Raw genomic sequence first — 72089 nt, forward strand, 5'->3', positions numbered from 1 at the left:
TAAGAACTCTGTGCATTGAGGTTTCTAAGCATTGAGGATGCTAAGCATTGAGGTTTCTAAGATATGCATTGAGGATACTAAGCATTGAGGATTCTAAGCATTGAGGATTCCAAGCATTGAGGATGCTAAGCATTGAGGATTCTAAGCATTGAGGATTCTAAGCTATGTAATGAGGATGCTAAGCATTGAGAATGCTAAGCATTGAGGATTCTATGCATTGAGGATTCTAAACATTGAGGATTCTAAGCCAAGCATTGAGTTTTCTAATCTTTGCTGTTTCTAAACTTTAAGGCTTCTATGCACTGAGGTTTGTAAGCATTAGGGATGCTAAGCATTGAGGTTTCAGAGCAATAAAATTTCTAAGCAATGAGGATTCTACGCATTGAGGTTTCTAAGCAATGCATGGAGGATGCTAAGCATTGAGGTTCCTAAGCAGTGAGGATTCTGAGCTTTGAGTATTCGAAGCTAAGCAATGAGGATGCTAAGCATTGAGGATGCTAAGCATTGAGGATTCTAAGCTATGTAATGGGGATACAAAGCATTGAGGATGCTAAGCATTGAGGATTCTAAGCATTGAGGATTCTAAGCTAAGCATAGAGCATACTAAGGATTGAGGATGCTAAGCATTGAGGTTTCTAAGCATTGGGGATTCTACTCATTGAGGATGCTAAGCACTGAGGATTATAAGCATTGAGGTTTCTAAGCAGTGAGGATTCTATGCTAAGCACTGAGAATGCTAAGTATTGAGGTTTCTAAGCATTAAGGACTCTGTGCATTGAGGTTTTTAAGCATTGAGGATCCTGAGCTTTGGAGATTCTAAGCTATGCATTGAGGATGCTAAGCATTGAGGATTCTAAGCATTGAGGATTCTAAGCAGTGAGGATTCTAAGCATTGAGGATGTTAAGCATTGAGGATTCTAAGCATTGAGGTTTCTAAGCTAAGCATTGAGGATTCTAAGCATCGAGGAATCTAAGCATTGAGGATTCAAAGCATTCAGGTTTCTAAGCAGTGAGGATTCTACGCTAAGCACTGAGGTTGCTAAGTATTGAGGTTTCTAAGCATTAAGGACTCGGTGCATTGAGGTTTCTAAGCATTGAGGATTCTAAGCATTGAGGATTCTAAGCATCGAGGATTCTCAGCATTGAGGATTCTAAGCTAGGCATTGTGGATTCTAAGCATTGAGGTTTCTAAGCATTGAGGATGCTAAGCATTGAGGATTCTAAGCATTGAGGATTCTAAGCATTGAGGATTCTAAGCATAGAGGATTCTAAGCATTGAGGTTTCTAAGCATTGAGGATTCTAAGCATTGAGGATGCTAAGCATTGAGGATTCTAAGCTATGTAATGAGGATGCTAAGCATTGAGGATTCTAACTATTGAGGATTCTAAGCAATTCATGGAGGATGCTAAGCATTGAGGATTCTAAGCATTGGGGATTCTAAGCATTGAGGATTCTAAGCCAAGCTTTGATTTTTCTAATCTTTGAGGTTTCTAAGCATTAAGACATCTATGCATTTAGGTTTGTAAGCATTTGGGATGCTAAGCAATGAGGTTTCAAATAATAAAATTTCTCAGCATTGAGGTTTGTATGCATTGAGGATTCTAAGCATTGAGGATTCTAAGCTAAGCATAGAGCATACTAAGGATTGAGGATGCTAAACATTGAGGTTTCTAAGCATTGAGCATTCTACGCGTTGAGGATGCTAAGCACTGAGGATTCTAAGTATTGAGGTTTCTAAGCATTAAGGACTCTGTGCATTGAGGTTTCTAAGCATTGAGGATCCTGAGCTTTGTGGATTCTAAGATATGCATTGAGGGTGCTAAGGATTGAAGATTCTAAGCATTGAGGATGCTAAGCATTGAGGTTTCTAAGCTTAGCATTGAGGATTCTAAGCATTGAGGATTCTAAGCATTCAGGTTTCTAAGCATTGAGGATTCTAAGCATTGAGGATGCTAAGCATTGAGGATGCTAAGCATTGAGGATGCTAAGCATTGAGGATTCTAAGATTTGAGGATGCTAAGCATTGAGGATTCTAAGCATTGAGAATGCTAAGCATTGAGGATGCTAAGCATTGAGGATGCTAAGCATTGAGGATTCTTAGCATTGAGGATTCTAAGCATTGAGGATTCTAAGCATTGAGGATTCTAAGCATTGAGGTTTCTAAGCTTAGAATTGAGGATTCTAATCATTGAGGATTCTAAGCATTCAGGTTTCTAAGCAGTGAGGATTCTAAGCTAAGCACTGAGGATGCTAAGTATTGAGGTTTCTAAGCATTAAGGACTCTGTGCATTGAGTATTCTAAGCATTGAGGATTCTAAGCATTGAGGATTCTAAGCATTGAGGATTCTAAGCATTGAGGTTTCTAAGCTAAGCATTGAGCATTCTAAGCATTGAGGATTCTAAGAATTCAGGTTTCTAAGCAGTGAGGATTCTAAGCTAAGCAGTTAGGATGCTAAGTATCGAGGTTTCTAAGCATTAAGGATTCTATGCATTGAGGTTTCTAAGCATTGAGGATTCTAAGCATTGAGTTTTCTAAGCTAAGCATTGAGGATGCTAAGCATTGAGGATTCTAAGCATTGAGGATTCTAAGCATTGAGGATTCTAAACATTGAGGATTGAAAGCATTGAGGTTTCTAAGCTAAGCATTGAGGATGCTAAGCATTGAGGATGCTAAGCATTGAGGATGCTAAGCATTGAGGATTCTAAGCATTGAGGATTCTAAGCATTGAGGATTCTAAGCATTGAGGTTTCTAAAGCAAAGCATTGAAGTTTCTAAGCATTGAGGATGCTAAGCTTTGAGGATGCTAAGCATTGAGGATGCTAAGCATTGAGGATTCTAAGCATTGAGGATGCTAAGCATTGAGGATGCTAAGCATTGAGGATGCTAAGCATTGAGGATTCTAAGCATTGAGGATTCTAAGCTATGTAATGGGGATGCTACGCATTGAGGATTCTAAGTATTGAGGTTTCTAAGCTAAGCACTGAGGATGCGAAGCATTGAGGATTCTAACTATTGAGGATTCTAAGCAATGCATGGAGGATTCTAAGCATTGAGGATTCTAAGCATTGAGGATTCTAAGCATTGAGGTTTCTAAGCTTAGCATTGAGGATTCTAATCATTGAGGATTCTAAGCATTGAGGACTCTATGCATTGAGGATTCTAAGCATTGAGGATTCTAAGCATTGAGGATGCTAAGCATTGAAGATGCTAAGCATTGAGGATTCTAAGCATTGAGGATGCTAAGCATTGAGGATGCTAAGCTTTGAGGATTCTAAGCATTGAGGATGCTAAGCATTGAGGATGCTAAGCATTGAGGATGCTAAGCATTGAGGATTTTAAGCATTGAGGATTCTAAGCTATGTAATGGGGATGCTACGTATTGAGGATTCTAAGTATTGAGGTTTCTAAGCTAAGCATTGAGGATGCGAAGCATTGAGGATTCTAACTATTGAGGATTCTAAGCAATGCATGGAGGATTCTAAGCATTGAGGATTCTAAGCATTGAGGATTCTAAGCATTGAGGTTTCTAAGCTTAGCATTGATGATTCTAATCATTGAGGATTCTAAGCATTCAGGTTTCTAAGCAGTGAGGATTCTAAGCTAAGCACTGAGGATGCTAAGTATTGAGGTTTCTAAGCATTGAGGACTCTGTGCATTGAGGATTCTAAGCATTGAGGATTCTAAGCATTGAGGATTCTAAGCATTGAGGATTCTAAGCAGTGAGAATTCTAAGCATTGAGGTTTCTAAGGTAAGCATTGAGGATTCTAAGCATTGAGGATTCTAAGCATTGAGGTTTCTAAGCTAAGCATTGAGGATGCGAAGCATTGAGGATTCTAACTATTGAGGATTCTAAGCAATGCATGGAGAATGCTAAGCATTGAAGATTCTAAGCATTGAGGATTCTAAGCATTGAGGATTCTAAGCCGAGCATTGAGTTTTCAAATCTTTGAGGTTTCTAAGCATTAAGGCCTCTATGCATTGAGGTTTGTAAGCATTTGGGATGCTAAGCAATGAGGTTTCAAACAATAAAATTTCTCAGCATTGAGGTTTGTAAGCATTGAGGATTCTAAGCATTGAGGATTCTAAGCTAAGCATAGAGCATACTAAGGATTGAGGATGCTAAGCATTGAGGATTCTAAGCATTGAGGATTCTAAGCTATGCATTGAGGATTCTAAACATTGAGGATGTTAAGCATTGAGGATTCTAAGCATTGAGTTTTCCAAGCTAAGCATTGAGGATTCTAAGCATTGAGGATTCTAAGCATTGAGGATTCTAAGCATTGAGGATTCTAAGCATTGAGGATTCTAATCTAGACATTGAGGATTCTAAGCATTGAGGATTCTAAGCATTGAGGATTCTAAGCATTGAGGTTTCTAAGCAAAGCATGGAGGATTCTAAGCATTGAGGATGCTAAGTATTGAGGATGCTAAGCATTGAGGATGCTAAGCATTGAGGATTCTAAGCATTGAGGATTCTCAGCATTGAGGATTCTAAGCTATGCATTGAGGATTCCAAGCATTGAGGATTCTAAGCATTGAGGATTCTAAGCATTGAGGATTCTAATTTAGGCATTGAGGATTCTAAGCATTGAGGATTCTAAGCATTGAGGATTCTAAGCATTGAGGTTTCTAAGCTAAGCATGGAGGATTCTAAGCATTGAGGATACTAAGCATTGAGGATGCTAAGCATTGAGGATGCTAAGCATTGAGGATTCTAAGCATTGAGGATTCTAATTTAGGCATTGAGGATTCTAAGCATTGAGGATTCTAAGCATTGAGGTTTCTAAGCAAAGCATTGAGGTTTCTAAGCATTGAGGATCCTAAGCATTGAGGATGCTAAGCATTGAGGATTCTAAGCATTGAGGATGCTAAGCATTGAGGATGCTAAGCATTGAGGATGGTAAGCATTGAGGATTCTAAGCTTTGAGGATGCTAAGCATTGAGGATGCTAAGCATTGAGGATGCTAAGCATTGAGGAATCTAAGTATTGAGGTTTCTATGCTAAGCATTGAGGATGGTAAGCATTGAGGATTCTAACTATTGAGGATTCTAAGCAATGCATGGAGGATTCTAAGCATTGAGGATTCTAAGCATTGACGATTCTAAGCATTGAGGATTCTAAGCATTGAGGATGCTAAGCATTGAGGATGCTAAGCATTGAGGATGCTAAGCATTGAGGTTTCTAAGCATTGAGGATACTAAGCATTGAGGATTCTAAGCATTGAGGATTCCAAGCATTGAGGATGCTAAGCATTGAGGATTCTAAGCATTGAGGATTCTAAGCTATGTTATGAGGATGCTAAGCATTGAGGATGCTAAGCATTGAGGATTCTATGCATTGTGGATTCTAAACATTGAGGATTCTAAGCCAAGCATTGAGTTTTCTAATCTTTGCTGTTTCTAAACATTAAGGCCTCTATGCACTGAGGTTTGTAAGCATTAGGGATGCTAAGCACTGAGGTTTCAGAGCAATAAAATTTCTAAGCAATGAGGATTCTACGCATTGAGGTTTCTAAGCAATGCATGGAGGATGCTAAGCATTGAGGTTCCTAAGCAGTGAGGATTCTGAGCTTTGAGGATTCGAAGCTAAGCAATGAGGATGCTAAGCATTGAGGATGCTAAGCATTGAGGATTCTAAGCTATGTAATGGGGATACAAAGCATTGAGGATGCTAAGCATTGAGGTTTCTAAGCATTGGGGATTCTACGCATTGAGGATGCTAAGCACTGAGGATTATAAGCATTGAGGTTTCTAAGCAGTGAGGATTCTATGCTAAGCACTGAGAATGCTAAGTATTGAGGTTTCTAAGCATTAAGGACTCTGGGCATTGAGGATGCTAAGCATTGAGGATTCTGAGCATTGAGGATTCTAAGCAGTGAGGATTCTAAGCATTGAGGATGTTAAGCATTGAGGATTCTAAGCATTGAGGTTTCTAAGCTAAGCATTGAGGATTCTAAGCATCGAGGAATCTAAGCATTGAGGATTCTAAGCATTCAGGTTTCTAAGCAGTGAGGATTCTACGCTAAGCACTGAGGTTGCTAATTATTGAGGTTTCTAAGCATTAAGGACTCTGTGCATTGAGGTTTCTAAGCATTGAGGATTCTAAGTATTGAGGATTCTCAGCATTGAGGATTCTCAGCATTGAGGATTCTAAGCTAGGCATTGTGGATTCTAAGCATTGAGGTTTCTAAGCATTGAGGATGCTAAGCATTGAGGATTCTAAGCATTGAGGATTCTAAGCATTGAGGATTCTAAGCATAGAGGATTCTAAGCATTGAGGTTTCTAAGCATTGAGGATTCTAAGCATTGAGGATTCTAAGCTATGTAATGAGGATGCTAAGCATTGAGGATTCTAAGCATTGAGGATTCTAAGCACTGGGGATTCTAAGCATTGAGGATTCTAACCCAAGCATTGATTTTTCTAATCTTTGAGGTTTCTAAGCATAAAGACATCTATGCATTTAGGTTTGTAAGCATTTGGGATGCTAAGCAATGAGGTTTCAAATAATAAAATTTCTCAGCATTGAGGTTTGTATGCATTGAGGATTCTAAGCATTGAGGATTCTAAGCTAAGCATAGAGCATACTAAGGATTGAGGATGCTAAACATTGAGGTTTCTAAGCATTGGGCATTCTACGCGTTGAGGATGCTAAGCACTGAGGATTCTAAGCATTGAGGTTTCTAAGCAAAGGATTCTAAGCTAAGCACTGAGGATGCTAAGTATTGAGGTTTCTAAGCTTTAAGGACTCTGTGCATTGAGGTTTCTAAGCATTAAGGACTCTATGCATTGAGGTTTCTAAGCTAAGCATTGAGGATGCTAAGCATTGAGGATTCTAAGCATTGAGGATTCTAAGCATTGAGGATTCTAAGCATTGAGGATGCCAAGCATTGAGGATGCTAATCATTGAGGATCCTAAGAATTGAGGATTCTAAGCATTGAGGATTCTCAGCATTGAGGATTCTCAGCATTGAGGATTCTAAGCTAGGCATTGTGGATTCTAAGCATTGAGGTTTCTAAGCATTGAGGATGCTAAGCATTGAGGATTCTAAGCATTGAGGATTCTAAGCATTGAGGATTCTAAGCATAGAGGATTCTAAGCATTGAGGTTTCTAAGCATTGAGGATTCTAAGCTAAGCACTGAGGATGCTAAGTATTGAGGTTTCTAAGCATTAAGGACTCTGTGCATTGAGGTTTCTAAGCATTAAGGACTCTGTGCATTGAGGTTTCTAAGCTAAGCATTGAGGATTCTAAGCATTGAGGATTCTAAGCATTGAGGATTCTAAGCATTGAGGATTCTAAGCATTGAGGATGCCAAGCATTGAGGATGCTAATCATTGAGGATCCTAAGAATTGAGGATTCTATACATTGAGGATTCTAAGCATTGAGGATTCTAAGCATTGAGGATTCTAAGCATTGAGGTTTTTAAGCTAAGCATTGAGGATTCTAAGCATTGAGGATTCTAAGCATTCAGGTTTCTAAGCAACGAGGATTCTAAGCAAAGCACTGAGGATGCTAAGTATTGAGGTTTCTAAGCATTAAGGACTCTGTGCATTGAGGTTTCTAAGCATTGAGGATCCTGAGCTTTGAGGATTATAAGATATGCATTGAGGATTCTAAGGATTGTGGTTTCTGAGCTTAGCATTGAGGATTCTATTCATTGAGGATTCTAAGCATTGAGGATTCTAAGCATTGATGATGCTAAGTATTGAGGTTTCTAAGCATTAAGGACTCTGTGCATTGAGGATTCTAAGCATTGAGGATTCTAAGCAGTGAGGATTCTAAGCATTGAGGTTTCTAAGGTAAGAATTGAGGATTCTAAGCATTGAGGATTCTAAGCATTGAGGTTTCTAAGCTAAGCATTGATAATACGAAGCATTGAGGATTCTAACTATTGCGGATTCTAAGCAATGCATGGAGGATGCTAAGCATTGAAGATTCTAAGCATTGAGGATTCTAAGCATTGAGGATTCTAAGCCAAGCATTGAGTTTTCTAATCTTTGAGGTTTCTAAGCATTAAGGCCTCTATGCATTGAGGTTTGTAAGGATTAGGGATGCTAAGCAATGAGGTTTCAAACAATAAAATTTCTCAGCATTGAGGTTTGTAAGCATTGAGGATTCTAAGCATTGAGGATTCTAAGCTAAGTATAGAGCATACTAAGGATTGAGGACGCTAAGCATTGAGGTTTCTAAGCATTGGTCATTCTACGCGTTGAGGATGCTAAGCACTGAGGATTCTAAGTATTGTGGTTTCTAAGCATTAAGGACTCTGTGCATTGAGGTTTCTAAGCATTGAAGATCCTGATCTTTGAGGATTCAAAGATATGCATTGAGGATGCTAAGGATTGAGGATTCTAAGCATTGAGGATGCTCAGTATTGAGGTTTCTAAGCTTAGCATTGAGGATTCTAAGCATTGAGGATTCTAAGCATTCAGGTTTCTAAGCATTGAGGATTCTAAGCATTGAGGATGCTAAGCATTGAGGATGCTAAGCAATGAGGATGCTAAGCATTTAGGATTCTAAGCATTGAGGATTCTATGCCAAGCATTGAGTATTCTTATCTTTGTTTTTTCTAAAATTGAAGGCCTCTATGCAATGAGGTTTGTAAGCATTAGGGTTGCTAAGCATTGACGTTTCAGAGCAATAAAATTTCTAAGCAATGAGGATTCTGCGCATTGAGGTTTCTAAGCAATGCATGGAGGATGATAAGCATTGAGATTCCTAAGCAGTGAGGATTCTGAGCTTTGAGGATTCTAAGCTAAGCAATGAGGATGCTAAGCAATGAGGATGCTAAGCAATGAGGATGCTAAGCATTGAGGATGCTAAGCATTGAGGATGCTAAGCACTGAGGATGCTAAGCATTGAGGTTTCTAAGCTAAGCATTGAGGATGCGAAGCATTGAGGATTCTAACTATTGAGGATTCTAAGCAATGCATGGAGGATGCAAAGCATTGAGGATTATAAGCATTGAGGATTCTAAGCATGGAGGATTCTAAGCATTGAGGATTCTAAGCATGGAGGATTCTAAGCATTGAGGATTCTAAGCATTGAGGATTCTAAGCCAAGCATTGAGTTTTATAATCTTTGAGTTTTCTAAGCATTAAGGCCACTATGCATTGAGGTTTGTAAGCATTTGGGATGCTAAGCAATGAGGTTTCAAACAATAAAATTTCTCAGCATTGAGGTTTGTAAGCATTGAGGATTCTAAACATTGAGGATTCTAAGCTAAGCATAGAGCATACTAAGGATTGAGGATGCTAAGCATTGAGGTTTCGAAGCATTGGGGATTCTACGCGTTGAGGATGCTAAGCACTGAGGATTCCAAGCATTGAGGTTTCTAAGCAGTGAGGATTCTAAGATAAGCACTGAGGATGCTAAGTATTGAGGTTTCTAAGCATTAAGGACTCTGTGCATTGAGGTTTCTAAGCAATGAGGATGCTAAGCATTGAGGATGCTAAGCATTGAGGATGCTAAGCATTGAGGATTCTAAGCATTGAGGATTATAAGCATTGAGGTTTCTAAGCAGTGAGGATTCTATGCTAAGCACTGAGAATGCTAAGTATTGAGGTTTCTAAGCATTAAGGACTCTGTGCATTGAGGTTTCTAAGCATTGAGGATCCTGAGCTTTGGAGATTCTAAGCTAATCATTGAGGATGCTAAGCATTGAGGATTCTAAGCATTGAGGATTCTAAGCAGTGAGGATTCTAAGCATTGAGGATGTTAAGCATTGAGGATTCTAAGCATTGAGGTTTCTAAGCTAAGCATTGAGGATTCTAAGCATCGAGGAATCTAAGCATTGAGGATTCAAAGCATTCAGGTTTCTAAGCAGTGAGGATTCTACGCTAAGCACTGAGGTTGCTAAGTATTGAGGTTTCTAAGCATTAAGGACTCGGTGCATTGAGGTTTCTAAGCATTGAGGATTCTAAGCATTGAGGATTCTAAGCATTGAGGATTCTCAGCATTGAGGATTCTAAGCTAGGCATTGTGGATTCTAAGCATTGAGGTTTCTAAGCATTGAGGATGCTAAGCATTGAGGATTCTAAGCATTGAGGATTCTAAGCATTGAGGATTCTAAGCATTGAGGATTCTAAGCATTGAGGTTTCTAAGCATTGAGGATTCTAAGCATTGAGGATGCTAAGCATTGAGGATTCTAAGCTATGTAATGAGGATGCTAAGCATTGAGGATTCTAACTATTGAGGATTCTAAGCAATTCATGGAGGATTCTAAGCATTGAGGATTCTAAGCCAAGCTTTGATTTTTCTAATCTTTGAGGTTTCTAAGCATTAAGACATCTATGCATTTAGGTTTGTAAGCATTTGGGATGCTAAGCAATGAGGTTTCAAATAATAAAATTTCTCAGCATTGAGGTTTGTAAGCATTGAGGATTCTAAGCATTGAGGATTCTAAGCTAAGCATAGAGCATACTAAGGATTGAGGATGCTAAACATTGAGGTTTCTAAGCATTGGGCATTCTACGCGTTGAGGATGCTAAGCACTGAGGATTCTAAGTATTGAGGTTTCTAAGCATTAAGGACTCTGTGCATTGAGGTTTCTAAGCATTGAGGATCCTGAGCTTTGTGGATTCTAAGATATGCATTGAGGGTGCTAAGGATTGAGGATTCTAAGCATTGAGGATGCTAAGCATTGAGGTTTCTAAGCTTAGCATTGAGGATTCTAAGCATTGAGGATTCTAAGCATTCAGGTTTCTAAGCATTGAGGATTCTAAGCATTGAGGATGCTAAGCATTGAGGATGCTAAGCATTGAGGATGCTAAGCATTGAGGATTCTAAGATTTGAGGATGCTAAGCATTGAGGATTCTAAGCATTGAGAATGCTAAGCATTGAGGATGCTAAGCATTGAGGATGCTAAGCATTGAGGATTCTTAGCATTGAGGATTCTAAGCATTGAGGATTCTAAGCATTGAGGATTCTAAGCATTGAGGTTTCTAAGCTTAGCATTGAGGATTCTAATCATTGAGGATTCTAAGCATTCAGGTTTCTAAGCAGTGAGGATTCTAAGCTAAGCACTGAGGATGCTAAGTATTGAGGTTTCTAAGCATTAAGGACTCTGTGCATTGAGTATTCTAAGCATTGAGGATTCTAAGCATTGAGGATTCTAAGCATTGAGGATTCTAAGCATTGAGGTTTCTAAGAATTCAGGTTTCTAAGCAGTGAGGATTCTAAGCTAAGCAGTTAGGATGCTAAGTATCGAGGTTTCTAAGCATTAAGGATTCTATGCATTGAGGTTTCTAAGCATTGAGGATTCTAAGCATTGAGTTTTCTAAGCTAAGCATTGAGGATTCTAAGCATTGAGGATTCTAAGCATTGAGGATTCTAAGCATTGAGGATTCTAAACATTGAGGATTGAAAGCATTGAGGTTTCTAAGCTAAGCATTGAGGATGCTAAGCATTGAGGATGCTAAGCATTGAGGATGCTAAGCATTGAGGATTCTAAGCATTGAGGATTCTAAGCATTGAGGATTCTAAGCATTGAGGTTTCTAAAGCAAAGCATTGAAGTTTCTAAGCATTGAGGATGCTAAGCTTTGAGGATGCTAAGCATTGAGGATGCTAAGCATTGAGGATTCTAAGCATTGAGGATGCTAAGCATTGAGGATGCTAAGCATTGAGGATTCTAAGCATTGAGGATTCTAAGCATTGAGGATTCTAAGCTATGTAATGGGGATGCTACGCATTGAGGATTCTAAGTATTGAGGTTTCTAAGCTAAGCATTGAGGATGCGAAGCATTGAGGATTCTAACTATTGAGGATTCTAAGCAATGCATGGAGGATTCTAAGCATTGAGGATTCTAAGCATTGAGGATTCTAAGCATTGAGGTTTCTAAGCTTAGCATTGAGGATTCTAATCATTGAGGATTCTAAGCATTGAGGACTCTATGCATTGAGGATTCTAAGCATTGAGGATTCTAAGCATTGAGGATGCTAAGCATTGAGGATGCTATGCATTGAGGATTCTAAGCATTGAGGATGCTAAGCATTGAGGATGCTAAGCTTTGAGGATTCTAAGCATTGAGGATGCTAAGCATTGAGGATGCTAAGCATTGAGGATTCTAAGCTATGTAATGGGGATGCTACGTATTGAGGATTCTAAGTATTGAGGTTTCTAAGCTAAGCATTGAGGATGCGAAGCATTGAGGATTCTAACTATTGAGGATTCTAAGCAATGCATGGAGGATTCTAAGCATTGAGGATTCTAAGCATTGAGGATTCTAAGCATTGAGGTTTCTAAGCTTAGCATTGATGATTCTAATCATTGAGGATTCTAAGCATTCAGGTTTCTAAGCAGTGAGGATTCTAAGCTAAGCACTGAGGATGCTAAGTATTGAGGTTTCTAAGCATTGAGGACTCTGTGCATTGAGGATTCTAAGCATTGAGGATTCTAAGCATTGAGGATTCTAAGCATTGAGGATTCTAAGCAGTGAGAATTCTAAGCATTGAGGTTTCTAAGGTAAGCATTGAGGATTCTAAGCATTGAGGATTCTAAGCATTGAGGTTTCTAAGCTAAGCATTGAGGATGCGAAGCATTGAGGATTCTAACTATTGAGGATTCTAAGCAATGCATGGAGAATGCTAAGCATTGAAGATTCTAAGCATTGAGGATTCTAAGCATTGAGGATTCTAAGCCGAGCATTGAGTTTTCAAATCTTTGAGGTTTCTAAGCATTAAGGCCTCTATGCATTGAGGTTTGTAAGCATTTGGGATGCTAAGCAATGAGGTTTCAAACAATAAAATTTCTCAGCATTGAGGTTTGTAAGCATTGAGGATTCTAAGCATTGAGGATTCTAAGCTATGCATTGAGGATTCTAAACATTGAGGATGTTAAGCATTGAGGATTCTAAGCATTGAGTTTTCCAAGCTAAGCATTGAGGATTCTAAGCATTGAGGATTCTAAGCATTGAGGATTCTAAGCATTGAGGATTCTAAGCATTGAGGATTCTAATCTAGACATTGAGGATTCTAAGCATTGAGGATTCTAAGCATTGAGGATTCTAAGCATTGAGGTTTCTAAGCAAAGCATGGAGGATTCTAAGCATTGAGGATACTAAGCATTGAGGATGCTAAGCATTGAGGATGCTAAGCATTGAGGATTCTAAGCATTGAGGATTCTAATTTAGGCATTGAGGATTCTAAGCATTGGGGATTCTAAGCATTGAGGTTTCTAAGCAAAGCATTGAGGTTTCTAAGCATTGAGGATGCTAAGCATTGAGGATGCTAAGCATTGAGGATTCTAAGCATTGAGGATGCTAAGCATTGAGGATGCTAAGCATTGAGGATGGTAAGCATTGAGGATTCTAAGCTTTGAGGATGCTAAGCATTGAGGATGCTAAGCATTGAGGATGCTAAGCATTGAGGATTCTAAGTATTGAGGTTTCTATGCTAAGCATTGAGGATGGTAAGCATTGAGGATTCTAACTATTGAGGATTCTAAGCAATGCATGGAGGATTCTAAGCATTGAGGATTCTAAGCATTGACGATTCTAAGCATTGAGGATTCTAAGCATTGAGGATGCTAAGGATTGAGGATGCTAAGCATTGAGGATGCTAAGCATTGAGGTTTCTAAGCATTGAGGATACTAAGCATTGAGGATTCTAAGCATTGAGGATTCCAAGCATTGAGGATGCTAAGCATTGAGGATTCTAAGCATTGAGGATTCTAAGCTATGTTATGAGGATGCTAAGCATTGAGGATGCTAAGCATTGAGGATTCTATGCATTGTGGATTCTAAACATTGAGGATTCTAAGCCAAGCATTGAGTTTTCTAATCTTTGCTGTTTCTAAACATTAAGGCCTCTATGCACTGAGGTTTGTAAGCATTAGGGATGCTAAGCACTGAGGTTTCAGAGCAATAAAATTTCTAAGCAATGAGGATTCTACGCATTGAGGTTTCTAAGCAATGCATGGAGGATGCTAAGCATTGAGGTTCCTAAGCAGTGAGGATTCTGAGCTTTGAGGATTCGAAGCTAAGCAATGAGGATGCTAAGCATTGAGGATGCTAAGCATTGAGGATTCTAAGCTATGTAATGGGGATACAAAGCATTGAGGATGCTAAGCATTGAGGTTTCTAAGCATTGGGGATTCTACGCATTGAGGATGCTAAGCACTGAGGATTATAAGCATTGAGGTTTCTAAGCAGTGAGGATTCTATGCTAAGCACTGAGAATGCTAAGTATTGAGGTTTCTAAGCATTAAGGACTCTGTGCATTGAGGATGCTAAGCATTGAGGATTCTGAGCATTGAGGATTCTAAGCAGTGAGGATTCTAAGCATTGAGGATGTTAAGCATTGAGGATTCTAAGCATTGAGGTTTCTAAGCTAAGCATTGAGGATTCTAAGCATCGAGGAATCTAAGCATTGAGGATTCTAAGCATTCAGGTTTCTAAGCAGTGAGGATTCTACGCTAAGCACTGAGGTTGCTAATTATTGAGGTTTCTAAGCATTAAGGACTCTGTGCATTGAGGTTTCTAAGCATTGAGGATTCTAAGCATTGAGGATTCTCAGCATTGAGGATTCTCAGCATTGAGGATTCTAAGCTAGGCATTGTGGATTCTAAGCATTGAGGTTTCTAAGCATTGAGGATGCTAAGCATTGAGGATTCTAAGCATTGAGGATTCTAAGCATAGAGGATTCTAAGCATTGAGGTTTCTAAGCATTGAGGATTCTAAGCATTGAGGATGCTAAGCATTGAGGATTCTAAGCAATGTAATGAGGATGCTAAGCATTGAGGATTCTAAGCATTGAGGATTCTAAGCATTGGGGATTCTAAGCATTGAGGATTCTAAGCCAAGCATTGATTTTTCTAATCTTTGAGGTTTCTAAGCATAAAGACATCTATGCATTTAGGTTTGTAAGCATTTGGGATGCTAAGCAATGAGGTTTCAAATAATAAAATTTCTCAGCATTGAGGTTTGTATGCATTGAGGATTCTAAGCATTGAGGATTCTAAGCTAAGCATAGAGCATACTAAGGATTGAGGATGCTAAACATTGAGGTTTCTAAGCATTGGGCATTCTACGCGTTGAGGATGCTAAGCACTGAGGATTCTAAGCATTGAGGTTTCTAAGCAAAGGATTCTAAGCTAAGCACTGAGGATGCTAAGTATTGAGGTTTCTAAGCTTTAAGGACTCTGTGCATTGAGGTTTCTAAGCATTAAGGACTCTATGCATTGAGGTTTCTAAGCTAAGCATTGAGGATGCTAAGCATTGAGGATTCTAAGCATTGAGGATTCTAAGCATTGAGGATTCTAAGCATTGAGGATGCCAAGCATTGAGGATGCTAATCATTGAGGATCCTAAGAATTGAGGATTCTAAGCATTGAGGATTCTCAGCATTGAGGATTCTCAGCATTGAGGATTCTAAGCTAGGCATTGTGGATTCTAAGCATTGAGGTTTCTAAGCATTGAGGATGCTAAGCATTGAGGATTCTAAGCATTGAGGATTCTAAGCATTGAGGATTCTAAGCATAGAGGATTCTAAGCATTGAGGTTTCTAAGCATTGAGGATTCTAAGCTAAGCACTGAGGATGCTAAGTATTGAGGTTTCTAAGCATTAAGGACTCTGTGCATTGAGGTTTCTAAGCATTAAGGACTCTGTGCATTGAGGTTTCTAAGCTAAGCATTGAGGATTCTAAGCATTGAGGATTCTAAGCATTGAGGATTCTAAGCATTGAGGATGCCAAGCATTGAGGATGCTAATCATTGAGGATCCTAAGAATTGAGGATTCTATACATTGAGGATTCTAAGCATTGAGGATTCTAAGCATTGAGGATTCTAAGCATTGAGGTTTCTAAGCTAAGCATTGAGGATTCTAAGCATTGAGGATTCTAAGCATTCAGGTTTCTAAGCAACGAGGATTCTAAGCAAAGCACTGAGGATGCTAAGTATTGAGGTTTCTAAGCATTAAGGACTCTGTGCATTGAGGTTTCTAAGCATTGAGGATCCTGAGCTTTGAGGATTCTAAGATATGCATTGAGGATTCTAAGGATTGTGGTTTCTGAGCTTAGCATTGAGGATTCTATTCATTGAGGATTCTAAGCATTGAGGATTCTAAGCATTGAGGATGCTAAGTATTGAGGTTTCTAAGCATTAAGGACTCTGTGCATTGAGGATTCTAAGCATTGAGGATTCTAAGCAGTGAGGATTCTAAGCATTGAGGTTTCTAAGGTAAGCATTGAGGATTCCAAGCATTGAGGATTCTAAGCATTGAGGATTCTAAGCATTGAGGATTCTAATTTAGGCATTGAGGATTCTAAGCATTGAGGATTCTAAGCATTGAGGATTCTAAGCATTGAGGTTTCTAAGCTAAGCATGGAGGATTCTAAGCATTGAGGATACTAAGCATTGAGGATGCTAAGCATTGAGGATGCTAAGCATTGAGGATTCTAAGCATTGAGGATTCTAATTTAGGCATTGAGGATTCTAAGCATTGAGGATTCTAAGCATTGAGGTTTCTAAGGAAAGCATTGAGGTTTCTAAGCATTGAGGATGCTAAGCATTGAGGATGCTAAGCATTGAGGATTCTAAGCATTGAGGATGCTAAGCATTGAGGATGCTAAGCATTGAGGATGGTAAGCATTGAGGATTCTAAGCTTTGAGGATGCTAAGCATTGAGGATGCTAAGCATTGAGGATGCTAAGCATTGAGGATTCTAAGTATTGAGGTTTCTATGCTAAGCATTGAGGATGGTAAGCATTGAGGATTCTAACTATTGAGGATTCTAAGCAATGCATGGAGGATTCTAAGCATTGAGGATTCTAAGCATTGACGATTCTAAGCATTGAGGATTCTAAGCATTGAGGATGCTAAGGATTGAGGATGCTAAGCATTGAGGATGCTAAGCATTGAGGTTTCTAAGCATTGAGGGTACTAAGCATTGAGGATTCTAAGCATTGAGGATTCCAAGCATTGAGGATGCTAAGCATTGAGGATTCTAAGCATTGAGGATTCTAAGCTATGTTATGAGGATGCTAAGCATTGAGGATGCTAAGCATTGAGGATTCTATGCATTGTGGATTCTAAACATTGAGGATTCTAAGCCAAGCATTGAGTTTTCTAATCTTTGCTGTTTCTAAACATTAAGGCCTCTATGCACTGAGGTTTGTAAGCATTAGGGATGCTAAGCACTGAGGTTTCAGAGCAATAAAATTTCTAAGCAATGAGGATTCTACGCATTGAGGTTTCTAAGCAATGCATGGAGGATGCTAAGCATTGAGGTTCCTAAGCAGTGAGGATTCTGAGCTTTGAGGATTCGAAGCTAAGCAATGAGGATGCTAAGCATTGAGGATGCTAAGCATTGAGGATTCTAAGCTATGTAATGGGGATACAAAGCATTGAGGATGCTAAGCATTGAGGTTTCTAAGCATTGGGGATTCTACGCATTGAGGATGCTAAGCACTGAGGATTATAAGCATTGAGGTTTCTAAGCAGTGAGGATTCTATGCTAAGCACTGAGAATGCTAAGTATTGAGGTTTCTAAGCATTAAGGACTCTGTGCATTGAGGATGCTAAGCATTGAGGATTCTAAGCATCGAGGAATCTAAGCATTGAGGATTCTAAGCATTCAGGTTTCTAAGCAGTGAGGATTCTACGCTAAGCACTGAGGTTGCTAATTATTGAGGTTTCTAAGCATTAAGGACTCTGTGCATTGAGGTTTCTAAGCATTGAGGATTCTCAGCATTGAGGATTCTCAGCATTGAGGATTCTAAGCTAGGCATTGTGGATTCTAAGCATTGAGGTTTCTAAGCATTGAGGATGCTAAGCATTGAGGATTCTAAGCATTGAGGATTCTAAGCATTGAGGATTCTAAGCATAGAGGATTCTAAGCATTGAGGTTTCTAAGCATTGAGGATTCTAAGCATTGAGGATGCTAAGCATTGAGGATTCTAAGCTATGTAATGAGGATGCTAAGCATTGAGGATTCTAAGCATTGAGGATTCTAAGCACTGGGGATTCTAAGCATTGAGGATTCTAAGCCAAGCATTGATTTTTCTAATCTTTGAGGTTTCTAAGCATAAAGACATCTATGCATTTAGGTTTGTAAGCATTTGGGATGCTAAGCAATGAGGTTTCAAATAATAAAATTTCTCAGCATTGAGGTTTGTATGCATTGAGGATTCTAAGCATTGAGGATTCTAAGCTAAGCATAGAGCATACTAAGGATTGAGGATGCTAAACATTGAGGTTTCTAAGCATTGGGCATTCTACGCGTTGAGGATGCTAAGCACTGAGGATTCTAAGCATTGAGGTTTCTAAGCAAAGGATTCTAAGCTAAGCACTGAGGATGCTAAGTATTGAGGTTTCTAAGCTTTAAGGACTCTGTGCATTGAGGTTTCTAAGCATTAAGGACTCTATGCATTGAGGTTTCTAAGCTAAGCATTGAGGATGCTAAGCATTGAGGATTCTAAGCATTGAGGATTCTAAGCATTGAGGATTCTAAGCATTGAGGATGCCAAGCATTGAGGATGCTAATCATTGAGGATCCTAAGAATTGAGGATTCTAAGCATTGAGGATTCTCAGCATTGAGGATTCTCAGCATTGAGGATTCTAAGCTAGGCATTGTGGATTCTAAGCATTGAGGTTTCTAAGCATTGAGGATGCTAAGCATTGAGGATTCTAAGCATTGAGGATTCTAAGCATTGAGGATTCTAAGCATAGAGGATTCTAAGCATTGAGGTTTCTAAGCATTGAGGATTCTAAGCTAAGCACTGAGGATGCTAAGTATTGAGGTTTCTAAGCATTAAGGACTCTGTGCATTGAGGTTTCTAAGCATTAAGGACTCTGTGCATTGAGGTTTCTAAGCTAAGCATTGAGGATTCTAAGCATTGAGGATTCTAAGCATTGAGGATTCTAAGCATTGAGGATTCTAAGCATTGAGGATGCCAAGCATTGAGGATGCTAATCATTGAGGATCCTAAGAATTGAGGATTCTATACATTGAGGATTCTAAGCATTGAGGATTCTAAGCATTGAGGATTCTAAGCATTGAGGTTTCTAAGCTAAGCATTGAGGATTCTAAGCATTGAGGATTCTAAGCATTCAGGTTTCAAAGCAACGAGGATTCTAAGCAAAGCACTGAGGATGCTAAGTATTGAGGTTTCTAAGCATTAAGGACTCTGTGCATTGAGGTTTCTAAGCATTGAGGATCCTGAGCTTTGAGGATTCTAAGATATGCATTGAGGATTCTAAGGATTGTGGTTTCTGAGCTTAGCATTGAGGATTCTATTCATTGAGGATTCTAAGCATTGAGGATTCTAAGCATTGAGGATGCTAAGTATTGAGGTTTCTAAGCATTAAGGACTCTGTGCATTGAGGATTCTAAGCATTGAGGATTCTAAGCAGTGTGGATTCTAAGCATTGAGGTTTCTAAGGTAAGCATTGAGGATTCTAAGCATTGAGGATTCTAAGCATTGAGGTTTCTAAGCTAAGCATTGATGATACGAAGCATTGAGGATTCTAACTATTGCGGATTCTAAGCAATGCATGGAGGATGCTAAGCATTGAAGATTCTAAGCATTGAGGATTCTAAGCATTGAGGATTCTAAGCCAAGCATTGAGTTTTCTAATCTTTGAGGTTTCTAAGCATTAAGTCCTCTATGCATTGAGGTTTGTAAGGATTAGGGATGCTAAGCAATGAGGTTTCAAACAATAAAATTTCTCAGCATTGAGGTTTGTAAGCATTGAGGATTCTAAGCATTGAGGATTCTAAGCTAAGTATAGAGCATACTAAGGATTGAGGACGCTAAGCATTGAGGTTTCTAAGCATTGGTCATTCTACGCGTTGAGGATGCTAAGCACTGAGGATTCTAAGTATTGTGGTTTCTAAGAATTAAGGACTCTGTGCATTGAGGTTTCTAAGCATTGAAGATCCTGATCTTTGAGTATTCAAAGATATGCATTGAGGATGCTAAGGATTGAGGATTCTAAGCATTGAGGATGCTCAGTATTGAGGTTTCTAAGCTTAGCCTTGAGGATTCTAAGCATTGAGGATTCTAAGCATTCAGGTTTCTAAGCATTGAGGATTCTAAGCATTGAGGATGCTAAGCATTGAGGATGCTAAGCATTGAGGATGCTAAGCATTTAGGATTCTAAGCATTGAGGATTCTATGCCAAGCATTAAGTATTCTTATCTTTGTTTTTTCTAAAATTGAAGGCCTCTATGCAATGAGGTTTGTAAGCATTAGGGTTGCTAAGCATTGAGGTTTCAGAGCAATAAAATTTCTAAGCAATGAGGATTCTGCGCATTGAGGTTTCTAAGCAATGCATGGAGGATGATAAGCATTGAGATTCCTAAGCAGTGAGGATTCTGAGCTTTGAGGATTCTAAGCTAAGCAATGAGGATGCTAAGCAATGAGGATGCTAAGCAATGAGGATGCTAAGCATTGAGGATGCTAAGCATTGAGGATGCTAAGCACTGAGGATGCTAAGCATTGAGGTTTCTAAGCTAAGCATTGAGGATGCGAAGCATTGAGGATTCTAACTATTGAGGATTCTAAGCAATGCATGGAGGATGCTAAGCATTGAGGATTATAAGCATTGAGGATTCTAAGCATGGAGGATTCTAAGCATTGAGGATTCTAAGCATGGAGGATTCTAAGCATTGAGGATTCTAAGCATTGAGGATTTTAAGCCAAGCATTGAGTTTTATAATCTTTGAGTTTTCTAAGCATTAAGGCCACTATGCATTGAGGTTTGTAAGCATTTGGGATGCTAAGCAATGAGGTTTCAAACAATAAAATTTCTCAGCATTGAGGTTTGTAAGCATTGAGGATTCTAAACATTGAGGATTCTAAGCTAAGCATAGAGCATACTAAGGATTGAGGATGCTAAGCATTGAGGTTTCGAAGCATTGGGGATTCTACGCGTTGAGGATGCTAAGCACTGAGGATTCCAAGCATTGAGGTTTCTAAGCAGTGAGGATTCTAAGATAAGCACTGAGGATGCTAAGTATTGAGGTTTCTAAGCATTAAGGACTCTGTGCATTGAGGTTTCTAAGCAATGAGGATGCTAAGCATTGAGGATGCTAAGCATTGAGGATGCTAAGCATTGAGGATTCTAAGCATTGAGGATTCTAAGCATTGAGGTTTCTAAGCAAAGCATTGAGGTTTCTAAGCATTGAGGATGCTACGCATTGAGGATGCTAAGCATTGAGGATGCTAAGCTTTGAGGATGCTAAGCATTGAGGATGCTAAGCATTGAGGATGCTAAGCTTTGAGGATGCTAAGCAATGAGGATGCAAAGCATTGAGGATGCTAAGCATTGAGGATGCTAAGCATTGAGGATTCTAAGCATTGAGGATTCTAAGCACTGAGGATGCTAAGCATTGAGGATTCTAAGCATTGAGGATTCTAAGATTTGAGGACGCTAAGCACTGAGGATTCTAAGCATTGAGGATGCTAAGCATTGAGGATGCTAAGCATTGAGGATTCTAAGCATTGAGGATTCTAAGCATTGAGGATGCTAAGCATTGAGGATTCTAAGCATTGAGGATGCTAAGCATTGAGGATTCTAAGCATTGAGGATTCTAAGCATTGAGGATTCTAAGCATTGAGGATTCTAAGCCAAGCATTGAGTTTTCTAATCTTTGTTTTTTCTAAACATGAAGGCCTCTATGCAATGAGGTTTGTAAGCATTAGGGTTGCTAAGCATTGAGGTTTCAGAGTAATAAAATTTCTAAGCAATGAGGATTCTGCGCATTGAGGTTTCTAACAATGCATGGAGGATGCTAAGCATTGAGGTTCCTAAGCAGTGAGGATTCTGAGCTTTGAGGATTCTAAGCTAAGCAATGAGGATGCTAAGCAATGAGGATGCTAAGCATTGAGGATGCTAAGCATTGAGGATTCTAAGCATTGAGGATTCTAAGCATTGAGGTTTCTAAGCTAAGCATTGAGGATGCGAAGCATTGAGGATTCTAACTAGTGAGGATTCTAAGCAATGCATGGAGGATGCTAAGCATTGAGGATTCTAAGCATTGAGGATTCTGAGCATTGAGGATTCTAAGCATTGAGGATTCTAAGCCAAGCATAGAGCATACTAAGGATTGAGGATGATAAGCATTAAGGTTTGTAAGCATTGAGGATTCTAAGCATTGAGGATTCTAAGCTAATCATAGAGCATACTAAGGATTGAGGATGCTAAGCATTGAGGTTTCGAAGCATTGAGGATTCTACGCGTTGAGGATGCTAAGCATTGAGGATTCTAAGCATTGAGGATTCTAAGCATTGAGGATTCTAAGCATTGAGGTTTCTAAGCTAAGCATTGAGGATTCTAAGCATTGAGGATGCTAAGCATTGAGGATGCTAAGCATTGAGGATTCTAAGCATTGAGGATTCTAAGCATTGAGGATTCTAAGCATTGAGGTTTCTAAGCAAAGCATTGAGGTTTCTAAGCATTGAGGATGCTATGCATTGAGGATGCTAAGCATTGAGGATGCTAAGCATTGAGGATTCTAAGCTATGTAATGAGGATGCTAAGCATTGAGGATTCTAAGCTATGTAATGAGGATGCTAAGCATTGAGGATTCTAAGTATTGAGGTTTCTAAGCTAAGCATTGAGGACGCGAAGCATTGAGGATTCTAACTATTGAGGATTCTAAGCAATGCATGGAGGATTCTAAGCATTGAGGATTCTAAGCGTTGCGGATTCTAAGCATTGAGGTTTCTAAGCAAAGCATTGAGGATTCTAAGCATTGAGGATACTAAGCATTGAGGATGCTAAGCATTGAGGATTCTAAGATATGAGGACGCTAAACATTGAGGATTCTAAGCATTGAGGATGCTAAGCATTGAGGATTCTAAGCATTGAGGATTCTAAGCATTGAGGATTCTAAGCATTGAGGATTCTAAGCCAAGCATTGAGTTTTCTAATCTTTGTTGTTTCTAGACATTAAGCCCTCTATGCACTGAGGTTTGTAAGCATTAGGGTTGCTATGCATTGAGGTTTCAGAGCAATAAAATTTCTAAGCAATGAGGATTCTGCGCATTTAGGTTTCTAAGCAATGCATGGAGGATGCTAAGCATTGAGGTTCCTAAGCAGTGAGGATTCTGAGCTTTGAGGATTCTAAGCTAAGCAATGAGGATGCTAAGCAATGAGGATACAAAGCATTGAGGATGCTAAGCATTGAGGATTCTAAGCATTGAGGTTTCTAAGCTAAGCATTGACGATGCGAAGCATTGAGGATTCTAACTATTCAGGATTCTAAGCAATGCATGGAGGATGCTAAGCATTGAAGATTCTAAGCATTGAGGATTCTAAGCATTGAGGATTCTAAGCATTGAGGATTCTAAGCATTGAGGATTCTAAGCCAAGCATTGAGTTTTCTAATCTTTGAGGTTTCTAAGCATTAAGGCCTCTATGCATTGAGGTTTGTAAGCATTTGGGATGCTAAGCAATGAGGTTTCAAACAATAAAATTTCTCAGCATTGAGGTTTGTAAGCATTGAGGATTCTAAGCATTGAGGACTCTAAGCTAAACATAGAGCATACTAAGGATTGAGGATGCTAAGCATTGAGGTTTCTAAGCATTGGGGATTCTACGCGTTGAGGATTCTAAGCACTGAGGATTCTAAGTATTGAGGTTTCTAAGCATTATGGACTCTGTGCATTGAGGTTTCTAAGCATTGAGGATCCTGAGCTTTGAGGATTCTAAGATATGCATTGAGGTTGGTAAGGATTGAGGATGCTAAGCATTGAGGATGCTAAGCATTGAGGTTTCTAAGCGTAGCATTGAGGATTCTAAGCATTCAGGTTTCTAAACAGTGAGGATTCTAAGCTAAGCACTGAGGATTCTAAGTATTGAGGTTTCTAAGCATTAAGGACTCTGTGCATTGAGCTTTCTAAGCATTGAGGATTCTAAGCATTGAGGATTCTAAGCTAGGCATTGAGGATTCTAAGCATTGAGGATTCTAAGCATTGAGGATTCTAAGCATTGAGGTTTCTAAGCATTGAGGATGCTAAGCATTGAAGTTTCTAAGCATTGAGGATGCTAAGCATTGAGGTTTCTAAGCTTAGCATTGAGGATTCTAAGCATTGAGGATTCTAAGCATTCAGGTTTCTAAGCAGTGAGGATTCTAAGCTAAGCACTGAGGATGCTAAGTATTGAGGTTTCTAAGCATTAAGGATTCTGTGCATTGAGCATTCTAAGCATTGAGGATTCTAAGCATTGAGGATTCTAAGCTAGGCATTGAGGATTCTAAGCATTGAGGATGCTAAGCATTGAGGATTCTAAGCATTGAGGTTTCTAAGCTAAGCATTGAGGATTCTAAGCATTGAGGATGCTAAGCATTGAGGATGCTAAGCATTGAGGATGCTAAGCTTTGAGGATTCTAAGCATTGAGGATTCCAAGCATTGAGGATTCTAAGCATTGAGGATGCTAAGCATTGAGGTTTCTAAGCATTGAGGATGCTAAGCATTGAGGATGCTAAGCATTGAGGATTCTAAGCATTGAGGATTCTATGCCAAGCATTGAGTTTTCTAATCTTTGTTGTTTCTAAACATTAAGGCCTCTATGCAATGAGGTTTGTAAGCATTAGGGTTGCTAAGCATTGACGTTTCAAAGCAATAAAATTTCTAAGCAATGAGGATTCTGCGCATTGAGGTTTCTAAGCAATGCATGGATGATGCTAAGCATTGAGGTTCCTAAGCAGTGAGGATTCTGAGCTTTGAGGATTCAAAGCTAAGCAATGAGGATGCTAAGCTATGAGGATACAAAGCATTGAGGATGCTAAGCATTGAGGTTTCTAAGCATTGAGGTTTCTAAGGTAAGCATTGAGGATGCGAAGCATTGAGGATTCTAAGCATTGAGGATTCTAAGCATTGAGGTTTCTAAGCAAAGCATTGAGGATGCTAAGCATTGAGGAAGCTAAGCATTGAGGATGCTAAGCATTGAGGATGCTAAGCATTGAGGATTCTAACTATTGAGGATTCTAAGCAATGCATGGAGGATACTAAGCATTGAGGATTCTAAGCATTGAGGATTCTAAGCAATGCATGGAGGATGCTAAGCATTGAGGATTCTAAGCATTGAGGATTCTAAGCCAAGCATTGAGTTTTCTAATCTTTGAGGTTTCTAAGCATTAAGGCCTCTATGCATTGAGGTTTGTAAGCATTTGGGATGCTAAACAATGAGGTTTCAAACAATAAAATTTCTCAGCATTGAGGTCTGTAAGCATTGAGGATTCTAAGCATTGAGGATTCTAAGCTAAGCATAGAGCATACTAAGGATTGAGGATGCTAAGCATTGAGGATTCTAAGCATTGAGGATTCTAAGCTATGCATTGAGGATTCCAAACATTGAGGATGTTAAGCATTGAGGATTCTAAGCATTGAGTTTTCTAAGCTATGCATTGAAGATGCTATGCATTGAGGATGCTATGCATTGAGGATGCTAAGCATTGAGGATTCTAAGAATTGAGGATTCTAAGCACTGAGGATTCTAAGCATTGAGGATTCTAAGCATTGAGGATTCTAATCTAGGCATTGAGGATTCTAAGCATTGAGGATTCTAAGCATTGAGGATTCTAAGCATTGAGGTTTCTAAGCTAAGCATGGAGGATTCTAAGCATTGAGGATGCTAAGCATTGAGGATGCTAAGCATTGAGGATTCTAAGCATTGAGGATTCTAAGTATTGAGGATTCTAAGCTAGGCATTGAGGATTCTAAGCATTGAGGATTCTAAGCATTGAGGTTTCTAAGCAAAGCATTGAGGATGCTAAGCATTGAGGATGCTAAGCATTGAGGATGGTAAGCATTGAGGATGGTAAGCATTGAGGATGGTAAGCATTGAGGATGCTAAGCATTGAGGATGCTATGCATTGAGGATGCTAAGCATGGAGGATTATAAGCATTGAGGATTCTAAGCATTGAGGATGCTAAGCATTGAGGACTCTAAGCATTGAGGATTCTAAGCTATGCATGGAGGATGCTAAGCATTGAGTATTCTAAGTATTGAGGTTTATAAGCTAAGCATTGAGGATGCGAATCAGTGAGTATTCTAACTATTGAGGATTCTAAGCTAGGCATTGAGGATTCTAAACATTGAGGATTCTACGCATTGAGGATGCTAAGCATTGAGGATTCTAGGCATTGTGGATGCTAAGCATTGAGGATGCTAAGCATTGAGGATTCTAAGCCAAGCATTGAGTTTTCTAATCTTTGTTGTTTCTAGACATTAAGCCCTCCATGCACTGAGGTTTGTAAGCATTAGGGTTGCTAAGCATTGAGGTTTCAGAGCAGTAAAATTTCTAAGCAATGAGGATTCTGCGCATTGAGGTTTCTAAGCAATGCATGGATGATGCTAAGCATTGAGGTTCCTAAGCAGTGAGGATTCTGAGCTTTGAGGATTCTAAGCTAAGCAATGAGGATGCTAAGCTATGAGGATACAAAGCATTGAGGATGCTAAGCATTGAGGTTTCTAAGCATTGAGGTTTCTAAGGTAAGCATTGAGGATGCGAAGCATTGAGGATTCTAACTATTGAGGATTCTAAGCAATGCATGGAGGATGCTAAGCATTGAAGATTCTAAGCATTGAGGATTCTAAGCATTGAGGATTCTAAGCCAAGCATTGAGTTTTCTAATCTTTGAGGTTTCTAAGCATTAAGGCCTCTATGCATTGAGGTTTGTAAGCATTTGGGATGCTAAGCAATGAGGTTTCAAACAATAAAATTTCTCAGCATTGTGGTTTGTAAGCATTGAGGATTCTAAGCATTGAGGATTCTAAGCTAAGCATAGAGCATACTAAGGATTGAGGATGCTAAGCATTGAGGTTTCTAAGCATTGGGGATTCTACGCGTTGAGGATGCTAAGCACTGAGGATTATAAGCATTGAGGTTTCTAAGCAGTGATGATTCTTAGCTAAGCACTGAGGATGCTAAGTATTGAGGTTTCTAAGCATTAAGGACTCTGTGCATTGAGGTTTCTAAGCATTGGGGATCTGTAGCTTTGAGGATTCTAAGCTAAGCATTGAGGATTCTAAGCATTGAGGATTCTAAGCATTGAGGATGCTAAGCATTGAGGATGCTAAGCATTGAGGATTCTATGCATTGAGGATTCTATGCATTGAGGATTCTAAGCATTGAGGTTTCTAAGCTTAGCATTGAGGATTCTAATCATTGATGATTCTAAGCATTCAGGTTTCTAAGCAGTGAGGATTCTAAGCTAAGCACTGAGGATGCTAAGTATTGAGGTTTCTAAGCATTAAGGACTCTGTGCATTGAGGATTCTAAGCATTGAGGATTCTAAGCATTGAGGATTCTAAGCATTGAGGTTTCTAAGGTAAGCACTGAGGATTCTAAGCATTGAGGATTTAAAGCATTGAGTTTTCTAAGCTAAGCATTGAGGTTGCAAAGCATTGAGGATTCTAAGCATTGAGGATTCTAAGCATTGAGGATTCTAAGCATTGAGGATTCTAATCTAGGCATTGAGGATTCTAAGTATTGAGGATTCTAAGCATTGAGGATTCTAAGCATTGAGGTTTCTAAGCTAAGCATGGAGGATTCTAAGCATTGAGGATTCTAAGCATTGAGGATGCTAAGCATTGAGGATGCTAAGCATTGAGGATGCTAAGCATTGAGGATTCTAAGCATTGAGGATTCTAAGCATTGACGATTCTAAGCATTGAGGATTCTAAGCATTGAGGATTCTAAGCTAGGCATTGAGGATTCTAAGCATTGAGGATTCTAAGCATTGAGGTTTCTAAGCAAAGTATTGAGATTTCTAAGCATTGAGGATGCTAAGCATTGAGGATGCTAAGCATTGAGGATGCAAAGCATTGAGGATTCTAAGCACTGAGGATTCTAGGCATTGAGGATGCTAAGCATTGAGGATTCTAAGCATTGAGGATTCTAAGCATTGAGGATTCTAAGCTATGCATGGAGGATGCTAAGCATTGAGGATTCTACGCGTTGAGGATGCTAAGCACTGAGGATTCTAAGCATTGAGGTTTCTAAGCAGTGAGGATTCTAAGCTAAGCAATGAGGATGCTAAGTATTGAGGTTTCTAAGCATTGAGGATTCTATGCATTGAGGATTCTAAACATTGAGGATTCTAAGCCAAGCATTGAGTTTTCTAATCTTTGCTGTTTCTAAACATTAAGGCCTCTATGCACTGAGGTTTGTAAGCATTAGGGATGCGAAGCATTGAGGTTTCAGAGCAATAAAATTTCTAAGAAATGAGGATTCTACGCATTGAGGTTTCTAAGCAATGCATGGAGGATGCTAAGCATTGAGGTTCCTAAGCAGTGAGGATTCTGTGCTTTGAGGATTCGAAGCTAAGCAATGAGGATGCTAAGCATTGAGGATGCTAAGCATTGAGGATTCTAAGCTATGTAATGGGGATACAAAGCATTGAGGATGCTAAGCATTGAGGATTCTAAGCATTGAGGATTCTAAGCTAAGCATAGAGCATACTAAGGATTGAGGATGCTAAGCATTGAGGTTTCTAAGCATTGGGGATTCTACGCATTGAGGATGCTAAGCACTGAGGATTATAAGCATTGAGGTTTCTAAGCAGTGAGGATTCTAAGCATTGAAGTTTCTAAGCAGTGAGGATTCTAAGCTAAGCACTGAGGATGCTAAGTATTGAGGTTTCTAAGCATTAAGGACTCTGTGCATTGAGGTTCCTAAGCATTGAGGATTCTAAGCATTGAGGATTCTAAGCATTGAGGATTCTAAGCATAGAGGATTCTAAGCCAAGCATTGAGTTTTCTAATCTTTGAGGTTTCTAAGCATTAAGGCCTCTATGCATTGAGGTTTGTAAGCATTTGGGATGCTAAGCAATGAGGTTTCAAACAATAAAATTTCTCAGCATTGAGGCTTGTAAGCATTGAGGCTTGTAAGCATTGAGGATTCTAAGCTAAGCATAGAGCATACTAAGGACTGAGGATGCTAAGCATTGAGGATTCTAAGCATTGAGGATTCTAAGCTAAGCATTGAGGATTCTAAACATTGAGGATGTTAAGCATTGAGGATTCTGCGCATTGAGTTTTCTAAGCTAAGCATTGAGGATTCTAAGCATTGAGGATTCTAAGCATTGAGGATTCTAAGCACTGAGGATTCTAAGCATTGAGGATTCTAAGCATTGAGGATTCTAAGCATTGAGGATTCTAATCTAGGCATTGAGGATTCTAAGCATTGAGGATTCTAAGCATTGCGGATTCTAAGCGTTGAGGATTCTAAGCTAGGCATTGAGGATTCTAAGCATTGAGGATGCTAAGTATTGAGGATGCTAAGCATTGAGGATGCTAAGCATTGAGGATTCTAAGCATTGAGGATTGTAAGCATTGAGGATTCTAAGCATTGAGGATTCTAAGCTAGGCATTGAGGATTCTAAGCATTGAGGATTCTAAGCATTGAGGTTTCTAAGCAAAGCATTGAGGTTTCTAAGCATTGAGGATGCTAAGCATTGAGTATGCTAAGCATTGAGGATGCAAAGCATTGAGGATTCTAAGCATTGAGGATTCTAGGCATTGAGGATGCTAAGCATTGAGGATGCTAAGCATTGAGGATTCTAAGAATTGAGGATTCTAAGCATAGAGGATTCTAAGCCAAGCATTGAGTTTTCTAATCTTTGAGGTTTCTAAGCATTAAGGCCTCTATGCATTGAGGATTGTAAGCATTTGGGATGCTAAGCAATGAGGTTTCAAACAATAAAATTTCTCAGCATTGAGGCTTGTAAGCATTGAGGATTCTAAGCATTGAGGATTCTAAGCTAAGCATAGAGCATACTAAGGATTGAGGATGCTAAGCACTGAGGATTCTAAGCATTGAGGATTCTAAGCTAAGCAATGAGGATTCTAAACTTTGAGGATGTTAAGCATTGAGGATTCTAAGCATTGAGTTTTCTAAGCTAAGCATTGAGGATGCTAAGCATTGAGGATTCTAAGCATTGAGGATTCTAAGCATTGAGGATTCTAAGCATTGAGGTTTCTAAGCTAAGCATTGAGGATTCTAGGCATTGAGGATGCTAAGCATTGAGGATGCTAAGCATTGAGGATTCTAAGCATTGAGGATTCTAAGCATTGAGGATTCTAAGCTAAGCATTGAGGATGCTAAGTATTGAGGTTTCTAAGCATTAAGGACTCTGTGCATTGAGGTTTCTAAGCATTGAGGATTCTAAGCTAAGCATTGAGGATTCTAAGCATTCAGGTTTCTAAGCAGTGAGGATTCTAAGCTAAGCATTGAGGATGCTAAGTATTGAGGTTTCTAAGCGATAAGGATTCTGTGCATTGAGGTTTCTAAGCATTGAGGATTCTAAGCATTGAGTTTTCTGAGCATTGAGGATTCTAAGCATTGAGGATTCTAATCATTGAGTTTTCTGAGCATTGAGGATTCTAAGTATTGAGGATTCTAAGCATTGAGGATTCTAAGCATTGAGGTTTCTAAGCTAAGCATTGAGGATTCTATGCATTGAGGATGCTAAGCATTGAGGATGCTAAGAAATGAGGATGCTAAGCATTGAGGATTCTAAGCATTGAGGATTCTAAGCATTGAGGTTTCTAAGCTAAGCATTGAGGTTTCTAAGCATTGAGGATGCTAAGCATTGAGGATGCTAAGCATTGAGGATGCTAAGCATTGAGGTTGCTAAGCATTGAGGATGCTAAGCTTTGAGGATGCTAAGCATTGAGGATTCTAAGCATTGAGGATGCTAAGCATTGAGGATTCTAAGCATTGAGGATGTTAAGCATTGAGGATGCTAAGCATTGAGGATTCTAAGCATTGAGGATTCTAAGCTATGTAATGAGGATGCTAAGCATTGAGGATTCTAAGTATTGAGGTTTCTAAGCTATGCATTGAGGACGCGAAGCATTGAGGATTCTAACTATTGAGGATTCTAAGCAATGCATGGAGGATTCTAAGCATTGAGGATTCTAAGCATTGAGGATGCTAAGCATTGAGGATGCTAAGCATTGAGGATGCTAAGCATTGAGGATTCTAAGATTTGAGGATGCTAAGCATTGAGGATTCTAAGCATTGAGGATGCTAAGCATTGAGGATGCTAAGCATTGAGGATTCTAAGCATTGAGGATGCTAAGCATTGAGGATGCTAAGCATTGAGGATTCTAAGCATTGAGGATTCTAAGCATTGAGGATTCTAAGCATTGAGGTTTCTAAGCTAAGCATTGAGGATACGAAGCATTGAGGATTCTAACTAGTGAGGATTCTAAGCAATGCATGGAGGATGCTAAGCATTGAGGATTCTAAGCATTGATGATTCTAAACTATGCATGGAGGATTCTAAGCATTGAGGATTCTAAGCATTGAGGATTCTAAGCCAAGCATTGAGTTTTCTAATCTTTGAGGTTTCTAAGCATTAAGGTCTCTATGCATTGAGGTTTGTAAGCATTTGGGATGCTAAGCAATGAGGTTTCAAACAATAAAATTTCTCAGCATTGAGGTTTATAAGCATTGAGGATTCTAAGCATTGAGGATTCTAAGCTAAGCATAGAGCATACTAAGGATTGAGGATGCTAAGCATTGAGGTTTCTAAGCATTGGGGATTCTACGCGTTGAGGATACTAAGCAGTGAGGATTCTAAGCATTGAGGTTTCTAAGCAGTGAGGATTCTAAGCTAAGCACTGAGGATGCTACGTATTGAGGTTTCTAAGCATTAAGGACTCTGTGCATTGAGGTTTCTAAGCATTGAGGATCCTGAACTTTGATGATTCTAAGATATGCATTGAGGATGCTAAGCATTGAGGCTGTTAAGCATTGAGGATTCTAAGCATTGAGTTTTCTAAGCTAAGCATTGAGGATGCTAAGCATTGAGGATTCTAAGCATTGAGGATTCTAAGCATTGAGGATGCTAAGCATTGAGGATGCTAAGCATTGAGGATTCTAAGCATTGGGGATGCTAAGCATTGAGGATTCTAAGCATTGAGGAATCTAAGCATTGAGGATTCTAAGCATTGAGGATGCTAAGCATTGAGGATTTTAAGCATTGGGGATGCTAAGCATTGAGGATTCTAAGCATTGAGGAATCTAAGCATTGAGGATTCTAATCTAGGCATTGAGCATTCTAAGCATTGAGGATTTTAAGCATTGAGGTTTCTAAGCAAAGCATTGAGGATGCTAAGCATTGAGGATTCTAAGCATTGAGGATGCTAAGCATTGAGGATGCTAAGCCAAGCATTGAGTTTTCTAATCTTTGTTTTTTCTAAACATGAAGGCCTCTATGCAATGAGGTTTGTAAGCATTAGGGTTGCTAAGCATTGAGGTTTCAGAGTAATAAAATTTCTAAGCAATGAGGATTCTGCGCATTGAGGTTTCTAAGCAATGCATGATGGATGCTAAGCATTGAGGTTCCTAAGCAGTGAGGATTCTGAGCTTTGAGGATTCTAAGCTAAGCAATGAGGATGCTAAGCAATGAGGATGCTAAGCATTGAGGATGCTAAGCATTGAGGATTCTAAGCATTGAGGATTCTAAGCTAAGCATTGAGGATGCGAAGCATTGAGGATTCTAACTATTGAGGATTCTAAGCAATGCATGGAGGATGCTAAGCATTGAGGATTCTAAGCATTGAGGATTCCAAGCTATGCATGGAGGATTCTAAGCATTGAGGATTCTAAGCATTGAGGATTCTAAGCCAAGCATTGTGTTTTCTAATCTTTGAGGTTTCTAAGCATTAAGGCCTCTATGCATTGAGGTTTGCAAGCATTTGGGATGCTAAGCAATGAGGTTTCAAACAATAAAATTTCTCAGCATTGAATTTTGTATTCATTGAGGATTCTAAGCATTGAGGATTCTAAGCTAAGCATAGAGCATACTAAGGATTGAGGATGCTAAGCATTGCGGATTCTAAGCATTGAGGATTCTAAGCTATGCATTGAGGATTCTAAGCATTGTGGATTCTAAGCATTGAGAATTCTAAGCATTGAGGATTCTAAGCATTGTGGATTCTAAGCATTGAGGATTCTAAGCATTGAGGATTCTAAGCATTGAGGTTTCTAAGCTGAGCATTGAGGATTCTAAGTATTGAGGATGCTAAGCAATGAGGATGCTAAGCATTGAGGATGCTAAGCATGGAGGATTCTAAGCATTGAGGATTCTAAGCATTGAGGATTCTAAGCATGGAGGATTCTAAGCATTGAGGATTCTAAGCATTGAGGATTCTAAGCCAGGCATTGAGTTTTCTAATCTTTGAGGTTTCAAAGCATTAAGGCCTCTATGCATTGAGGTTTGTAAGCGTTTGGGATGCTAAGCAATGAGGTTTCAAACAATAAAATTTCTCAGCATTGAGGTTTGTAAGCATTGAGGATTGTAAGCATTGAGGATTCTAAGCTAAGCATAGAGCATACTAAGGATTGAGGATGCTAAGCATTGAGGTTTCTAAAGATTGGCGATTTTACGCATTGAGGATGCTAAGCACTGAGGATTATATGCATTGAGGTTTCTAAGCAGTTAGGATTCTAAGCTAAGCACTGAGGATGCTAAGTATTGAGATTTCTAAGCATTAAGGACTCTGTGCATTGAGGATGCTAAGCATTGAGGATCCTGAGCTTTGAGGATTCTAATATATGCATTGAGGATGCTAAGCATTGAGGCTGTTAAGCATTGAGGATGCTAAGCATTGAGTTTTGTAAGCTAAGCATTGAGGATACTAAGCATTGAGGATCCTAAGCATTGAGGATTCTAAGCATTGAGGATTCTAAGCATTGAGGATTCTAAGCATTGAGGATTCTAAGCATTGAGGTTTCTAAGCTAAGCATGGAGGACTCTAAGCATTGAGGATGCTAAGTATTGAGGATGCTAAGCATTGAGGATGCTAAGAATTGAGGATTCTAAGCATTGAGGATGCTAAGCATTGAGGATGCTAAGCATTGAGGATTCTAAGCATTGAGGATTCTAAGCATTGAGGATTCTAAGCTATGCATTGAGGATTCTAAACATTGAGGATGTTAAGCATTGAGGATTCTAAGCATTGAGTTTTCTAAGCTAAGCATTGAGGATGCTAAGCATTGAGGATTCTAAGCATTGAGGATTCTAAGCTTTGAGGATTCTAAGCATTGAGGATTCTAAGCATTGAGGATTCTAATCTAGGCATTGAGGATTCTAAGCATTGAGGATTCTAAGCATTGAGGATTCTAAGCATTGAGGTTTCTAAGCTAAGCATGGAGGATTCTAAGCATTGAGGATGCTAAGTATTGAGGATACTAAGCATTGAGGATACTAAGCATTGAGGATGCTAAGCATTGAGGATTCTAAGCATTGAGGATTCTAAGCATTGAGGATTCTAAGCAAAGTATTGAGGTTTCTAAGCATTGAGGATGATAAGCATTAAGGATGCAAAGCATTGAGGATTCTAAGCATTGAGGATTCTAAGCATTGAGGATTCTAAGCTATGCATGGAGGATGCTAAGCATTGAGGATTCTACGCGTTGAGGATGCTAAGCACTGAGGATTCTAAGCATTGAGGTTTCTAAGCAGTGAGGATTCTAAGCTAAGCAATGAGGATGCTAAGTATTGAGGTTTCTAAGCATTAAGGACTCTGTGCATTGAGGTTCCTAAGCATTGAGGATTCTAAGCATTGAGGATTCTAAGCATTGAGGATTCTAAGCATAGAGGATTCTAAGCCAAGCATTGAGTTTTCTAATCTTTGAGGTTTCTAAGCATTAAGGCCTCTATGCATTGAGGTTTGTAAGCATTTGGGATGCTAAGCAATGAGGTTTCAAACAATAAAATTTCTCAGCATTGAGGCTTGTAAGCATTGAGGATTCTAAGCATTGAGGATTCTAAGCTAAGCATAGAGCATACTAAGGACTGAGGATGCTAAGCATTGAGGATTCTAAGCATTGAGTTTTCTAAGCTAAGCATTGAGGATTCTAAGCATTGAGGATTCTAAGCATTGAGGATTCTAAGCACTGAGGATCCTAAGCATTGAGGATTCTAAGCATTGAGGATTCTAAGCATTGAGGATTCTAATCTAGGCATTGAGGATTCTAAGCATTGAGGATTCTAAGCATTGAGGATTCAAAGCATTGAGGTTTCTAAGCTAAGCATGGAGGATTCTAAGCATTGAGGATGCTAAGTATTGAGGATGCTAAGCATTGAGGATGCTAAGCATTGAGGATTCTAAGCATTGAGGATTGTAAGCATTGAGGATTCTAAGCATTGAGGATTCTAAGCTAGGCATTGAGGATTCTAAGCATTGAGGATTCTAAGCATTGAGGTTTCTAAGCAAAGCATTGAGGTTTCTAAGCATTGAGGATGCTAAGCATTGAGTATGCTAAGCATTGAGGATGCAAATCATTGAGGATTCTAAGCATTGAGGATTCTAGGCATTGAGGATGCTAAGCATTGAGGATGCTAAGCATTGAGGATTCTAAGAATTGAGGATTCTAAGCATAGAGGATTCTAAGCCAAGCATTGAGTTTTCTAATCTTTGAGGTTTCTAAGCATTAAGGCCTCTATGCATTGAGGATTGTAAGCATTTGGGATGCTAAGCAATGAGGTTTCAAACAATAAAATTTCTCAGCATTGAGGCTTGTAAGCATTGAGGATTCTAAGCATTGAGGATTCTAAGCTAAGCATAGAGCATACTAAGGATTGAGGATGCTAAGCACTGAGGATTCTAAGCATTGAGGATTCTAAGCTAAGCATTGAGGATTCTAAACTTTGAGGATGTTAAGCATTGAGGATTCTAAGCATTGAGTTTTCTAAGCTAAGCATTGAGGATGCTAAGCATTGAGGATTCTAAGCATTGAGGATTCTAAGCATTGAGGATTCTAAGCATTGAGGTTTCTAAGCTAAGCATTGTGGATTCTAGGCATTGAGGATGCTAAGCATTGAGGATTCTAAGCATTGAGGATTCTAAGCATTGAGGATTCTAAGCTAAGCATTGAGGATGCTAAGTATTGAGGTTTCTAAGCATTAAGGACTCTGTGCATTGAGGTTTCTAAGCATTGAGGATTCTAAGATAAGCATTGAGGATTCTAAGCATTCAGGTTTATAAGCAGTGAGGATTCTAAGCTAAGCATTGAGGATGCTAAGTATTGAGGTTTCTAAGCGATAAGGATTCTGTGCATTGAGGTTTCTAAGCATTGAGGATTCTAAGCATTGAGTTTTCTGAGCATTGAGGATTCTAAGCATTGAGGATTCTAATCATTGAGTTTTCTGAGCATTGAGGATTCTAAGTATTGAGGATTCTAAGCATTGAGGATTCTAAGCATTGAGGTTTCTAAGCTAAGCATTGAGGATTCTATGCATTGAGGATGCTAAGCATTGAGGATGCTAAGAATTGAGGATGCTAAGCATTGAGGATTCTAAGCATTGAGGATTCTAAGCATTGAGGTTTCTAAGCTAAGCATTGAGGATTCTAAGCATTGAGGATTCTAAGCTATGCATTGAGGATTCTAAACATTGAGGATGTTAAGCATTGAGGATTCTAAGCATTGAGTTTTCTAAGCTAAGCATTGAGGATGCTAAGCATTGAGGATTCTAAGCATTGAGGATTCTAAGCTTTGAGGATTCTAAGCATTGAGGATTCTAAGCATTGAGGATTCTAATCTAGGCATTGAGGATTCTAAGCATTGAGGATTCTAAGCATTGAGGATTCTAAGCATTGAGGTTTCTAAGCTAAGCATGGAGGATTCTAAGCATTGAGGATGCTAAGTATTGAGGATACTAAGCATTGAGGATACTAAGCATTGAGGATGCTAAGCATTGAGGATTCTAAGCATTGAGGATTCTAAGCATTGAGGATTCTAAGCAAAGTATTGAGGTTTCTAAGCATTGAGGATGATAAGCATTAAGGATGCAAAGCATTGAGGATTCTAAGCATTGAGGATTCTAAGCATTGAGGATTCTAAGCTATGCATGGAGGATGCTAAGCATTGAGGATTCTACGCGTTGAGGATGCTAAGCACTGAGGATTCTAAGCATTGAGGTTTCTAAGCAGTGAGGATTCTAAGCTAAGCAATGAGGATGCTAAGTATTGAGGTTTCTAAGCATTAAGGACTCTGTGCATTGAGGTTCCTAAGCATTGAGGATTCTAAGCATTGAGGATTCTAAGCATTGAGGATTCTAAGCATAGAGGATTCTAAGCCAAGCATTGAGTTTTCTAATCTTTGAGGTTTCTAAGCATTAAGGCCTCTATGCATTGAGGTTTGTAAGCATTTGGGATGCTAAGCAATGAGGTTTCAAACAATAAAATTTCTCAGCATTGAGGCTTGTAAGCATTGAGGATTCTAAGCATTGAGGATTCTAAGCTAAGCATAGAGCATACTAAGGACTGAGGATGCTAAGCATTGAGGATTCTAAGCATTGAGTTTTCTAAGCTAAGCATTGAGGATTCTAAGCATTGAGGATTCTAAGCATTGAGGATTCTAAGCACTGAGGATCCTAAGCATTGAGGATTCTAAGCATTGAGGATTCTAAGCATTGAGGATTCTAATCTAGGCATTGAGGATTCTAAGCATTGAGGATTCTAAGCATTGAGGATTCAAAGCATTGAGGTTTCTAAGCTAAGCATGGAGGATTCTAAGCATTGAGGATGCTAAGTATTGAGGATGCTAAGCATTGAGGATGCTAAGCATTGAGGATTCTAAGCATTGAGGATTGTAAGCATTGAGGATTCTAAGCATTGAGGATTCTAAGCTAGGCATTGAGGATTCTAAGCATTGAGGATTCTAAGCATTGAGGTTTCTAAGCAAAGCATTGAGGTTTCTAAGCATTGAGGATGCTAAGCATTGAGTATGCTAAGCATTGAGGATGCAAATCATTGAGGATTCTAAGCATTGAGGATTCTAGGCATTGAGGATGCTAAGCATTGAGGATGCTAAGCATTGAGGATTCTAAGAATTGAGGATTCTAAGCATAGAGGATTCTAAGCCAAGCATTGAGTTTTCTAATCTTTGAGGTTTCTAAGCATTAAGGCCTCTATGCATTGAGGATTGTAAGCATTTGGGATGCTAAGCAATGAGGTTTCAAACAATAAAATTTCTCAGCATTGAGGCTTGTAAGCATTGAGGATTCTAAGCATTGAGGATTCTAAGCTAAGCATAGAGCATACTAAGGATTGAGGATGCTAAGCACTGAGGATTCTAAGCATTGAGGATTCTAAGCTAAGCATTGAGGATTCTAAACTTTGAGGATGTTAAGCATTGAGGATTCTAAGCATTGAGTTTTCTAAGCTAAGCATTGAGGATGCTAAGCATTGAGGATTCTAAGCATTGAGGATTCTAAGCATTGAGGATTCTAAGCATTGAGGTTTCTAAGCTAAGCATTGTGGATTCTAGGCATTGAGGATGCTAAGCATTGAGGATTCTAAGCATTGAGGATTCTAAGCATTGAGGATTCTAAGCTAAGCATTGAGGATGCTAAGTATTGAGGTTTCTAAGCATTAAGGACTCTGTGCATTGAGGTTTCTAAGCATTGAGGATTCTAAGCTAAGCATTGAGGATTCTAAGCATTCAGGTTTATAAGCAGTGAGGATTCTAAGCTAAGCATTGAGGATGCTAAGTATTGAGGTTTCTAAGCGATAAGGATTCTGTGCATTGAGGTTTCTAAGCATTGAGGATTCTAAGCATTGAGTTTTCTGAGCATTGAGGATTCTAAGCATTGAGGATTCTAATCATTGAGTTTTCTGAGCATTGAGGATTCTAAGTATTGAGGATTCTAAGCATTGAGGATTCTAAGCATTGAGGTTTCTAAGCTAAGCATTGAGGATTCTATGCATTGAGGATGCTAAGCATTGAGGATGCTAAGAATTGAGGATGCTAAGCATTGAGGATTCTAAGCATTGAGGATTCTAAGCATTGAGGTTTCTAAGCTAAGCATTGAGGTTTCTAAGCATTGAGGATGCTAAGCATTGAGGATGCTAAGCATTGAGGATGCTAAGCATTGAGGTTGCGAAGCATTGAGGATGCTAAGCTTTGAGGATGCTAAGCATTGAGGATTCTAAGCATTGAGGATGCTAAGCATTGAGGATTCTAAGCATTGAGGATGTTAAGCATTGAGGATGCTAAGCATTGAGGATTCTAAGCATTGAGGATTCTAAGCTATGTAATGAGGATGCTAAGCATTGAGGATTCTAAGTATTGAGGTTTCTAAGCTATGCATTGAGGACGCGAAGCATTGAGGATTCTAACTATTGAGGATTCTAAGCAATGCATGGAGGATTCTAAGCATTGAGGATTCTAATCATTGAAGATGCTAAGCATTGAGGATGCTAAGCATTGAGGATGCTAAGCATTGAGGATTCTAAGATTTGAGGATGCTAAGCATTGAGGATTCTAAGCATTGAGGATGCTAAGCATTGAGGATGCTAAGCATTGAGGATTCTAAGCATTGAGGATGCTAAGCATTGAGGATGCTAAGCATTGAGGATTCTAAGCATTGAGGATTCTAAGCATTGAGGATTCTAAGCATTGAGGTTTCTAAGCTAAGCATTGAGGATACGAAGCATTGAGGATTCTAACTAGTGAGGATTCTAAACTATGCATGGAGGATTCTAAGCATTGAGGATTCTAAGCATTGAGGATTCTAAGCCAAGCACTGAGTTTTCTAATCTTTGAGGTTTCTAAGCATTAAGGTCTCTATGCATTGAGGTTTGTAAGCATTTGGGATGCTAAGCAATGAGGTTTCAAACAATAAAATTTCTCAGCATTGAGGTTTATAAGCATTGAGGATTCTAAGCATTGAAAATTCTAAGCTAAGCATAGAGCATACTAAGGATTGAGGATGCTAAGCATTGAGGTTTCTAAGCATTGGGGATTCTATGCGTTGAGGATACTAAGCAGTGAGGATTCTAAGCATTGAGGTTTCTAAGCAGTGAGGATTCTAAGCTAAGCACTGAGGATGCTACGTATTGAGGTTTCTAAGCATTAAGGAATCTGTGCATTGAGGTTTCTAAGCATTGAGGATCCTGAACTTTGATGATTCTAAGATATGCATTGAGGATGCTAAGCATTGAGGCTGTTAAGCATTGAGGATTCTAAGCATTGAGTTTTCTAAGCTAAGCATTGAGGATGCTAAGCATTGAGGATTCTAAGCATTGAGGATTCTAAGCATTGAGGATGCTAAGCATTGAGGATGCTAAGCATTGAGGATTCTAAGCATTGGGGATGCTAAGCATTGAGGATTCTAAGCATTGAGGAATCTAAGCATTGAGGATTCTAATCTAGGCATTGAGCATTCTAAGCATTGAGGATTTTAAGCATTGAGGTTTCTAAGCAAAGCATTGAGGATGCTAAGCATTGAGGATTCTAAGCATTGAGGATGCTAAGCATTGAGGATGCTAAGCCAAGCATTGAGTTTTCTAATCTTTGTTGTTTCTAAACATTAAGCCCTCTATGCAATGAGGTTTGTAAGCATTAGGGTTGCTAAGCATTGAGGTTTCAGAGCAATAAAATTTCTAAGCAATGAGGATTCTGCGCATTGAGGTTTCTAAGCAATGCATGGAGGATGCTAAGCATTGAGGTTCCTAAGCAGTGAGGATTCTGAGCTTTGAGGATTCTAAGCTAAGCAATGAGGATGCTAAGCAATGAGGATGCTAAGCATTGAGGATGCTAAGCATTGAGGATTCTAAGCATTGAGGATTCTAAGCTAAGCATTGAGGATGCGAAGCATTGAGGATTCTAACTATTGAGGATTCTAAGCAATGCATGGAGGATGCTAAGCATTGAGGATTCTAAGCATTGAGGATTCCAAGCTATGCATGGAGGATTCTAAGCATTGAGGATTCTAAGCATTGAGGATTCTAAGCCAAGCATTGAGTTTTCTAATCTTTGAGGTTTCTAAGCATTAAGGCCTCTATGCATTGAGGTTTGCAAGCATTTGGGATGCTAAGCAATGAGGTTTCAAACAATAAAATTTCTCAGCATTGAATTTTGTATTCATTGAGGATTCTAAGCATTGAGGATTCTAAGCTAAGCATAGAGCATACTAAGGATTGAGGATGCTAAGCATTGCGGATTCTAAGCATTGAGGATTCTAAGCTATGCATTGAGGATACTAAGCATTGTGGATTCTAAGCATTGAGGATTCTAAGCATTGAGGATTCTAAGCATTGTGGATTCTAAGCATTGAGGATTCTAAGCATTGAGGATTCTAAGCATTGAGGTTTCTAAGCTGAGCATGGAGGATTCTAAGTATTGAGGATGCTAAGCAATGAGGATGCTAAGCATTGAGGATGCTAAGCATGGAGGATTCTAAGCATTGAGGATTCTAAGCATTGAGGATTCTAAGCATGGAGGATTCTAAGCATTGAGGATTCTAAGCATTGAGGATTCTAAGCCAAGCATTGAGTTTTCTAATCTTTGAGGTTTCAAAGCATTAAGGCCTCTATGCATTGAGGTTTGTAAGCATTTGGGATGCTAAGCAATGAGGTTTCAAACAATAAAATTTCTCAGCATTGAGGTTTGTAAGCATTGAGGATTGTAAGCATTGAGGATTCTAAGCTAAGCATAGAGCATACTAAGGATTGAGGATGCTAAGCATTGAGGATTATATGCATTGAGGTTTCTAAGCAGTTAGGATTCTAAGCTAAGCACTGAGGATGCTAAGTATTGAGATTTCTAAGCATTAAGGACTCTGTGCATTGAGGTTTTTAAGCATTGAGGATCCTGAGCTTTGAGGATTCTAAGATATGCATTGAGGATGCTAAGCATTGAGGCTGTTAAGCATTGAGGATGCTAAGCATTGAGTTTTGTAAGCTAAGCATTGAGGATGCTAAGCATTGAGGATCCTAAGCATTGAGGATTCTAAGCATTGAGGATTCTAAGCATTGAGGATTCTAAGCATTGAGGATTCTAAGCATTGAGGTTTCTAAGCTAATCATGGAGGACTCTAAGCATTGAGGATGCTAAGTATTGAGGATGCTAAGCATTGAGGATGCTAAGAATTGAGGATTCTAAGCATTGAGGATGCTAAGCATTGAGGATTCTAAGCATTGAGGATTCTAAGCATTGAGGATTCTAAGCTATGCATTGAGGATTCTAAACATTGAGGATGTTAAGCATTGAGGATTCTAAGCATTGAGTTTTCTAAGCTAAGCATTGAGGATGCTAAGCATTGAGGATTCTAAGCATTGAGGATTCTAAGCATTGAGGATTCTAAGCATTGAGGATTCTAATCTAGGCATTGAGGATTCTAAGCACTGAGGATTCTAAGCATTGAGGATTCTAAGCATTGAGGTTTCTAAGCTAAGCATGGAGGATTCTAAGCATTGAGGATGCTAAGTATTGAGGATACTAAGCATTGAGGATGCTAAGCATTGAGGATGCTAAGCATTGAGGATTCTAAGCATTGAGGATTCAAAGCATTGAGGATTCTAAGCAAAGTATTGAGGTTTCTAAGCATTGAGGATGATAAGCATTGAGGATGCAAAGCATTGAGGATTCTAAGCATTGAGGATTCTAAGCATTGAGGATTCTAAGCTATGCATGGAGGATGCTAAGCATTGAGGATTCTACGCGTTGAGGATGCTAAGCACTGAGGTTCCTAAGCATTGAGGATTCTAAGCATTGAGGATTCTAAGCATTGAGGATTCTAAGAATAGAGGATTCTAAGCCAAGCATTGAGTTTTCTAATCTTTGAGGTTTCTAAGCATTAAGGCCTCTATGCATTGAGGTTTGTAAGCATTTGGGATGCTAAGCAATGAGGTTTCAAACAATAAAATTTCTCATCATTGAGGTTTGTAAGCATTGAGGATTCTAAGCATTGAGGATTCTAAGCTAAGCATAGAGCATACTAAGGATTGAGGATGCTAAGCATTGAGGATTCTAAGCATTGAGGATTCTAAGCATTGAGGATTCTAAGCACTGAGGATTCTAAGCATTGAGGATTCTAAGCATTGAGGTTTCTAAGCTAAGCATGGAGGATTCTAAGCATTGAGGATGCTAAGTATTGAGGATGCTAAGCATTGAGGATGCTAAGCATTGAGGATTCTAAGCATTGAGGATTCTAAGCAAAGTACTGAGGTTTCTAAGCATTGAGGATGCTAAGCATTGAGGATTCTACGCGTTGAGGATGCTAAGCACTGAGGATTCTAAGCATTGAGTTTTCTAAGCTAAGCATTGAGGATGCTAAGCATTGAGGATTCTAAGCATTGAGGATTCTAAGCTTTGAGGATTCTAAGCATTTAGGATTCTAAGCATTGAGGATTCTAATCTAGGCATTGAGGATTCTAAGCATTGAGGATTCTAAGCATTGAGGATTCTAAGCTAAGCATGGAGCATTCTAAGAATTGAGGATGCTAAGCATTGAGGATGCTAAGCATTGAGGATTCTAAGCATTGAGGATTCTAAGCATTGAGGTTTCTAAGCAGTGAGGATTCTAAGCTAAGCAATGAGGATGCTAAGTATTGAGGTTTCTAAGCATTGAGGATACTGAGCTTTGAGGATTCTAAGATATGCATCGAGGATGCTAAGCATTGAGGATGCTAAGTATTGAGGTTTCTTAGCATTGAGTATGCTAAGCATTGAGGATTCTAAGCATTGAGGATTCTAAGCTATGTAATGAGGATTCTAAGCATTGAGGATGCTAAGCATTGAGGATTCTATGCATTGAGGATTCTAAACATTGAGGATTCTAAGCCAAGCATTGAGTTTTCTAATCTTTGCTGTTTCTAAACATTAAGGCCTCTATGCACTGAGGTTTCTAAGCATTAGGGATGCTAAGCATTGAGGTTTCAGATCAATAAAATTTCTAAGCAATGAGGATTCTACGCATTGAGGTTTCTAAGCAATGCATGGAGGATGCTAAGCATTGAGGTTCCTAAGCAGTGAGGATTCTGAGCTTTGAGGATTCGAAACTAAGCAATGAGGATGCTAAGCATTGAGGATGCTAAGCATTGAGGATTCTAAGCTATGTAATGGGGATACAAAGCATTGAGGATGCTAAGCATTGAGGATTCAAAGCATTGAGGATTCTAAGCTAAGCATAGAGCATACTAAGGATTGAGGATGCTAAGCATTGAGGTTTCTAAGCAATGGGGATTCTACGCATTGAGGATGCTAAGCACTGAGGATTATAAGCATTTAGGTTTCTAAGCAGTGAGGATTCTAAGCATTGAAGTTTCTAAACAGTGAGGATTCTAAGCATTGAGGATTCTAAGCATTGAGGTTTCTAAGCAAAGCATTGAGGTTTCTAAGCATTGAGGATGCTAAGCATTGAGGATTCTAAGCTATGTAATGAGGATGCTAAGCATTGAGGATTCTATGTATTGAAGTTTCTAAGCAAAGCATTGAGGACGCGAAGCATTGAGGATTCTAACTATTGTGCATTCTAAGCAATGCATGGAGGATTCTAAGCATTGAGGATTCTAAGCGTTGAGGATTCTAAGCATTGAGGTTTCTAAGCAAAGCATTGAGGATTCTAAGCATTGAGGATTCTAAGCATTGAGGATGCTAAGCATTGATGATGCTAAGCATTGAGGATTCTAAGATTTGAAGACGCTAAGCATTGAGGAATCTAAGCATTGAGGATGCTAAGCATTGAGGATGCTAAGCATTGAGGATTCTAAGCATTGAGGATTCTAAGCATTGAGGATTCTAAGCATTGAGGATTCTAAGCCAAGCAATGAGTTTTCTAATCTTTGTTGTTTCTAAACATTAAGGCCTCTATGCAATGAGGATTGTAAGCATTAGGGTTGCTAAGCATTGAGGTTTCAGAGCAATAAAATTTCTAAGCAATGAGGATTCTGCGCATTGATGTTTCTAAGCAATGCATGGAGGATGCTAAGCATTGAGGTTCCTAAGCAGTGATGATTCTGAGCTTTGAGGATTCTAAGCTAAGCAATGAGGAATCTAAGCAATGAGGATGCTAAGCATTGAGGATGCTAAGCATTGAGGATGCCAGGCATTGAGCATTCTAAGCATTGAGTTTTCTAAGCTAAGCATTGAGGATGTGAAGCATTGAGGATTCTAACTAGTGAGGATTCTAAGCAATGCATGGAGGATGCTAAGCATTGAGGATTCTAAGCATTGAGGATTCTAAACTATGCATGGAGGATTCTAAGCATTGAGGATTCTAAGCATTGAGGATTCTAAGCCAAGCGTTGAGTTTTCTAATCTTTGAGGTTTCTAAGCATTAAGGTCTCTATGCATTGAGGTTTGTAAGCATTTGGGATGCTAAGCAATGAGGTTGCAAACAATTAATTTCTCAGCATTGAGGTTTGTAAGCATTGAGGATTCTAAGCATTGAGGATTCTAAGCTAAGCATAGAGCATACTAAGGATTGAGGATGCTAAGCATTGAGGTTTCTAATCATTGGGGATTCTACGCGTTGAGGAAGCTAAGCACTGAGGATTCTAAGTATTGAGGTTTCTCAGCATTATGGACTCTGTGCATTGAGGTTTCTAAGCATTGAGGATCATGAGCTTTGAGGATTCTAAGATATGCATTGAGGTTGCTAAGGATTGAGGATGCTAAGCATTGAGGATGCTAAGCATTGAGGTTTCTAAGCGTAGCATTGAGGATTCTAAGCATTCAGGTTTCTAAGCAGTGAGGATTCTAAGCTAAGCACTGAGGATGCTAAGTATTGAGGTTTCTAAGCATTAAGGACTCTGTGCATTGAGCTTTCTAAGCATTGAGGATTCTAAGCATTGAGGATTCTAAGCTAGGCAATGAGGATTCTAAGCCTTGAGGATTCTAAGCATTGAGGATTCTATGCATTGAGGTTTCTAAGCATTGAGGATGCTAAGCATTGAGGTTTCTAAGCATTGAGGATGCTAAGCATTGAGGTTTCTAAGCTTACCATTGAGGATTCTAAGCATTGAGGATTCTAAGCATTCAGGTTTCTAAGCAGTGAGGATTCTAAGCTAAGCACTGAGGATGCTAAGTATTGAGGTTTCTAAGCATTAAGGATTCTGTGCATTGAGCATTCTAAGCATTGAGGATTCTAAGCATTGAGGATTCTAAGCTAGGCATTGAGGATTCTAAGCATTGAGGATGCTAAGCATTGAGGATTCTAAGCATTGAGGTTTCTAAGCTAAGCATTGAGGATTCTAAGCATTGAGGATGCTAAGCATTGAGGATGCTAAGAATTGAGGATGCTAAGTATTGAGAATGCTAAGCATTGAGGATTCTAAGCATTGAGGATTCTATGCTAAGCACTGAGAATGCTAAGTATTGAGGTTTCTAAGCATTAAGGACTCTGTGCATTGAGGTTTCTAAGCATTGAGGATCTTGAGCTTTGAGGATTCTAAGCTGTGCATTGAGGATGCTAAGCATTGAGGATTCTAGGCATGAGGATGCTAAGCATTGAGGATGCTAAGCATTGAGGATTCTAAGCCAAGCATTGAGTTTTCTAATCTTTGTTGTTTCTAAACTTTAAGCCCTCTATGCAATGAGGTTTGTAAGCATTAGGGTTGCTAAGCATTGAGGTTTCAGAGCAATAAAATTTATAAGCAATGAGGATTCTGCGCATTGAGGTTTCAATGCAATGCATGGAGGATGCTAAGCATTGAGGTTCCTAAGCAGTAAGGATTCTGAGCTTTGAGGATTCTAAGCTAAGCAATGAGGATGCTAAGCAATGAGGATGCTAAGAAATGAGGATGCTAAGCAATGAGGATGCTAAGAAATGAGGATGCTAAGCATTGAGGATTCTAAGCATTGAGGTTTCTAAGCTAAGCATTGAGGATGCGAAGCATTGAGGATTCTAACTATTGAGGATTCTAAGCAATGCATGGAGGATACTAAGCATTGAGGATTCTAAGCATTGAGGATTCTAAGCTATGCATGGAGGATTCTAAGCATTGAGGATTCTAAGCCAAGCATTGAGATTTCTAATCTTTGAGGTTTCTAAGCATTAAGGCCTCTATGCATTGAGGTTTGTAAGCATTTGGGATGCTAAGCAATGAGGTTTCAAACAATAAAATTTCTCAGCATTGAGGTTTGTAAGCATTGAGGATTCTAAGCATTGAGGATTCTAAGCTAAGCATAGAGCATACTAAGGATTGAGGATGCTAAGCATTGAGGATTCTAAGCATTGAGGATTCTAAGCATTGAGGATTCTAAGCACTGAGGATTCTAAGCATTGAGGATTCTAAGCATTGAGGTTTCTAAGCTAAGCATGGAGGATTCTAAGCATTGAGGATGCTAAGTATTGAGGATGCTAAGCATTGAGGATGCTAAGCATTGAGGATGCTAAGCATTGAGGATTCTAAGCATTGAGGATTCTAAGCAAAGTATTGAGGTTTCTAAGCATTGAGGATGCTAAGCATTGAGGATTCTACGCGTTGAGGATGCTAAGCACTGGGGATTCTAAGCATTGAGGTTTCTAAGCAGTGAGGATTCTAAGCTAAGCAATGAGGATGCTAAGTATTGAGGTTTCTAAGCATTAAGAACTCTGTGCATTAAGGTTTCTAAGCATTGAGGATACTGAGCTTTGAGGATTCTAAGATATGCATCGAGGATGCTAAGCATTGAGGATGCTAAGTACTGAGGTTTCTAAGCATTGAGAATGCTAAGCATTGAGGATTCTAAGCATTGAGGATTCTAAGCTATGCATTGAGGAATCTAAACATTGAGGATGTTAAGCATTGAGGATTCTAAGCTAAGCACTGAGAATGCTAAGTATTGAGGATTCTACGAATTAAGGACTCTGTGCATTGAGGTTTCTAAGCATTGAGGATGCTAAGCATTGAGGTTTCTAAGCATTGAGGATACTAAGCATTGAGGATTCTAAGCATTGAGGATTCCAAGCATTGAGTATGCTAAGCATTGAGGATTCTAAGCATTGAGGATTCTAAGCATTGAGGATTCTAAGCATTGAGGATTCCAAGCATTGAGGATGCTAAGCATTGAGGATTATAGCATTGAGGATTCTAAGCTATGTAATGAGGATGCTAAGCATTGAGGATGCTAAGCATGGAGGATTCTATGCATTGAGGATTCTAAACATTGAGGATTCTAAGCCAAGCATTGAGTTTTCTAATCTTTGCTGTTTCTAAACATTAAGGCCTCTATGCACTGAGGTTTGTAAGCATTAGGGATGCTAAGCATTGAGGTTTCAGAGCAATAAAATTTCTAAGCAATGAGGATTCTACGCATTGAGGTTTCTAAGCAATGCATGGAGGATGCTAAGCATTGAGGTTCCTAAGCAGTGAGGATTCTGAGCTTTGAGGATTCGAAGCTAAGCAATGAGGATGCTAAGCATTGAGGATGCTAAGCATTGAGGATTGTAAGCTATGTAATGGGGATACAAAGCATTGAGGATGCTAAGCATTGAGGATTCTAAGCATTGAGGATTCTAAGCTAAGCATAGAGCATACTAAGGATTGAGGATGCTAAGCATTGAGGTTTCTAAGCATTGGGGATTCTATGCATTGAGGATGCTAAGCACTGAGGATTATAAGCACTGAGGTTTCTAAGCAGTGAGGATTCTAAGCATTGAAGTTTCTAAGCAGTGAGGATTCTAAGCTAAGCACTGAGGATGCTAAGTATTGAGGTTTCTAAGCATTAAGGACTCTGTGCATTGAGGTTCCTAAGCATTGAGGATTCTAAGCATTGAGGATTCTAAGCATTGAGGATTCTAAGCATAGAGGATTCTAAGCCAAGCATTGAGTTTTCTAATCTTTGAGGTTTCTAAGCATTAAGGCCTCTATGCATTGAGGTTTGTAAGCATTTGGGATGCTAAGCAATGAGGTTTCAAACAATAAAATTTCTCAGCATTGAGGTTTGTAAGCATTGAGGATTCTAAGCATTGAGGATTCTAAGCTAAGCATAGAGCATACTAAGGATTGAGGATGCTAAGCATTGAGGATTCTAAGCATTGAGGATTCTAAGCTATGCATTGAGGATTCTAAACATTGAGGATGTTAAGCATTGAGGATTCTAAGCATTGAGTTTTCTAAGCTAAGCATTGAGGATGCTAAGCATTGAGGATTCTAAGCACTGAGGATTCTAAGCTTTGAGGATTCTAAGCATTGAGGATTCTAAGCATTGATGATTCTAATCTAGGCATTGAGGATTCTAAGCATTGAGGATTCTAAGCATTGAGGATTATAAGCATTGAGGTTTCTAAGCTAAGCATGGAGGATTCTAAGCATTGAGGATGCTAAGCATTGAGGATGCTAAGCATTGAGGATTCTAAGCATTGAGGATTCTAAGCATTGAGGTTTCTAAGCAGTGAGGATTCTAAGCTAAGCAATGAGGATGCTAAGTATTGAGGTTTCTAAGCATTAAGAACTCTGTGCATTAAGGTTTCTAAGCATTGAGGATACTGAGCTTTGAGGATTCTAAGATATGCATCGAGGATGCTAAGCATTGAGGATGCTAAGTATTGAGGTTTCTTAGCATTGAGTATGCTAAGCATTGAGGATTCTAAGCATTGAGGATTCTAAGCTATGTAATGAGGATTCTAAGCATTGAGGATGCTAAGCATTGAGGATTCTAAGCATTGAGGATTCTAAGCATTGAGGATTCTAAGCATTGAGGATTCTAATCTAGGCATTGAGGATTCTAAGCACTGAGGATTCTAAGCATTGAGGATTCTAAGCATTGAGGTTTCTAAGCTAAGCATGGAGGATTCTAAGCATTGAGGATGCTAAGTATTGAGGATACTAAGCATTGAGGATGCTAAGCATTGAGGATGCTAAGCATTGAGGATTCTAAGCATTGAGGATTCTAAGCATTGAGGATTCTAAGCAAAGTATTGAGGTTTCTAAGCATTGAGGATGATAAGCATTGAGGATGCAAAGCATTGAGGATTCTAAGCATGGAGGATTCTAAGCATTGAGGATTCTAAGCTATGCATGGAGGATGCTAAGCATTGAGGATTCTACGCGTTGAGGATGCTAAGCACTGAGGTTCCTAAGCATTGAGGATTCTAAGCATTGAGGATTCTAAGCATTGAGGATTCTAAGCATAGAGGATTCTAAGCCAAGCATTGAGTTTTCTAATCTTTGAGGTTTCTAAGCATTAAGGCCTCTATGCATTGAGGTTTGTAAGCATTTGGGATGCTAAGCAATGAGGTTTCAAACAATAAAATTTCTCATCATTGAGGTTTGTAAGCATTGAGGATTCTAAGCATTGAGGATTCTAAGCTAAGCATAGAGCATACTAAGGATTGAGGATGCTAAGCATTGAGGATTCTAAGCATTGAGGATTCTAAGCATTGAGGATTCTAAGCACTGAGGATTCTAAGCATTGAGGATTCTAAGCATTGAGGTTTCTAAGCTAAGCATGGAGGATTCTAAGCATTGAGGATGCTAAGTATTGAGGATGCTAAGCATTGAGGATGCTAAGCATTGAGGATTCTAAGCATTGAGGATTCTAAGCAAAGTACTGAGGTTTCTAAGCATTGAGGATGCTAAGCATTGAGGATTCTACGCGTTGAGGATGCTAAGCACTGAGGATTCTAAGCATTGAGGTCTCTAAGCAGTGAGGATTCTAAGCTAAGCAATGAGGATGCTAAGTATTGAGGTTTCTAAGCATTAAGAACTCTGTGCATTAAGGTTTCTAAGCATTGAGGATACTGAGCTTTGAGGATTCTAAGATATGCATCGAGGATGCTAAGCATTGAGGATGCTAAGTACTGAGGTTTCTAAGCATTGAGAATGCTAAGCATTGAGGATTCTAAGCATTGAGGATTCTAAGCTATGCATTGAGGAATCTAAACATTGAGGATGTTAAGCATTGAGGATTCTAAGCTAAGCACTGAGAATGCTAAGTATTGAGGATTCTACGAATTAAGGACTCTGTGCATTGAGGTTTCTAAGCATTGAGGATGCTAAGCATTGAGGTTTCTAAGCATTGAGGATACTAAGCATTGAGGATTCTAAGCATTGAGGATTCCAAGCATTGAGTATGCTAAGCAATGAGGAATCTAAGCATTGAGGATTCTAAGCATTGAGGATTCTAAGCATTGAGGATTCCAAGCATTGAGGATGCTAAGCATTGAGGATTCTAAGCATTGAGGATTCTAAGCTATGTAATGAGGATGCTAAGCATTGAGGATGCTAAGCATTGAGGATTCTATGCATTGAGGATTCTAAACATTGAGGATTCTAAGCCAAGCATTGAGTTTTCTAATCTTTGCTGTTTCTAAACATTAAGGCCTCTATGCACTGAGGTTTGTAAGCATTAGGGATGCTAAGCATTGAGGTTTCAGAGCAATAAAATTTCTAAGCAATGAGGATTCTACGCATTGAGGTTTCTAAGCAATGCATGGAGGATGCTAAGCATTGAGGTTCCTAAGCAGTGAGGATTCTGAGCTTTGAGGATTCGAAGCTAAGCAATGAGGATGCTAAGCATTGAGGATGCTAAGCATTGAGGATTGTAAGCTATGTAATGGGGATACAAAGCATTGAGGATGCTAAGCATTGAGGATTCTAAGCATTGAGGATTCTAAGCTAAGCATAGAGCATACTAAGGATTGAGGATGCTAAGCATTGAGGTTTCTAAGCATTGGGGATTCTATGCATTGAGGATGCTAAGCACTGAGGATTATAAGCACTGAGGTTTCTAAGCAGTGAGGATTCTAAGCATTGAAGTTTCTAAGCAGTGAGGATTCTAAGCTAAGCACTGAGGATGCTAAGTATTGAGGTTTCTAAGCATTAAGGACTCTGTGCATTGAGGTTCCTAAGCATTGAGGATTCTAAGCATTGAGGATTCTAAGCATTGAGGATTCTAAGCATAGAGGATTCTAAGCCAAGCATTGAGTTTTCTAATCTTTGAGGTTTCTAAGCATTAAGGCCCCTATGCATTGAGGTTTGTAAGCATTTGGGATGCTAAGCAATGAGGTTTCAAACAATAAAATTTCTCAGCATTGAGGTTTGTAAGCATTGAGGATTCTAAGCATTGAGGATTCTAAGCTAAGCATAGAGCATACTAAGGATTGAGGATGCTAAGCATTGAGGATTCTAAGCATTGAGGATTCTAAGCTATGCATTGAGGATTCTAAACATTGAGGATGTTAAGCATTGAGGATTCTAAGCATTGAGTTTTCTAAGCTAAGCATTGAGGATGCTAAGCATTGAGGATTCTAAGCATTGAGGATTCTAAGCTTTGAGGATTCTAAGCATTTAGGATTCTAAGCATTGAGGATTCTAATCTAGGCATTGAGGATTCTAAGCATTGAGGATTCTAAGCATTGAGGATTATAAGCATTGAGGTTTCTAAGCTAAGCATGGAGCATTCTAAGAATTGAGGATGCTAAGCATTGAGGATGCTAAGCATTGAGGATTCTAAGCATTGAGGATTCTAAGCATTGAGGTTTCTAAGCAGTGAGGATTCTAAGCTAAGCAATGAGGATGCTAAGTATTGAGGTTTCTAAGCATTAAGAACTCTGTGCATTAAGGTTTCTAAGCATTGAGGATACTGAGCTTTGAGGATTCTAAGATATGCATCGAGGATGCTAAGCATTGAGGATGCTAAGTATTGAGGTTTCTTAGCATTGAGTATGCTAAGCATTGAGGATTCTAAGCATTGAGGATTCTAAGCTATGTAATGAGGATTCTAAGCATTGAGGATGCTAAGCATTGAGGATTCTATGCATTGAGGATTCTAAACATTGAGGATTCTAAGCCAAGCATTGAGTTTTCTAATCTTTGCTGTTTCTAAACATTAAGGCCTCTATGCACTGAGGTTTCTAAGCATTAGGGATGCTAAGCATTGAGGTTTCAGATCAATAAAATTTCTAAGCAATGAGGATTCTACGCATTGAGGTTTCTAAGCAATGCATGGAGGATGCTAAGCATTGAGGTTCCTAAGCAGTGAGGATTCTGAGCTTTGAGGATTCGAAACTAAGCAATGAGGATGCTAAGCATTGAGGATGCTAAGCATTGAGGATTCTAAGCTATGTAATGGGGATACAAAGCATTGAGGATGCTAAGCATTGAGGATTCAAAGCATTGAGGATTCTAAGCTAAGCATAGAGCATACTAAGGATTGAGGATGCTAAGCATTGAGGTTTCTAAGCAATGGGGATTCTACGCATTGAGGATGCTAAGCACTGAGGATTATAAGCATTTAGGTTTCTAAGCAGTGAGGATTCTAAGCATTGAAGTTTCTAAGCAGTGAGGATTCTAAGCATTGAGGATTCTAAGCATTGAGGTTTCTAAGCAAAGCATTGAGGTTTCTAAGCATTGAGGATGCTAAGCATTGAGGATTCTAAGCTATGTAATGAGGATGCTAAGCATTGAGGATTCTATGTATTGAAGTTTCTAAGCAAAGCATTGAGGACGCGAAGCATTGAGGATTCTAACTATTGTGCATTCTAAGCAATGCATGGAGGATTCTAAGCATTGAGGATTCTAAGCGTTGAGGATTCTAAGCATTGAGGTTTCTAAGCAAAGCATTGAGGATTCTAAGCATTGAGGATTCTAAGCATTGAGGATGCTAAGCATTGATGATGCTAAGCATTGAGGATTCTAAGATTTGAAGACGCTAAGCATTGAGGAATCTAAGCATTGAGGATGCTAAGCATTGAGGATGCTAAGCATTGAGGATGCTAAGCATTGAGGATTCTAAGCATTGAGGATTCTAAGCATTGAGGATTCTAAGCATTGAGGATTCTAAGCCAAGCAATGATTTTTCTAATCTTTGTTGTTTCTAAACATTAAGGCCTCTATGCAATGAGGATTGTAAGCATTAGGGTTGCTAAGCATTGAGGTTTCAGAGCAATAAAATTTCTAAGCAATGAGGATTCTGCGCATTGATGTTTCTAAGCAATGCATGGAGGATGCTAAGCATTGAGGTTCCTAAGCAGTGATGATTCTGAGCTTTGAGGATTCTAAGCTAAGCAATGAGGAATCTAAGCAATGAGGATGCTAAGCATTGAGGATGCTAAGCATTGAGGATGCCAGGCATTGAGCATTCTAAGCATTGAGTTTTCTAAGCTAAGCATTGAGGATGTGAAGCATTGAGGATTCTAACTAGTGAGGATTCTAAGCAATGCATGGAGGATGCTAAGCATTGAGGATTCTAAGCATTGAGGATTCTAAACTATGCATGGAGGATTCTAAGCATTGAGGATTCTAAGCATTGAGGATTCTAAGCCAAGCGTTGAGTTTTCTAATCTTTGAGGTTTCTAAGCATTAAGGTCTCTATGCATTGAGGTTTGTAAGCATTTGGGATGCTAAGCAATGAGGTTGCAAACAATTAATTTCTCAGCATTGAGGTTTGTAAGCATTGAGGATTCTAAGCATTGAGGATTCTAAGCTAAGCATAGAGCATACTAAGGATTGAGGATGCTAAGCATTGAGGTTTCTAATCATTGGGGATTCTACGCGTTGAGGAAGCTAAGCACTGAGGATTCTAAGTATTGAGGTTTCTCAGCATTATGGACTCTGTGCATTGAGGTTTCTAAGCATTGAGGATCCTGAGCTTTGAGGATTCTAAGATATGCATTGAGGTTGCTAAGGATTGAGGATGCTAAGCATTGAGGATGCTAAGCATTGAGTTTTCTAAGCGTAGCATTGAGGATTCTAAGCATTCAGGTTTCTAAGCAGTGAGGATTCTAAGCTAAGCACTGAGGATGCTAAGTATTGAGGTTTCTAAGCATTAAGGACTCTGTGCATTGAGCTTTCAAAGCATTGAGGATTCTAAGCATTGAGGATTCTAAGCTAGGCAATGAGGATTCTAAGCATTGAGGATTCTAAGCATTGAGGATTCTATGCATTGAGGTTTCTAAGCATTGAGGATGCTAAGCATTGAGGTTTCTAAGCATTGAGGATGCTAAGCATTGAGGTTTCTAAGCTTACCATTGAGGATTCTAAGCATTGAGGATTCTAAGCATTCAGGTTTCTAAGCAGTTAGGATTCTAAGCTAAGCACTGAGGATGCTAAGTATTGAGGTTTCTAAGCATTAAGGATTCTGTGCATTGAGCATTCTAAGCATTGAGGATTCTAAGCATTGAGGATTCTAAGCTAGGCATTGAGGATTCTAAGCATTGAGGATGCTAAGCATTGAGGATTCTAAGCATTGAGGTTTCTAAGCTAAGCATTGAGGATTCTAAGCATTGAGGATGCTAAGCATTGAGGATGCTAAGAATTGAGGATGCTAAGTATTGAGAATGCTAAGCATTGAGGATTCTAAGCATTGAGGATTCTATGCTAAGCACTGAGAATGCTAAGTATTGAGGTTTCTAAGCATTAAGGACTCTGTGCATTGAGGTTTCTAAGCATTGAGGATCTTGAGCTTTGAGGATTCTAAGCTGTGCATTGAGGATGCTAAGCATTGAGGATTCTAGGCATGAGGATGCTAAGCATTGAGGATGCTAAGCATTGAGGATTCTAAGCCAAGCATTGAGTTTTCTAATCTTTGTTGTTTCTAAACTTTAAGCCCTCTATGCAATGAGGTTTGTAAGCATTAGGGTTGCTAAGCATTGAGGTTTCAGAGCAATAAAATTTATAAGCAATGAGGATTCTGCGCATTGAGGTTTCAATGCAATGCATGGAGGATGCTAAGCATTGAGGTTCCTAAGCAGTAAGGATTCTGAGCTTTGAGGATTCTAAGCTAAGCAATGAGGATGCTAAGCAATGAGGATGCTAAGAAATGAGGATGCTAAGCAATGAGGATGCTAAGAAATGAGGATGCTAAGCATTGAGGATTCTAAGCATTGAGGTTTCTAAGCTAAGCATTGAGGATGCGAAGCATTGAGGATTCTAACTATTGAGGATTCTAAGCAATGCATGGAGGATACTAAGCATTGAGGATTCTAAGCATTGAGGATTCTAAGCTATGCATGGAGGATTCTAAGCATTGAGGATTCTAAGCCAAGCATTGAGATTTCTAATCTTTGAGGTTTCTAAGCATTAAGGCCTCTATGCATTGAGGTTTGTAAGCATTTGGGATGCTAAGCAATGAGGTTTCAAACAATAAAATTTCTCAGCATTGAGGTTTGTAAGCATTGAGGATTCTAAGCATTGAGGATTCTAAGCTAAGCATAGAGCATACTAAGGATTTAGGATGCTAAGCATTGAGGATTCTAAGCATTGAGGATTCTAAGCATTGAGGATTCTAAGCACTGAGGATTCTAAGCATTGAGGATTCTAAGCATTGAGGTTTCTAAGCTAAGCATGGAGGATTCTAAGCATTGAGGATGCTAAGCATTGAGGATGCTAAGCATTGAGGATGCTAAGCATTGAGGATTCTAAGCATTGAGGATTCTAAGCAAAGTATTGAGGTTTCTAAGCATTGAGGATGCTAAGCATTGAGGATTCTACGCGTTGAGGATGCTAAGCACTGGGGATTCTAAGCATTGAGGTTTCTAAGCAGTGAGGATTCTAAGCTAAGCAATGAGGATGCTAAGTATTGAGGTTTCTAAGCATTAAGAACTCTGTGCATTAAGGTTTCTAAGCATTGAGGATACTGAGCTTTGAGGATTCTAAGATATGCATCGAGGATGCTAAGCATTGAGGATGCTAAGTACTGAGGTTTCTAAGCATTGAGAATGCTAAGCATTGAGGATTCTAAGCATTGAGGATTCTAAGCTATGCATTGAGGAATCTAAACATTGAGGATGTTAAGCATTGAGGATTCTAAGCTAAGCACTGAGAATGCTAAGTATTGAGGATTCTACGAATTAAGGACTCTGTGCATTGAGGTTTCTAAGCATTGAGGATGCTAAGCATTGAGGTTTCTAAGCATTGAGGATACTAAGCATTGAGGATTCTAAGCATTGAGGATTCCAAGCATTGAGTATGCTAAGCATTGAGGATTCTAAGCATTGAGGATTCTAAGCATTGAGGATTCTAAGCATTGAGGATTCCAAGCATTGAGGATGCTAAGCATTGAGGATTATAGCATTGAGGATTCTAAGCTATGTAATGAGGATGCTAAGCATTGAGGATGCTAAGCATGGAGGATTCTATGCATTGAGGATTCTAAACATTGAGGATTCTAAGCCAAGCATTGAGTTTTCTAATCTTTGCTGTTTCTAAACATTAAGGCCTCTATGCACTGAGGTTTGTAAGCATTAGGGATGCTAAGCATTGAGGTTTCAGAGCAATAAAATTTCTAAGCAATGAGGATTCTACGCATTGAGGTTTCTAAGCAATGCATGGAGGATGCTAAGCATTGAGGTTCCTAAGCAGTGAGGATTCTGAGCTTTGAGGATTCGAAGCTAAGCAATGAGGATGCTAAGCATTGAGGATGCTAAGCATTGAGGATTGTAAGCTATGTAATGGGGATACAAAGCATTGAGGATGCTAAGCATTGAGGATTCTAAGCATTGAGGATTCTAAGCTAAGCATAGAGCATACTAAGGATTGAGGATGCTAAGCATTGAGGTTTCTAAGCATTGGGGATTCTATGCATTGAGGATGCTAAGCACTGAGGATTATAAGCACTGAGGTTTCTAAGCAGTGAGGATTCTAAGCATTGAAGTTTCTAAGCAGTGAGGATTCTAAGCTAAGCACTGAGGATGCTAAGTATTGAGGTTTCTAAGCATTAAGGACTCTGTGCATTGAGGTTCCTAAGCATTGAGGATTCTAAGCATTGAGGATTCTAAGCATTGAGGATTCTAAGCATAGAGGATTCTAAGCCAAGCATTGAGTTTTCTAATCTTTGAGGTTTCTAAGCATTAAGGCCTCTATGCATTGAGGTTTGTAAGCATTTGGGATGCTAAGCAATGAGGTTTCAAACAATAAAATTTCTCAGCATTGAGGTTTGTAAGCATTGAGGATTCTAAGCATTGAGGATTCTAAGCTAAGCATAGAGCATACTAAGGATTGAGGATGCTAAGCATTGAGGATTCTAAGCATTGAGGATTCTAAGCTATGCATTGAGGATTCTAAACATTGAGGATGTTAAGCATTGAGGATTCTAAGCATTGAGTTTTCTAAGCTAAGCATTGAGGATGCTAAGCATTGAGGATTCTAAGCACTGAGGATTCTAAGCTTTGAGGATTCTAAGCATTGAGGATTCTAAGCATTGATGATTCTAATCTAGGCATTGAGGATTCTAAGCATTGAGGATTCTAAGCATTGAGGATTATAAGCATTGAGGTTTCTAAGCTAAGCATGGAGGATTCTAAGCATTGAGGATGCTAAGCATTGAGGATGCTAAGCATTGAGGATTCTAAGCATTGAGGATTCTAAGCATTGAGGTTTCTAAGCAGTGAGGATTCTAAGCTAAGCAATGAGGATGCTAAGTATTGAGGTTTCTAAGCATTAAGAACTCTGTGCATTAAGGTTTCTAAGCATTGAGGATACTGAGCTTTGAGGATTCTAAGATATGCATCGAGGATGCTAAGCATTGAGGATGCTAAGTATTGAGGTTTCTTAGCATTGAGTATGCTAAGCATTGAGGATTCTAAGCATTGAGGATTCTAAGCTATGTAATGAGGATTCTAAGCATTGAGGATGCTAAGCATTGAGGATTCTATGCATTGAGGATTCTAAACATTGAGGATTCTAAGCCAAGCATTGAGTTTTCTAATCTTTGCTGTTTCTAAACATTAAGGCCTCTATGCACTGAGGTTTCTAAGCATTAGGGATGCTAAGCATTGAGGTTTCAGATCAATAAAATTTCTAAGCAATGAGGATTCTACGCATTGAGGTTTCTAAGCAATGCATGGAGGATGCTAAGCATAGAGCATACTAAGGATTGAGGATGCTAAGCATTGAGGTTTCTAAGCATTGGGGATTCTACGCATTGAGGATGCTAAGCACTGAGGATTATAAGCATTTAGGTTTCTAAGCAGTGAGGATTCTAAGCATTGAAGTTTCTAAGCAGTGAGGATTCTAAGCTAACCACTGAGGATGCTAAGTATTGAGGTTTCTAAGCATTAAGGACTCTGTGCATTGAGGTTCCTAAGCATTGAGGATTCTAAGCATTGAGGATTCTAAGCAATGAGGATTCTAATCATAGAGGATTCTAAGCCAAGCATTGAGTTTTCTAATCTTTGAGGTTTCTAAACATTAAGGCCTCTATGCATTGAGGTTTGTAAGCATTTGGGATGCTAAGCAATGAGGTTTCAGAGCAATAAAATTTCTCAGCATTGAGGTTTGTAAGCATTGAGGATTCTAAGCAATGCATTGAGGATGCTAAGCATTGAGGTTCCTAAGCAGTGAGGATGCTAAGCATTGAGGATTCTAAGCACTGAGGATTCTAAGCATTGAGGATTCTAAGCATTGAGGATTCGAAGCACTGAGGATTCTAAGCATTGAGGATTCTAAGCATTGAGGATTCTAAGCATTGATGATTCTAATCTAGGCATTGAGGATTCTAAGCATTGAGGATTCTAAGCATTGAGGATTCTAAGCATTGAGGTTTCTAAGCTAAGCATGGAGGATACTAAGCATTGAGGATGCTAAGCATTGAGGATGCTAAGCATTGAGGATTCTAAGCATTGAGGATTCTAAGCATTGAGGCTTCTAAGCTAGGCATTGAGGATTCTAAGCATTGAGGATTCTAAGCATTGAGGTTTCTAAGCAAAGCATTGAGGTTTCTATGCATTGAGGATGCTAAGCATTGAGGATGCTAAGCATTGAGGATGCTAAGCATTGAGGATGCAAAGCATTGAGGATTCTAAGCATTGGGGATTCTAGGCATTTAGGATGGTAAGCATTGAGGATGCTAAGCATTGAGGATGCTAAGCATTGAGGATTCTAAGCCAAGCATTGAGTTTTCTAGTCTTTGTTGTTTCTAAACATTAAGGCCTCTATGCAATGTGGTTTGTAAGCATTAGGGTTGCTAAGCATTGAGGTTTCAGAGTATTAAAATTTCTAAGCAATGAGGATTCTGCGCATTGAGGTTTCAATGCAATGCATGGAGGATGCTAAGCATTGAGGTTCCTAAGCAGTGAGGATTCTGAGCTTTGAGGATTATAAGCTAAGCAATGAGGATGCTAAGCAATGAGGATGCTAAGCAATGAGGATGCTAAGCATTGTGGATGCTAAGCATTGAGGATGCTAAGCATTAAGGATGCTAAGCATTGAGGTTTCTAAGCTAAGCATTGAGGATGCGAAGCATTGAGGATTCTAACTATTGAGGATTCTAAGCAATGCATGGAGGATGCTAAGCATTGAGGATTCTAAGCATTGAGGATTCTAAGCATGGAGGATTCTAAGCATTGAGGATTCTAAGCATTGAGGATTCTAAGCCAAGCATTGAGTTTTATAATCTTTGAGTTTTCTAAGCATTAAGGCCACTATGCATTGAGGTTTGTAAGCATTTGGGATGCTAAGCAATGAGGTTTCAAACAATAAAATTTCTCAGCATTGAGGTTTGTAAGCATGGAGGATTCTAAGCATTGAGGATTCTAAGCTAAGCATAGAGCATACTAAGGATTGAGGATGCTAAGCATTGATGTTTCGAAGCATTGGGGATTCTACGCGTTGAGGATGCTAAGCACTGAGGATTCTAAGCATTGAGGTTTCTAAGCAGTGAGGATTCTAAGATAAGCACTGAGGATGCTAAGTATTGAGGTTTCTAAGCATTAAGGACTCTGTGCATTGAGGTTTCTAAGCAATGAGGATGCTAAGCATTGAGGATGCTAAGCATTGAGGATGCTAAGCATTGAGGCTGTTAAGCATTGAGGATGCTAAGCATTGAGTTTTCTAAGCTAAGCATTGAGGATGCTAAGCATTGAGGATTCTAAGCATTGAGGATTCTAAGCATTGAGGATTCTAAGCATTGAGGATTCTAATCTAGGCATTGAGGATTCTAAGCATTGAGGATTCTAAGCATTGAGGATTCTAAGCATTGGGGTTTATAAGCTAAGCACTGAGGATTCTAAGCATTGAGGATGCTAAGCATTGAGGATGCTAAGCATTGAGGATTCTAAGCATTGAGGATTCTAAGCATTGAGGTTTCTAAGCAAAGCATTGAGGTTTCTAAGCATTGAGGATGCTAAGCATTGAGGATGCTAAGCATTGAGGATTCTAAGCTATGTATTGAGGATGCTAAGCATTGAGGATTCTAAGTATTGAAGTTTCTAAGCTAAGCATTGAGGACGCGAAGCATTGAGGATTCTAACTATTGTGGATTCTAAGCAATGCATGGAGGATTCTAAGCATTGAGGATTCTAAGCGTTTAGGATTCTAAGCATTGGGGTTTCTAAGCAAAGCATTGAGGATTCTAAGCATTGAGGATTCTAAGCATTGAGGATGCTAAGCATTGAGGATGCTAAGCATTGAGGATTCTAAGATTTGAAGACGCTAAGCATTGAGGATTCTAAGCATTGAGGATGCTAAGCATTGAGGATGCTAAGCATTGAGGATTCTAAGCATTGAGGATTCTAAGCATTGAGGATGCTAAGCTAAGCATTGAGGATGTGAAGCATTGAGGATTCTAACTAGTGAGGATTCTAAGCAATGCATGGAGGATGCTAAGCATTGAGGATTCTAAGCATTGAGGATTCTAAACTATGCATGGAGGATTCTAAGCATTGAGGATTCTAAGCATTGAGGATTCTAAGCCAAGCGTTGAGTTTTCTAATCTTTGAGGTTTCTAAGCATTAAGGTCTCTATGCATTGAGGTTTGTAAGCATTTGGGATGCTAAGCAATGAGGTTGCAAACAATTAATTTCTCAGCATTGAGGTTTGTAAGCATTGAGGATTCTAAGCATTGAGGATTCTAAGCTAAGCATAGAGCATACTAAGGATTGAGGATGCTAAGCATTGAGGTTTCTAAGCATTGGGGATTCTACGCGTTGAGGAAGCTAAGCACTGCGGATTCTAAGTATTGAGGTTTCTCAGCATTATGGACTCTGTGCATTGAGGTTTCTAAGCATTGAGGATCCTGAGCTTTGAGGATTCTAAGATATGCATTGAGGTTGCTAAGGATTGAGGATGCTAAGCATTGAGGATGCTAAGCATTGAGGTTTCTAAGCGTAGCATTGAGGATTCTAAGCATTCAGGTTTCTAAGCAGTGAGGATTCTAAGCTAAGCACTGAGGATGCTAAGTATTGAGGTTTCCAAGCATTAAGGACTCTGTGCATTGAGCATTCTAAGCATTGAGGATTCTAAGCATTGAGGATTCTAAGCTAGGCATTGAGGATTCTAAGCATTGAGGATGCTAAGCATTGAGGATTCTAAGCATTGAGGTTCCTAAGCTAAGCATTGAGGATTCTAAGCATTGAGGATGCTAAGCATTGAGGATGCTAAGAATTGAGGATGCTAAGTATTGAGAATGCTAAGCATTGAGGATTCTAAGCATTGAGGATTCTATGCTAAGCACTGAGAATGCTAAGTATTGAGGTTTCTAAGCATTAAGGACTCTGTGCATTGAGGTTTCTAAGCATTGAGGATCTTGAGCTTTGAGGATTCTAAGCTATGCATTGAGGATGCTAAGCATTGAGGATTCTAGGCATTGAGGATGCTAAGCATTGAGGATGCTAAGCATTGAGGATTCTAAGCCAAGCATTGAGTTTTCTAATCTTTGTTGTTTCTAAACATTAAGCCCTCTATGCAATGAGGTTTGTAAGCATTAGGGTTGCTAAGCATTGAGGTTTCAGAGCAATAAAATTTCTAAGCAATGAGGATTCTGCGCATTGAGGTTTCTAAGCAATGCATGGAGGATGCTAAGCATTGAGGTTCCTAAGCAGTGAGGATTCTGAGCTTTGAGGATTCTAAGCTAAGCAATGAGGATGCTAAGCAATGAGGATGCTAAGAAATGAGGATGCTAAGCAATGAGGATGCTAAGAAATGAGGATGCTAAGCATTCAGGATTCTAAGCATTGAGGTTTCTAAGCTAAGCATTGAGGATGCGAAGCATTGAGGATTCTAACTATTGAGGATTCTAAGCAATGCATGGAGGATACTAAGCATTGAGGATTCTAAGCATTGAGGATTCTAAGCTATGCATGGAGGATTCTAAGCATTGAGGATTCTAAGCATTGAGGATTCTAAGCCAAGCATTGAGATTTCTAATCTTTGAGGTTTCTAAGCATTAAGGCCTCTATGCATTGAGGTTTGTAAGCATTTGGGATGCTAAACAATGAAGTTTCAAACAATAAAATTTCTCAGCATTAAGGTTTGTAAGCATTGAGGATTCTAAGCATTGAGGATTCTAAGCTAAGCAAAGAGCATACTAAGGATTGAGGATGCTAAGCATTGAGGATTCTAAGCATTGAGGATTCTAAGCTATGCATTGAGGATTCTAAACATTGAGGATGTTAAGCATTGAGGATTCAAAGCATTGAGTTTTCTAAGCTATGCATTGAAGATGCTATGCATTGAGGATGCTATGCATTGAGGATGCTAAGCATTGAGGATTCTAAGCATTGAGGATTCTAAGCACTGAGGATTCTAAGCATTGAGGATTCTAAGCATTGAGGATTCTAATCTAGGCATTGAGGATTCTAAGCATTGAGGATTCTAAGCATTGAGGATTCTAAGCATTGAGGTTTCTATGCCAAGCATGGAGGATTCTAAGCATTGAGGATGCTAAGCATTGAGGATGCTAAGCATTGAGGATTCTAAGCATTGAGGATTCTAAGTATTGAGGATTCTAAGCTAGGCATTGAGGATTCTAAGCATTGAGGATTCTAAGCATTGAGGTTTCTAAACAAAGCATTGAGGATGCTAAGCATTGAGGATGCTAAGCATTGAGGATGGTAAGCATTGAGGATGGTAAGCATTGAGGATGGGAAGCATTGAGGATGCTAAGCATTGAGGATGCTAAGCATTGAGGATGCTAAGCATTGAGGATTCTAAGCATTGAGGATTCTAAGCATTGAGGATGCTAAGCATTGAGGATTCTAAGCATTGAGGATTCTAAGCTATGTAATGAGGATGCTAAGCATTGAGGATTCTAAGTATTGAGGTTTATAAGCTAAGCATTGAGGATGCGAAGCATTGAGCATTCTAACTATTGAGGATTCTAAGCTAGGCATTGAGGATTCTAAACATTGAGGATTCTACGCATTGAGGATGCTAAGCATTGAGGATACTAGGATTTGAGGATGCTAAGCATTGAGGATGCTAAGCATTGAGGATGGTAAGCATTGAGGATTCTAAGCCAAGTATTGAGTTTTCTAATCTTTGTTGTTTCTAGACATTTAGCCCTCTATGCACTGAGGTTTGTAAGCATTAGGGTTGCTAAGCATTGAGGTTTCAGAGCAGTAAAATTTCTAAGCAATGAGGATTCTACGCATTGAGGTTTCTAAGCAATGCATGGAGGATGCTAAGCATTGAGGTTCCTAAGCAGTGAGGATTCTGAGCTTTGAGGATTCTAAGCTAAGCAATGAGGATGCTAAGCAATGAGGATACAAAGCATTGAGGATGCTAAGTATTGCGGATTCTAAGCATTGAGGATTCTAAGCACTCAGGTTTCTAAGCATTGAGGATTCTAAGCATTGAGGATTCTAAGCATTGGGGATGTTAAGCATTGAGGATTCTAAGCATTGAGGATTCTAAGCATTGAGGATTCTAAGCATCGAGGAATCTAAGCATTGAGGATTCTAAGCATTCAGGTTTCTAAGCAGTGAGGATTCTACGCTAAGCACTGAGGATGCTAAGTATTGAGGTTTCTAAGCATTAAGGACTCTGTGCATTGTGGTTTCTAAGCATTGAGGATTCTAAGCATTGAGGATTCTAAGCATTGAGGATTCTCAGCATTGAGGATTCTAAGCTAGGCATTGTGGATTCTAAGCATTCAGGTTTCTAAGCATTGAGGATGCTAAGCATTGAGGATTCTAAGCATTGAGGATTCTAAGCATTGAGGATTCTAAGCATTGAGGTTTCTAAGCATTGAGGATTCTAAGCATTGAGGATGCTAAGCATTGAGGATTCTAAGCTATGTAATGAGGATGCTATACATTGAGGATTCTAACTATTGAGGATTCTAAGCAATGCATGGAGGATGCTAAGCATTGAGGATTCTAAGCATTGGGGATTCTAAGCATTGAGGATTCTAACCCAAGCATTGATTTTTCTAATCTTTGAGGTTTCTAAGCATTAAGACATCTATGCATTTAGGTTTGTAAGCATTTGGGATGCTAAGCAATGAGGTTTCAAATAATAAAATTTCTCAGCATTGAGGTTTGTAAGCACTGAGGATTCTAAGCATTGAGGATTCTAAGCTAAGCATAGAGCATACTAAGGATTGAGGATGCTAAACATTGAGGTTTCTAAGCATTGGGCATTCTACTCGTTGAGGATGCTATGCACTGAGGATTCTAAGCATTGAGGTTTCTAAGCAAAGGATTCTAAGCTAAGCACTGAGGATGCTAAGTATTGAGGTTTCTAAGCATTAAGGAATCTGTGCCTTGAGGTTTCTAAGCATTGAGGATCCTGAGCTTTGAGGATTCTAAGCTATGCATTGAGGATGCTAAGCATTGAGGATTCTAAGCATTGAGGATTCTAAGCATTGAGGATTCTAAGCATTCAGGTTTCTAAGCAGTGAGGATTCTAATCTAAGCACTGAGGATGCTAAGCATTGAGGTTTCTAAGCATTAAGGACTCTGTGCATTGAGGTTTCTAAGCATTAAGGACTCTGTGCATTGAGGTTTCTAAGCTAAGCATTGAGGATACTAAGCATTGAGGATTCTAAGCATTGAGGATTCTAAGCATTGAGGATTCTAAGCATTGAGGATACAAATCATTGAGGATGCCAAGCATTGAGGATTCTAAGCATTGAGGATGCTAAGCATTGAGGATTCTAAGCATTGAGGATTCTAAGCATTGAGGATTCTAAGCATTGAGGATTCTAAGCTAAGCATTGAGGATTCTAAGCATTGAGGATTCTAAGTATTGAGGATTCTAAGCAGTGAGGATTCTAAGCAAAGCACTGAGGATGCTAAGTATTGAGGTTTCTAAGCATTAAGGACTCTGTGCATTGAGGTTTCTAAGCATTGAGGATCCTGAGCTTTGAGGATTCTAAGATATGCATTGAGGATGCTAAGGATTGAGGTTTCTGAGCTTAGCACTGAGGATTCTAATCATTGAGGATTCTAAGCATTGAGGATTCTAAGCATTGAGGATTCTAAGCATTGAGGATGCTAAGTATTGAGGTTTCTAAGCATTAAGGACTCTGTGCATTGAGGATTCTAAGCATTGAGGATTCTAAGCATTGAGGATTCTAAGCATTAAGGATTCTCAGCATTAAGGATTCTAAGCAGTGGGGATTCTAAGCATTGAGGTTTCTAAGGTAAGCATTGAGGATTCTAAGCATTGAGGATTCTAAGCATTGAGGTTTCTTAGCTAAGCATTGATGATACGAAGCATTGAGGATTCTAACTATTGCGGATTCTAAGCAATGCATGGAGGATGCTAAGCATTGAGGATTCTAAGCATTGAGGATTCTAAGCATTGAGGATTCTAAGCCAAGCATTGAGTTTTCTAATCTTTGAGGTGTCTAAGCATTAAGGCCTCTATGCATTGAGGTTTGTAAGCATTTGGGATGCTAAGCAATGAGGTTGCAAACAATAAAATTTCTCAGCATTGAGGTTTGTAAGCATTGAGGATTCTAAGCATTGAGGATTCTAAGCTAAGCATAGAGCATACTAAGGATTGAGGATGCTAAGCTTTGAGGTTTCTAAGTATTGGGGATTCTATCGTTGAGGATGCTAAGCACTGAGGATTCTAAGTATTGAGGTTTCTAAGCATTAAGGACTCTGTGCATTGAGGTTTCTAAGCATTGAGGATCCTGAGCTTTGAGGATTCTAAGATATGCATTGAGGATGCTAAGGATTGAGGATTCTAAGCATTGAGGATGCTAAGCATTGAGGTTTCTAAGCTTAGCATTGAGGATTCTAAGCATTGAGGATTCTAAGCATTCAGGTTTCTAAGCAGTGAGGATTCTAAGCTAAGCTCTGAAATTGCTAAGTATTGAGGTTTCTAAGCATTAAGGACTCTGTGCATTGAGCATTCTAAGCATTGAGGATTCTAAGCATTGAGGATTCTAAGCATTGAGGATTCTAAGCATTGAGGATACTAAGCATTGAGGATGCTAAGCATTGAGGATGCTAAGCATTGAGGACGCGAAGCATTGAGGATTCTAACTATTGAGGATTCTAAGCATTGAGGATTCTAAGCCAAGCATTGAGTTTTCTAATCTTTGTTGTTTCTAAACATTAAGGCCTCTATGCAATGAGGTTTGTAAGCATTAGGGTTGCTAAGCATTGAGGTTTCAGAGCAATAAAATTTCTAAGCAATGAGGATTCTGCGCATTGAGTTTTCTAAGCAATGCATGGAGGATGCTAAGCATTGAGGATCCTAAGCAGTGAGGATTCTGAGCTTTGAGGATTCTAAGCTAAGCAATGAGGATGCTAAGCAATGAGGATGCTAAGCATTGAGGATGCTAAGCATTGAGGATGCTAAGCATTGAGGCTGTTAAGCCTTGAGGATGGTAAGCATTGAGTTTTCTAAGCTAAGCATTGAGGATGCTAAGCATTGAGGATTCTAAGCATTGAGGATTCTAAGCATTGAGGATTCTAAGCATTGAGGATTCTAAGCATAGAGGATTCTAAGCATTGAGGATTCTAAGCATTGAGGTTTCTAAGCTAAGCACTGAGGATTCTAGGCATTGAGGATGCTAAGCATTGAGGATGCTAAGCATTGAGGATTCTAAGCATTGAGGATTCTAAGCATTGAGGATTATAAGCTAAGCATTGAGGATGCTAAGTATTGAGGTTTCTAAGCATTAAGGACTCTGTGCATTGAGGTTTCTAAGCATTGAGGATTCTAAGCTAAGCATTGAGGATTCTAAGCATTCAGTTTTCTAAGCAGTGAGGATTCTAAGCTAAGCATTGAGGATGCTAAGTATTGAGGTTTCTAAGCATTAAGGACTCTGTGCATTGAGGTTTCTAAGCATTGAGGATTCTAAGCATTGAGTTTTCTAAGCTAAGCATTGAGGATGCTAAGCTTTTAGGATTCTAAGCATTGAGGATTCTAAGCATTGAGGATTCTAAGCATTGAGGATGCTAAGCATTGAGGATTCTAATCTAGGCATTAAGGATTCTAAGCATTGAGGATTCTAAGCATTGAGGATTCTAAGCATTGAGGTTTCTAAGCTAAGCATTGAGGATTCTAAGCATTGAGGATGCTAAGCATTGAGGATGCTAAGCATTGAGGATGCTAAGCTTTGAGGATGCTAAGCATTGAGTATTCTAAGCATTGAGGATTCTAAGCATTGAGGATTCTAAGCATAGTGGATTCTAAGCATTGAGGATTCTAAGCATTGAGGTTTCTAAGCTAAGCATTGAGGATTCTAGGCATTGAGGATGCTAAGCATTGAGGATGCTAAGCATTGAGGATTCTAAGCATTGAGGATTCTAAGCATTGAGGATTCTAAGCTAAGCATTGAGGATGCTAAGTATTGAGGTTTCTAAGCATTAAGGATTCTAAGCTAAGCATTGAGGATTCTAAGCATTGAGGATTCTAAGCATTGAGGATTCTAATCTAGGCATTGAGGATTCTAAGCATTGACGATTCTAAGCATTGAGGATTCTAAGCATTGAGGTTTCTAAGCTAAGCATTGAGGATTCTAAGCATTGAGGATGCTAAGCATTGAGGATGCTAAGCATTGAGGATGCTAAGCTTTGAGGATGCTAAGCATTGAGGATTCTAAGCATTGAGGATTCTAAGCATTGAGGATTCTAAGCATTGTGGATTCTAAGCATTGAGGATTCTAAGCATAGTGGATTCTAAGCATTGAGGATTCTAAGCATTGTGGATTCTAAGCTAAGCATTGAGGATGCTAAGTATTAAGGTTTCTAAGCATTAAGGTCTCTGTGCATTGAGGTTTCTATGCATTGAGGATTCTAAGCTAAGCATTGAGGATTCTAAGCATTCAGGTTTCTAAGCAGTGAGGATTCTAAGCTAAGCATTGAGGATGCTAAGTATTGAGGTTTCTAAGCATTAAGGACTCTGTGCATTGAGGTTTCTAAGCATTGAGGATTCTAAGTATTGAGTTTTCTAAGCTAAGCATTGAGGATTCTAAGCATTGAGGATTCTAACTATTGAGGATTCTAAGCAATGCATGGAGGATTCTAAGCATTGAGGATTCTAAGCGTTGAGGATTCTAAGCATTCAGGATGCTAAGCATTGGGGATGCTAAGCATTGAGGATTCTAAGATTTGAGGATGCTAAGCATTGAGGATTCTAAGCATTGAGGATTCTAAGCATTGAGGATGCTAAGCATTGAGGATTCTAAGCATTGAGGATGCTAAGCATTGAGGATTCTAAGCATTGATGATGCTAAGCTTTGAGGATTCTAAGCATTGAGGATTCTAAGCATTGAGGATTCTAAGAAGCATTGAGGATTCTAAGCCAAGCATTGAGTTTTCTAATCTTTGTTGTTTCTAAACATTAAGGCCTCTATGCAATGAGGTTTGTAAGCATTAGGGTTGCTAAGCATTGAGGTTTCAGAGCAATAAAATTTCTAAGCAATGAGGATTCTAAGCATTGAGGTTTCCAAGCAATGCATGGAGGATGCTAAGCATTGAGGTTCCTAAGCAGTGAGGATTCTGAGCTTTGAGGATTCTAAGCTAAGTAATGAGGATGCTAAGCAATGAGTATGCTAAGCATTGAGGATGCTAAGCATTGAGGATTCTAAGCATTGAGGATTCTAAGCATTGAGGTTTCTAAGCAAAGCATTGAGGATGCTAAGCATTGTGGAAGCTAAGCATTGAGGATGCTAAGCATTGAGGATGCTAAGCATTGAGGATGCTAAGCTTTGAGGATGCTAAGCATTGATGATTCTAAGCATTGAGGATGCTAAGCATTGAGGATTCTAAGCATTGAGGATGCTCAGCATTGAGCATGCTAAGCATTGAGGATTCTAAGCATTGAGGATTCTAAGCATTGAGGATTCTAAGCATTGAGGTTTCTAAGCTTAGCATTGAGGATTCTAATCATTGAGGATTCTAAGCATTCAGGTTTCTAAGCAGTGAGGATTCTAAGCTAAGCATTGAGGATGCTAAGTATTAAGGTTTCTAAGCATTAAGGACTCTGTGCATTGAGGTTTCTATGCATTGAGGATTCTAAGCTAAGCATTGAGGATTCTAAGCATTCAGGTTTCTAAGCAGTGAGGATTCTAAGCTAAGCATTGAGGATGCTAAGTATTGAGGTTTCTAAGCATTAAGGACTCTGTGCATTGAGGTTTCTAAGCATTGAGGATTCTAAGCATTGAGTTTTCTAAGCTAAGCATTGAGGATGCTAAGCATTGAGGATTCTAAGCATTGAGGATTCTAAGTATTGAGAATGCTAAGCATTGAGGATTCTAAGCATTGAGGATGCTAAGCATTGAGGAGGCTAAGCATTGAGGATTCTAAGCATTGAGGATTCTAAGCTATGTAATGAGGATGCTAAGCACTGAGGATTCTATGCATTGAGGATGCTAAGCTAAGCATTGAGGACGCGAAGCATTGAGGATTCTAACTATTGAGGATTCTAAGCAATGCATGGAGGATTCTAAGCATTGAGGATTCTAAGCGTTGAGGATTCTAAGCATTCAGGATGCTAAGCATTGGGGATGCTAAGCATTGAGGATTCTAAGATTTGAGGATGCTAAGCATTGAGGATTCTAAGCATTGAGGATTCTAAGCATTGAGGATGCTAAGCATTGAGGATTCTAAGCATTGAGGATTCTAAGCCAAGCATTGAGTTTTCTAATCTTTGTTGTTTCTAAACATTAAGGCCTCTATGCAATGAGGTTTGTAAGCATTAGGGTTGCTAAGCATTGAGGTTTCAGAGCAATAAAATTTCTAAGCAATGAGGATTCTAAGCATTGAGGTTTCCAAGCAATGCATGGAGAATGCTAAGCATTGAGGTTCCTAAGCAGTGAGGATTCTGAGCTTTGAGGATTCTAAGCTAAGTAATGAGGATGCTAAGCAATGAGTATGCTAAGCATTGAGGATGCTAAGCATTGAGGATTCTAAGCATTGAGGATTCTAAGCATTGAGGTTTCTAAGCAAAGCATTGAGGATGCTAAGCATTGAGGAAGCTAAGCATTGAAAATGCTAAGCATTGAGGATGCTAAGCATTGAGGATGCTAAGCTTTGAGGATGCTAAGCATTGATGATTCTAAGCATTGAGGATGCTAAGCATTGAGGATTCTAAGCATTGAGGATTCTAAGCATTGAGGATTCTAAGCATTGAGGTTTCTAAGCTTAGCATTGAGGATTCTAATCATTGAGGATTCTAAGCATTCAGGTTTCTAAGCAGTGAGGATTCTAAGCTAAGCACTGAGGATGCTAAGTATTGAGGTTTCTAAGAATTAAGGACTCTGTGCATTGACGTTTCTAAACATTGAGGATGCTAAGCATTGAGGATTCTAAGCATTGAGGATTCTAAGCATTCAGGTTTCTAAGCAGTGAGGATTCTAACCTTAGCACTGAGGATGCTAAATATTGAGGTTTCTAAGCATTAAGGATTCTGTGCATTGAGCATTCTAAGCATTGAGGATTCTAAGCATTGAGGATTCTAAGCATTGAGGATGCTAAGCATTGAGGATTCTAAGCATTGAGGTTTCTAAGCAATGCATGGAGGATGCTAAGCATTGAGGTTCCTAAGCAGTGAGGATTCTGAGCTTTGAGGATTCGAAGCTAAGCAATGAGGATGCTAAGCATTGAGGATGCTAAGCATTGAGGATTGTAAGCTATGTAATGGGGATACAAAGCATTGAGGATGCTAAGCATTGAGGATTCTAAGCATTGAGGATTCTAAGCTAAGCATAGAGCATACTAAGGATTGAGGATGCTAAGCATTGAGGTTTCTAAGCATTGGGGATTCTATGCATTGAGGATGCTAAGCACTGAGGATTATAAGCACTGAGGTTTCTAAGCAGTGAGGATTCTAAGCATTGAAGTTTCTAAGCAGTGAGGATTCTAAGCTAAGCACTGAGGATGCTAAGTATTGAGGTTTCTAAGCATTAAGGACTCTGTGCATTGAGGTTCCTAAGCATTGAGGATTCTAAGCATTGAGGATTCTAAGCATTGAGGATTCTAAGCATAGAGGATTCTAAGCCAAGCATTGAGTTTTCTAATCTTTGAGGTTTCTAAGCATTAAGGCCTCTATGCATTGAGGTTTGTAAGCATTTGGGATGCTAAGCAATGAGGTTTCAAACAATAAAATTTCTCAGCATTGAGGTTTGTAAGCATTGAGGATTCTAAGCATTGAGGATTCTAAGCTAAGCATAGAGCATACTAAGGATTGAGGATGCTAAGCATTGAGGATTCTAAGCATTGAGGATTCTAAGCTATGCATTGAGGATTCTAAACATTGAGGATGTTAAGCATTGAGGATT

Source organism: Coturnix japonica, chromosome 31 (genome assembly GCF_054131305.1).
Source record: "Coturnix japonica strain WE chromosome 31, WE-NBRP24, whole genome shotgun sequence".
Classification (NCBI taxonomy): Eukaryota; Metazoa; Chordata; class Aves; order Galliformes; family Phasianidae; genus Coturnix; species Coturnix japonica.